Source organism: Capra hircus, chromosome 4 (assembly GCF_001704415.2).
Source record: "Capra hircus breed San Clemente chromosome 4, ASM170441v1, whole genome shotgun sequence".
Classification (NCBI taxonomy): Eukaryota; Metazoa; Chordata; class Mammalia; order Artiodactyla; family Bovidae; genus Capra; species Capra hircus.
The window spans coordinates 13,757,919-13,828,376 of NC_030811.1; the positions used below are offsets into that span (position 1 = coordinate 13,757,919).

At 49.9% G+C, this 70,458-nt stretch overlaps 3 protein-coding genes across 4 annotated transcripts in view; 1 reads left to right on the top strand and 2 right to left on the bottom strand.

The window, feature by feature from the left end:
* Positions 1-201, bottom strand: part of LOC102185432 (taste receptor type 2 member 143-like) — a 924-nt gene extending 723 nt beyond the window's left edge. Inside the window, exon 1 of the mRNA XM_005679624.3 lies at positions 1-201. This exon is cut by the window's left edge and continues 723 nt beyond it. Coding sequence (XP_005679681.3) covers positions 1-201 — 201 coding nt within the window.
* Positions 33,471-48,987, top strand: EPHA1 (EPH receptor A1). Of its 2 annotated transcripts, XM_018046839.1 has the most exons (18): positions 33,471-33,634; positions 34,645-34,712; positions 39,379-39,660; positions 40,629-41,034; positions 41,272-41,427; positions 41,743-42,087; positions 42,219-42,346; positions 42,590-42,740; positions 43,219-43,315; positions 43,535-43,602; positions 44,365-44,490; positions 45,353-45,538; positions 45,707-45,768; positions 45,893-46,099; positions 46,270-46,419; positions 46,678-46,871; positions 48,414-48,569; positions 48,651-48,987. In XM_018046839.1, the coding sequence occupies exons 1-18, from the start codon at positions 33,544-33,546 to the stop codon at positions 48,727-48,729; spliced, it is 2,952 nt and encodes a 983-aa protein (XP_017902328.1). In that variant the 5' UTR covers positions 33,471-33,543; the 3' UTR covers positions 48,730-48,987. The 2 variants fall into 2 exon arrangements, with proteins under 2 accessions (XP_017902328.1, XP_017902329.1); XM_018046840.1 differs by lacking the exon at positions 34,645-34,712 and having other exon boundaries at positions 33,531-33,634.
* Positions 49,288-58,002, bottom strand: ZYX (zyxin). Its single transcript, XM_018046841.1, has 10 exons — positions 57,884-58,002; positions 57,522-57,735; positions 56,836-57,035; positions 56,587-56,679; positions 55,987-56,481; positions 51,710-51,830; positions 51,372-51,541; positions 51,068-51,246; positions 50,445-50,565; positions 49,288-49,898 (listed from the first exon to the last, which is right to left on the bottom strand). The coding sequence occupies exons 2-10, from the start codon at positions 57,721-57,723 to the stop codon at positions 49,800-49,802; spliced, it is 1,680 nt and encodes a 559-aa protein (XP_017902330.1). The 5' UTR covers positions 57,724-57,735; positions 57,884-58,002; the 3' UTR covers positions 49,288-49,799.

Consider the following 70,458-nt stretch of genomic DNA (forward strand, 5'->3'; position numbering starts at 1 on the left):
GAGGTTGTTCAGGAGGGCCATCCCATGCAGACAGAACCGGGAGGCAGCCAGGCAGGCCACAATCATGTCACTGGCGGGCAAAGTCCGGCTACACGCCCACTCCCCGCTCATCATGGTAACTATGAAGCCATTCTGCAGCATGGCAACCAATGACTCCAGGAAAAAGATGACCTTGAAGATCAATGTGGGCGAAGGGGACATCTTCTCCAGGTAGGCTCTGCTCAGACTCAGCTTCTACTCCAGGTACATCCACAGGAGAGCATAGACTTTCTGGCCAAGCCACTCTGTTGAGACCAAATTCAGAGGCTCTCTCCTTGGATTCAGGCAAAAGCAGAGCTGCCAGCAAACATCATCACCCCACCCCGTCCCCTCCTCCCATACACCCATCACACTTCCATCCGTCCTCCGGGATTTAAAAAGAGGTTCCCTGCGATTGGCATGCAAATCACTCCTAGCTCAATGACATCCTGTCTGTTTACTGCTGCTGCTGCTGCTAAGTCACTTCAGTCGTGTCCGACTCTGTGTGACCCCATGTCTGTTTGCATAACCTTTATTTGCCTGTTTTTTATCAGAGCCAGATGTAGGGAAATGGTAACAGAATAGAAGCTCCAAGGGTGATTGAGAATATTCGTATTCTGTGCTTTATTTCTCACTATACTATTTCTTCGGAGAAGGCAATGGCACCCCACTCCAGTACTCTTGCCTGGAAAATCCCATGGATGGAGGAGCCTGGTAGGCCACAGTCCATGGGGTCGTGAAGAGTCAGACATGACTGAACGACTTCACTTTCACTTTTCACTTTCATGCATTGGAGAAGAAAATGGCAACCCACTCCATTGTTCTTGCCTAGAGAATCCCAGGGACAGGGGAGCCTGGTGGGCTGCCGTCTATGGGGTCGCACAGAGTCGGACACGACTGAAGCGACTTAGCAGTAGCAGCAGCACACTATTTCTTTCCTAACTTTTCCTTAAAAGATGTCCTTATGCTTGTTTTCTTCCCATAACCACAAAACTTCCATGACCCTTCCAAGACCCATCTATACGCACAAGTGGTGGAACACTAAGAAGAGGCTCTGTCTCCCCTCCAGTGACTGCTCTTGTGGCCTAAAATTTCACTGGCAGGCTCCACATTGGAGTTCAAGTAGTCTCGACTCAAAACCTGAGTTTCTCTGATGTGTTAACATCAAATCTGTTAGCCGTTAACACTTTAGCGTCAATGTGTTTAGAAACCCAAAATCAATCATTTCCTAAGAAGCCTCTGAGGATATGCGAAGGAATAGATACATCATATGGAGAAGGCAGTGGCACCCCCCTCCAGTACTCTGTCTGGAAAATCCCATGGACGGAGGAGCCTGGAAGGCTACGGTCCATGGGGTCGCTGAGGGTCGGACACGACTTCACTTTCACTTTCACTTTTCACTTTCCTGCATTGGAGAAGGAAATGGCAGCCCACTCCAGTGTTCTTGCCTGGAGAATTCCAGGGACGGGGGAGCCTGGTGAGCTGCCTTCTAAGGGGTCGCACAGAGTCGGACATGACTGAAGTGACTTAGCAGCAGCAGATACATCATAATGAGAAGGGAAAGACAGAGGAGGTCAACAGGGAGATGAGATCCAGAGTGGACATCACAATAGGAGCCAGGGGAGCAAGAGCTGGTAGGATGGTCAGTGGAGCTGAGAACAATGCTCAGAATGAGCCCTCAGGGAGAGATGGCTATCTGTAGGATAAACCACACACAATAACAATGCTGAAGATAATAACAACCAACTTGTTAGAACATCACCTTGCCATTTATAAAGTGACTTCACGTATGTTACATTTTGCCACTGCCAGCTACACAAAGGGACATTGGTTCAGATCAGCCAACCCAGGGTCAGGTAACCATTAAAAAAGATAAAGTGGGTTTGCAGCTAAAGTGGATTGTAAAAGGCAAGAATGCCTATGCACGTGAAAAACAAACAAAAAGGGGCAAAACGACAACAGAGAGGAGGTGCAGGAAAGCAGAGGTATAGGCAGAGAAGCGGGGAAGATTCTGGAGTCAGGGTCTTTCCGCCCCTCCCTGCCCCGCCCTGAGACAACTCATAGCTAATAGCCTTGCTTCCCACTTTACATAGTCTCACTCAAGATTCCACAGGGGAGTGGTCTATGCGTAAAAGATTTAAAGTAAATAAAACCTTGGTTAACTATTTATAGTGGAGACTTCGGGGGGAAAAAGAGATTATGGCACTTGCTTGAAGAGCTGCTTCATTTTTCTCTGAAGATAATCAAAGAGCAGATCATCCAATCTGATCAATGGTTTTGCAGCACAACTTCAGTGACTTGATTTAGTTCTTTGACGGTTTTTCTCAAAGACAGCAATGAGTGGCTTCTGCATGTTTCACAACATTTTGGCTCTTCTCTGAGTCCTTTGGTGAAAGGCCAGCTTCGTGATGTCATCGAGAAGCAAGTTGAGGCCATGGCACACACACCCTGTTGCGGTCACATGTAACCAAGTGTTCCGGGCTTTCTTTCACAGGCAACCTTCATGTGACTTGCACAGTCATTAAAGCTTATGCTTTGTCAAAAACAGTCTTTCCCAAGACTTCTCCTTTTCTACATTAAAGCCTCTACATAAAATGAATGTTTTCTCCCATTTCAATACTCTTCTATAAGAAGATTGAAAGGATACCATTCTTCAGGTTCCTACTCATCCATCTCTCAGTGTTCCACCAGACATGTCTTAGAGAGGTCCCATGTCTCCAATAAATGGAATATTGCCTACCACATCAGTGAACAAAAGATGTCACTATCATCAACGATTATAGCCACCAACCGTTAACGAGCTGGCAAACCCTGAGAAACTCAGGAAGGAAAACAATACCTGCCATCTAGCAGTGATCAGAGGAAACTTAGAATATGAAAAACACAGGATACCAGCCCCAGAAGCTGAGGTGCGAATCAAAGGAATGATTTCAGTGAGCCCAGACTGTTGCATCTTCCCGTGTATAGAAAAGCATTAAATTCCTTAGCGTGAGATATTTTATTTTGTTTAACAATAACCTTTCAATGTTCAAACTACCTGCCCTTTGTTGCAAAACTCCTAAATATCCTGCCCCCACCCCTTTCCTCATAGCAGTTCTCTCAGGGTACTTGAGATCCTGCTTCCCACACTTGAAGTCCTAAAAACTCCCACCTAATTAAGCAAAACTCTCGACTTTTAGGTTGCTGTTGTTCAGTCACTCAGTTGTGTCCTACTCTTTACAACCCCATGGACTGCAGCACGCAGGCTTCCCTGTCCGTCACTAGGTTGTGAATAATTTTGAACCAACATCCCATTCATGGCCTGCCTCCAAAAGAGGCCACAGGTAGAGCAACACTTTAAGCTGTTTTGAGAACCCTTCCATTACACAAAAGTAATCAAAATACCAAGTGCTTCTCACAAGTTTTGGTCATGTTTCTCCCTTCTAAAAGTGTCTCATGCTTGCAAATAAAACTTAAAAATCCTTTCTTATAGCACAGTTGTCAATATTTTTTTAAGATGATGCCTGAGTCTTCTGTGAAATTATGCTAGTGTCAAACCAGTAACATTGGAAGGTCAGATTCCAAATGGGTGATTCTGAAAAGATCTATTTGCACTTCTTTCATTTTGGTGGTCTACACTTATAAAGGAATTTTTGTGGTTTCTGTTAATAATCTTATATATTTTTTATTTTTTCTTATTACATTCAAATAGTCATTGAGTCATCTTAGAGACATGGGAAAAATACACATTTTATTTGGCAAGTTTTTAAGTCTTTGGACCTTTGAATGACTCAGTATGCAAAAACTCCCATATTCTTCCATAGTTTCATCAGGTAATTGATGGTCTATGCCACAGAAGGGTGGAAAAGGAAGGAAATAACAATGCTTTTAATGATGAGACTGCACATAAATATGAAGCTAAATCATGCACAGTTTTAATGCTGTTCATACACAACAAGCTCTAATTTTCTGACCCTACAGCCTTCCTTTTACTCTTCTATTTAGGGAAATAATTTGGGATAAAACATTGGATCTGATAGCAATCCAGTAAGAAAGAGCATTTTTAGCTCTCTGAATGTAATTTGGGAATTTCCAACATCCTCAGTTAACAAAAGGTATAAGCAAATTGGGCTTCCCTGATAGCTCAGTTGGTAAAGAATCCACCTGCAATGCAGGAGACCCGAGTTCGATTCCTGGGTCAGGAAGATCCACTGGAGAAGGGATAGGCTACTCACGCCAGTATTCTTGGCCTTCCCTTGTGGCTCAGCTGGTAAAGAATCTGCCTGCAATGCAAGCGACCTGGGTTCAATCCCTAGATTGGAAAGATCCCCTGGAAAAGGGAAAGGCTACCCACTCCAATATTCTGGACTGGAGAATTCCATGGACTATATAGTTCATGGAGTCACAAAGAGTCAGACACAGCTAAGCGACTTTCACATTCATAAGCAAGTTAAACATTGCTTAATATTTAGATAAATTTACACAGTTTCCTTTCAAATAAAAGTAACAATTTAAAGTTGTTTTTATGATGATGAGTTTAGCCCACAAGGAGGTACAGAGTCCAATTTTATTCCAAGTCAAAAATTTTTGAATATTTCTTTCTGTCTCTGCCATTTGAGCAAATTGGAATCAATACAACTAATCTCTTAAGGAATAAATCAATGCTCCTTCCATACTGCCATAAACTTCACTCAAATGTCTACTGGAGAGAGAAGTCATGTTCAACAACTTCTACTCTGTGGTTTACAAGCCATGCCTCCCATGGGCTCCAGATAGCAGTGAAAGGGGAAAGGAGAAGTGAGAAGGCAGAGGCACGGTTTCTCATTTTGGAGACAGAACTCCACTGAAAGAAACAAATTTGACACTACAGTTCTAGATCAAAAGTTACTGAAAGGAAAAAGACAGATGGAGTCAATACGTCATCTTTCACTCCCTTCCAAAACTCTTCTAAATTGACTGTAAGAGAATTGTTAAAAAATTATTTTCAAGGCACCAACTCATAATGACAGCACAAACATTTGAGAGGCTGGAAAGTGTAGATGGAAGGGTAAAATAGAGCAGAGCTGAGGAAATTGAACTCTGCGTAGGCAGAAGGGAAAGTCAAGAAACAAACTTTCACTCAGGATTTTTAGCACCAGGAACCATCAAAGAAAAATGGCAAAAATTAGCAAAAAAATCAATTTAAGGTTCAGATTCTGAGATCACCTCTCCTCTTTGGTGTAACTGGACAACCGCTCCTTCCTATCCCAGAAAAACACTGGAGGTATATTTTCTGGGGAGAGTGAAACAGGATCTCTGAGCTGGGTGTATACCAAATACATATGAGGCAAAGATATAGCAAAAGCTGGAAATTTTGGTAGACAAATACTACTCACTTTACAGTGAAAATCAGCAAGCCCCATTCATGAGCTTGGTTCCCAACCAACCTCTCCATCCCTTATTCAACAGAACAGACAATGAGGAGTTTGGGACATCTGGGGAAAGATAGAAGATAAAACTAAAACAAAGAAATAAAGCAGCTACTTGGAGAAAAAAGCAAAGTAAGATAACCCTCCCTCCGCTCCCCAATATCAATATTCCCAGAGAATTAAGAGAAAATGACAAAACCATATAAAATAATGCAATGTTGTTTAAAAGAAACACTCAAATTTTTCAAAAATAGAGCTCTTTTTAATTAAAAGCACATCTGAAATGTAAAACTCAGTAGAAGAGTTGGAAAATAAAATCTAAGAAGTATCTCAGAAAGTACAGCCAAAAAAATATGTAGCTGAAAAGCAAGAGAACACCAGTCCACAATATCCAATGCCCACGTGATAGGAATTTTTAAAGAGAGAGAGAGAGAAATAATAAATGGAGGGCAGCAAACCATCAACAAAATAAGTGAAGAGAAATTCCCAGAACTGAAGAATATGGATCTTCATATTAAAGGATCCACCAAGTATCTAGCATATCATAGTAAAATTTCAGAATACTGAGAAGATCCTACACACTTTAAAGAGGGAGGAGAACACCAAATCCAGAATATTCGAAATTGAGTGATTTCAGTCTTCTTGAAAGCAATTTTTTAAGATAGAAAGCAACGTAAGAATTGTCTCTAACCTAGGCTGTCTATGTGGATATTCAAGTGCAAGGGCGAAATAAAGACTTTTCTGACAAGCCAAGTCTCAACACAAATTTACTTTCTCTGGGAACTACTCTTCCAAAGCGAGTGAGCACACTATGGTAAAAGAAGACATGGGGTACAGACAATGCAAGATCTGAAATAAGAAAGACATATACGAGGCACAGGGATGAATGAAGACAGATCTCAAAATGAACGGAGGCACACCAGGCGTGGGGGCACGTCCATGTAGAAGCAGGGCATGAGGCTCCAGGAGAGACTTTCTCAGACAAATAAAATCTTGGAATATCTGATGAGCCCAAAATTGTTGAGAAAGATTTAAACCACTGATAAAGAGTTTGAGAGCAAAAGCAAACAAAACAAGGCAATTACTAGCTGAACAGAAAGCCAGAGGAAAAAATATTGTTAATACATGGTTCCATCATGAATAACATTTACATAAACATGAAAAGAAAACATGTTTCCCCACTCACCACACTTCTGACATCAAACTGAGGCAGTGGGGTGGTGAGAGAGGGTCTCATACCAACGAGTTTTCCAGTCTCCAGTCGTCATCTGGAGATTTTACAGTTGAATTCTGACAGGGACTACTTGAAGCTAGTGCAGACCCAAGGGTTAAGAGTTTAGTCCCACAAGACTGCTCCTCACTTGTCATCTGTACTTCTGACCAGCCAGCTATAAATTAGGGGCTCCCGCACCACCACTTTAGGTTTAATATATGCTCAGTCACTCAATCGTGTCTAACTCTTTGTAACCCCGTGGACTGTAGCCCACTAGGCTCCTCTGTTCATGGAATTTTCCCAGCAAGAATACTGGAGTAGGTTGCCATTTCATCCTCCAGGGGATCTTCCCGATGTAGGGATCGAATCCACAACTCCTGCACTGCAGGTGTATTCTATACATCTGAGCCATCAAGAGATTTGCTTTAACAGCTCACAGGACTTAAGGGAACAGTTAACTTACATTTATGGGTTCATTATAAAGGATTCAGATGAACACCTAGATGAAAAGCTACATAGGACTGTTTAAAAAAAAAGTCATCAGAGTAAAGTTTAAGATCTAATTGAATAAAAGTTTTTGAAAAAAAGTCAAAAAATCAAATTTTTTATTGAACAATGAATCAGACAGCATGCCATCTATTCCAGCAGAAGAAAAAATTTCCACCCAGCGATAGAGAAGTAAAGGTTTCTAAAAGTGGAGAGGAGGAAGAAAAAAGGAAAATTATTAACAGAAAGAATGCATTGTTTCAGGCAAAGTTGCCCTCCTAAGGAAAACACAAGGGGCCCATCCAGTGGAATATCTCATTATTGTTGACCAGGTGATTCCAGGTTGACTGGTTAGATGTTAAATTTCTGGGAGAGGTTGTAACTGTGGTTAGGTTAGGTATTTAAGTCTTGGTTTGCTGATATAGGGCCTTAACACAATGACTCCATTCGGGACCTGTTTCTTCTTAACAAGACGCGATGCAGACAGGTGCTGAGTGTGGTTGCCCATTGTTCCAGCACACGGGAGGTTCTGTTACGTGGATTCGTGTGCTCAGTCATATCCCACTCTTTGCAACCCCGTGGACTAGAGCCCACCAGGCTCCTCTGTCCATGGAATTTTCCAGGCAAGAACACTGGACTGGGTTGCCATTTCCTTCTCCAGAGGATCTTCCCGATTCAGGGATCAAACTCTCGTCTCTTGCATCCCCTGTATTGGCAGATGGATTCTTCACCCTTGTGTCACCTGAGAATCCCTTTATATGGGTAAGATGGATTAAATCTTTGACCACTGGTGTTTAACTCAATCTTCAGCCCCTCTCCCCTCCCTGAGGTTGGAGATGGAGCTGAAAATTCCAATCTTCTAATCAAGCCTGGGTCTTTCTGGTGACCATTCCCATCCTGAAGCTGGAGCACCCGGTCATTCTCATTAGCATACAGAGTCACTCTTATCACTCTAGAGATGCCAAGGATCTTAGAAACTCCTTTGTCAGGAATTGGGATCAAAGACCATATATGAGAACAAAAGATGCTCCTAGCACCCCTAACACTCAGGAAATTACAAGGTTTAGGAACCTTGTACAGGGTTTAGGAATCCTGTGTCAGGAACTGCAGGCAGGGACCAAATATGTATTTCTTATCATGTCACAGACATAATATTTCAAACACTGAAAACTGATCTAGTCAACATCACAAATTATATTGAAAAGTGGGATGAAAGGGTCTGCCATGGAAATGAAAGAGAGAAGGCATTCCATAGCAGAATGAATGCCTAAGACTGAAAAATCAAAAGTAGCAACGCAAACATTTAGTTTAGAGACAAGGACAGAAACACACACATAAACATACATATGCACACATGTGAAAGCAAGTGAAAGTAGTTGCCTTGGGAAAGGGGGAATGGAAGAAGATGGAGCAAGAACCACTATTTTTAAGACAAATTGGTAGAAATCTGGCTCTTTAAATGAGACATACTATTTTGACGAAATTTTAAGGAAAAGTGAGAAAAGGCAATAAGTAGAAGGCTATAAACTAAAACAGCCAGTGATTCTTCCTTGGTTTTTGTAAATGGCAGTGCCTCTTAGAAGCATGGATTCATTTTCCTCTTGCAATTAAGTATTGGACAGCTGTCCTCCATAAACAGGAATTAAAATGATCTAATATTACTCATAATTTTATTAAAATCTTCCAAGTATGTGTTTTTCATAATCTTTTGGAGGCAGAAAGGGTAGAAGTCAATATGAGTCATGTTTCTAAAATGGCTTAATCATTTTGCTTCAAAAAAATCATAATCTAAGATTTCCATTTTTCAAATGGTGATTTTTCTCCTAATTTTTTTCTTTCCAACCCCCTTCCATCTTGTGCCTCCTCATATTCTTAAACACCCCCACCTCCACCATTCAGCACCATTCAACTTCCTGGAGGTGTAGGGTGAAGTGAGTGTTGGTGGCAGAGACTGTGAAACACTTCTTGGGATGAGGCCAAAAGGTGCTGACCTATATACCACCATTAGTGGGAATTTGGGGATAAACTAAAGAGGCAATAACACACTGTGTTCTTGCAATGTGTTCCCACATGATATGGAAGCTCACATATTTCCTCTTAGATTCAATGGAGAAGAGGAAGTTTTTTAAAAAACCATAGCCAAGATATGGACGCAACCAAAGTGCCCATCAAAGGATGAACAGATAAAGAAAATGTGATATATCTAGTGGAATATTGTTCAGCCATTAAAAAAAAAAGTTGCAGTCTTCCCTGGTAGTTCAGTGGTTCAGAATCCACCTGCCAATGCAGGGGACACGGGTTCAGTCCCCGGTCTGGGAAGATTCCACATGCCATGGGGCAGCTAAGCCTGTGAGCTCTGAGCCCATGGTCTACAAGAGAAGCCACCGCAATGAGAAGCCCAGATACCACAGCGAAGACGAGCCCCACCTTGCCACAACTAGAGAAAGCTCAAGCACAACAGCAAAGACCCAGTGCAGCCAAAAATAAAAAAGAATGCTGCCGTTGGCAACGTGGATGGGCCTGGACAGTACTATGCTAAGTGAACTAACTCAGAGAAAGACAAATATTGTATGATTTCACTTGTGTATAGAATCTAAAAACCAAAACAAACATAACAAAGTAAAACAAAAGTCATAAGTACAGAGAACAAACATGGGATTGTTGGTGGGGATCGTGAAATAGGTGAGGGAGGTTAATAGGTACAAACTCCCAATTACAAAACAAATGAATCACAAGTATGAAATGTACAGTGCGGGGAATATAGTCAATAATTACATAATATCTTTGTGTAGTGACACCTGGTAACTGGTCTTATCATGGTGATCATTTTGAAATGTATAGAAATATTGAATCATTATGTTGTGTACCAGGAACTAACCTAGTGTCGTAAGCCAATTATACTTCAAAAACAAACTCATAGAAGAAGAGATCAGAAGTAGTTACCAGAAGTGGTTGAAAGGTACAGACTTCCAGTGATAAGCTAAACAAATGCTAGGGATCTAAAGTAGAGCACAATAAATACAATGAACACTGCAGTATGTTATACATGAAAGTTAACAGAGTAAATCCGAAGAGTCCTCACCACAGGAAAAAAATTTCTCTATTTCTTTAATTTTATATCTATATGAGATGATGGATGGTCACTAAACTTAATGTGATAATCACTTCATGAGGTTTTTATGTCAAGACATTATGCTGTATACCTTAAACAAATATTAATACAGTGTTGTGCACAAATTATATCTCAATAAAACTGGAAGATAAAAGGCATTCCCAGTTTTCCAGCTCCTCCTGACAATCCCCACAGAAAATTCCCATCACTTTGTCTGCATTTGCAGAAATGAAAGAAAACAAGGGATTTCAGCTGGCAGCCATGATAGCTTCCAGCGGGGTTGGAAGGTAGGGAAGGACTGAAAAATGGTGGCAGGAAGACTGGGTGAGTGCAGAGCCAGTAGGGAATGGGCACCGGCCTCCCAGGCAGGTAGGTTACTGGATTAGATAGTTTTTCCCCATCAGACCAGTAATAAAAGTAACAGGAGCAGGAATTCCTTAGTGATCCAGTAGTTAGGACTCTGCTTTCACTGCCAAGGGCGAGGTTTCAGAACTAAGATCCTGCAAGCTATGAGGCCAAAAAAAAAAAAAAAAAGAGAGAGAGAAATATTTTTCTAAATCACAGATTATTAAGTAGGGAGTTCTAGGAAAGCAATATAACCTCAGATTGAACCAACATTCATTGAAAACCTAATTTGTGGCTGGCATTAAGCTAAGCACGTTTGCATACAGCGTTTTCTCATTTAATCTTATTTAAGGATGCCATGTGCGCTCCAGATTTTGCTCTTTATTATTAGATACACTGTCTATGCCTTTGTGGGTTTTGTTTTTCTCCCCCTCAGGAAAATATTATGACACTCCTATAACGCTGCCTTTACCCTGGATGGAAAATCAGAAAGCCACGTTGCTTGACATTGTTTCCCATTGCCCAGTGGGGCCAGAAGAAACCAGCTCTATCTTACTTGCCGTTTTCAGTGACTGAATCTCAAATTTCTGAACCAAGATTGCTGTTTGGAGTAACTCACAAGTGCTTTGCAATCTCCCTGTCTCTCCTCTTCCCCATAATCTTTCTTATTTAACAACAGGGGGCAATGAATAAATATGCCCAAGCAGGCAAACATGAGAGAGAATCTAAGAAACTATCATGACATTCCAAAGAAAGTTACGAAAATAAATGCTCATCTTGACATTCTACAAGTTAAATTAACATAGAGCCAGTTTCTTGTAAAGGGCATATAATTAAGTTTCAGAAGACCTGGGCTTGATTTTACTTCTGTCATTCTCTCAACATGTAACATTGGATTAAATCTCCTCGCTTTCAACCTCAGTGTGTACAATTTAACAATAAATACTCAGCAAGTTTGTGAATTTTAGACCAAGCAATACACCTAAAAATATTTTGTCCATTGCTGAGGCCTGCATATTAGTTATTTAGGAAAACAAGCACAACCCGGAACTGAGGAAGCAGACAAAACAGCAGAAACAAAATGCAAACTCAACTTTTCTACTGTTGTCCTTTTCTGAAGGGAAACCTGTTTTCACAACTTTCCTGTTCCAATGCCTTTCTTCATTAAAAATAAATAAATAAATAAAAAGCCTTTTATGCTTCTTACTAAAGAACAAATCTCAAATCTTGCACGATCTTCTTTGTAAGGTTCTGAAACTGCTGCTTTCCCTCAGAACATTCAGCAGCACCTGCTTCATCAAGGCTTCCTAAGGGGTCTCTCTCGTGGAATGGGCATCAAAGACTCAGACAAACTCTCCTCAAAGTTCTCTGCTGGTCTGAGAGTCCCTGTTCCTGACTCTTCTTTCTCTTTCCCAGTCACCGTGGGAGAACTTTTTACCTCTTTCTTTTCCATCAGTCTCTCTGAGAAAATGTCCAACTTTGCCCTCTCTCCAAGAAATGCCTTACAGCGACTGATCAGCACCAATATGCACAAGGAAGATACCTCATTAATCCAAAAATCAATCTGATAATAACAAATTCTGTTCATATTCTGAATCTGACACGTGAGGAAGAGTGGGGCAAACTCCTGGAAATCATGAAGGTGCTGCCTTTGTTAGAAGGACAGGAAAGAGGACTTCCCTGGTGCCACAGTAGATGGGAATTCACCTGCCAATGCAGAGTACACGGGTTTGAGTCCTGGTCTGGGAAGATCCCACATGCCCAGGAGCAACTAAGCCTGAGAGCCGCAACTACTGAGCCTGCGTGCTGTAACTACTGTCCATGAGCCCAGGAGGCTATGCTCTGCAACAACAGAAGCCACTGCAAAGAGAAGGCTGCCCACTGCAATGAAGAGCAGCCCCCTCTTGCCACAATTAGAGAAAGCCTGCACACAGCAACAATGACCCACCACAGCCAAAAATAAATATATAAAATTATTTTTAAAAAAAAGGACAGGTAAGAGCAGCTGATCCAGAGGAGGGCTGTCTTTCTGGAGATGGAGGGGAAGCCGTGGCTCTGCATTTTCCCAGTGAACAAGAATCAGCTCTGACCCAGGCTGGGGGTTCCCTGGGAAGGAGAAAAAGTGGAACAGAAAGGCCATCCTGCAGAGAAGTCACACCTCACACCCCAGCCAACCCGTGAGGGCACCTCAGTTGAAGTGACTTGGGGATTTATCTTTCTGGGAAAAACTGTTCTGACATGTGCATAAGACTGAAAATATAAGGATTCTCTTTACTAGTTTGTTTATAATAGCAAAAATCTGGAGGAAAAAATAAAAGCATAAATGTCTCCATTAAATGACCAGAGATGTTTAGGAAATTTATGCAGGTGTTGACTGTCATGATCTTTGGGGTTACTATTGGTACGGATTGGTTGGGAGCCACAGCGTATCTCATGCAATGAAGAATTTTCCCCATCCATCAAGGATTCTGGGTGTCCTGTCACAGCCTTGTGGGTGAAAAACATCTGAGCCAAAAACTGAATTCCACTACATATAAACACAAATCAGTTTTCGCACAATTTTAATATATGATGATTTCTAAGAATGGAACCACCAAATAAACTGAGACACACTGGAACTTTGTTTAGTTTGAATCTTTACCATGAGTCGTTCATCATCTCAGAAAAATCATGAAGTCATTGGCAATGTCATCCAGGGTATTTAATTTAGCATCAAATCACACCCAAATCTGTCTGCACTGGGGACTGTAGCACTCACTTGAGTCTATAAAGAGGTACAGCATCTGTCTACTTGATGATGTCATCTGCTTGAGTGTGCCCAAGTCATTTGTATATCAAAGTATATGTTAATTTATTATACATTGTTTTTCTTTGTATCCTTTTATTACAGTTAGAACATTATATTGCTTTTAAATCTTATATTATATAATATATTATGTACGAATTTCATTTCAGGACAATATGGAGGTGTTCTCCAATATTTTCATAAAAAGGGAGCATTGGTTCAGAGTATCCTTGATATGATATATTACAGAATACTCTGCAATAGTTAAGAGAATTACCACTCTAATGGCAGAGAGTGAAGAGGAACTAAAGAGTCTCTTGATGATGGTAAAAGAGAGTAAAAAGGCTGGCTTGAAACTCAACATTCAAAAAACTAAGATCGTGGCATCTGGTCCCATCACTTCATGACAAATAGAAGGGGAAAAAGTGGAAGCAATGACAGATTTTCTTTTCTTGGGTTCCAAAGTCACTGTGGACAGTGATTGCACCCATGAAATCAAAAGACGATTGCTCCTTGGAAGGAAAGCTATGACAAAATTAGACGGTGTGTTAAAAAGAAGAGGCATCACTTTGTCAACAAAGTTCTGTATAATTGAAGCTATGGTTTTTCCAGTTGTCATGTATGGATGTGTTGTTGTTATTGTTCAGTTGCTCAGTCATTTCTGATTCTTCGCAACCCCGTGGACTGCTGCATACCAGGCTTCCCTGTCCTTCACCATCTCCTCCTGGACAATAAAGAAGGTTGAGCACCAAATAACTGATGCTTTCCAACTGTGGTGCTGGAGAACACTCTTGAGAGTCCCTTGGACATCAAGAAGACCAAACCAGTCAATCTTAAAGGAAATCAACCCTGAATATTCATTGGAAGGACTGATGCTGAAGCTGAAGATTCAATATTTTGGCCACTTGATGTGAAAAGCCAATTCAATCGAAAAGACCCTGATGCTGGGAAAGATTCAAGGCAAAAGGAGAAGACAGTGGCAGAGGATGAGATGGTTAGTGTCACTGGCTCAGTGGACATGAATTTGAGCAAACTCTGGGAGATAGTGAAGGACAGGGAAGGCTGGCATGCTACAGTCCGTGGGGTTGCAAAGAGTTGGACATGACTCAGTGACTAAACACACATATACTGATTGGAAAAACTGCTAAGATAGTTGAGTGAAGAAAGTATTTCAAAGAAGTTTATACAGCATGTAGAGCTGATACCAATTACACAACCACAATGTGTGGGATGATATATGTATATATAGAGAAAAAATGCACAGAGGAAACATCTGAAAGTCTATAAAATCAACTGATAATGAGGAGATGGAATCAGGAATGGTAGTCAAGGTGGATTTCCACTTTGTGAAGCTTAAAAGTGTACAGAGAGTGTATGCAGGAGTCCATTACATAATTTAAAACAGCTAAAATTAAAATTTTGTAAAGAATTGCTGGGAAAAAAGCCATGCTTGAGTTCCCAGTGTTGTCAGCCCCATGTGGTTGGCCTAAACTTCAGGGAGGCCAACAGCAGGAGTAGCCTTGGCACAGCTGGGCCACCACCCCAGGAGCCAGCCTCTCATGCGGAGGAACTTCACCCATGCCGGGAAATCTGAAGACTCTGTGGGTCCCTTGGCAATAGTTGGCCGCATCTAGATACCTACATCTTGCACGGAAGACTGGAAGAGAAGACATTTGTCCTGGGTCCCACTCCTAGCCCAGGAGAAGCCCTCCACGGAGCCCAGCACCAGTGGGAAATGGGTGTTCCAATCCAAAGGATTCCCCTCCAGGGAGCATCACTGCATGATCACCATCAGCCATGAAGGAGGCCCTGGCACAGGCCTCCTGGCTTTGTGGCTTTCCACACCAGAGAGTAAGGCCAACTTCATGCAGTCATCAAGAAAGGACTGAGCCAACCTGGGTTCCCTCCCTCTGTTGCATACCAAAATTCAATGAAGCATCAGGAGATCCCAGTCTCATGACAGGAAGGGGACAAGAGCATCAGAGAAGGGTTACAATGAACCCCTGGGGCCTTCTGCCATCACCAGAGGGTCAAGGACTCAATGTCCTCCAAGAAAGAAAGTGCGTACCTGATCCCACAGTTCAGTCACTCAGTCATGTCCAACTCTGTGACCCCATGGACTGCAGCATGCCAGGCCTCCCTGTTCATCACCAACTCCCAGAATTTACTCAGCCTCATGTGCATTGAGTCAGTGATGCCATCCAACCACCTCATCCTCTGTTGTCCCCTCTCCTCCCGCCTTCCATCTTTCCCACCATAAGGGTCTTTTCAAATGAGTCAGTGCTTCGCATCAGGCAGCCAAAGTACTGGAGTTTCAGCCTCAACATCAGCCCCTCCAGTGCCACGTGACTAACTCATAATGCTTGGTGGTTATGGTCAGCACAAAGGGCCCCCTCTCTAAAGTTCGCTGGGCTCACTGTACATCCTAAACACAATGGAAAACTTGGAACTCACCTTGTGGAAAGGCAGCTACAGCAGTAGAAGAGTACACTTAGCCCATTGGGAGGAAGATGTTCTAAACATAACAGATCCATCTGCATGCAGGGTAACAGTCATTTCCCCAAGTCCTAGCCGCCTGGAGCATAGATGACACATCACAATGGCACTAGGCTCTGTGTGCCCTGCCAGCCTGCTCTGCGGATCTCCACGCCCGGCCCCCTGGGCCTCCACGCCCCCAGACAGCTGTGCAGGGTTCTGCCCCCACAGCTGTCAGGCTCCCTGCTGCTGCCGTCCATCCGGCCGCTGCTCTGCCTGCCCGTGTCCTCACCTCACCACCACACCCTGCAGTTCCCAGGGGAACGGTCCTGCCTCCAAGGAGCACGCTCTTAACTTCAACCTTCAACCTTAGACATGCTTTAAACAGATAGTTCAGGACCAGAACACCTGAGAAAGCTTTCCTGATGGCAAGACCAGAGTGCTACGAGAGCTCACACACCTCTACCCTCTCCAAACCCCTCTGCCCTCCAAGCATCCAGTTAGGTGACATTCTTTACGGATTCTTAATTTTTTATGCACGAGTTCCCAGAACCTAGCCATCACTAACAGACTTTTCTCATAAATAAGATTCCTGGTGTCTACACAGAGAGACAAGCATTAAATGTGATTTAGAATGTGAGCGCTGGTGTCAGATCAACTGAGTTTGAAGATCATCTTTACCATTACTTAGCTTGAGTTAGTTAATTTCCTGGATTTCAGCTTCCTCGTTTCTAAATGTGTACACCACGCAAGTTTCGTTGAAACATTAAATGGCAACATATATGAAGTGGTTAGCACAGTCCTGGTTCATATAAGACTTCTGTCCCAGGGTCACCTGGAGAAAGAGCTATGAAGCCCCCACTGCAACTGTCCAACGCAGTGATGCACATTTTAGAGACCTGTATTCTGATGTAGGGGCTTCTCTGATGGCTCAGTGGTAAAGAACCCACCCGGCAACGCAGGAGATGAGGGTTGGATCCCTGGGTTGGAAAGATCCCCTGGAAGAGGAAATGACAACCCTCTCCAATATTGCCATGGCCAGAGATGCATGGTGGGCTACATTTCGTGGAGTCGCAAAGAGTCAGACACAACTGAGTGACTAAACAACAATAACATTCGGATATATTATCTCATTTCTTTAACACTGTTTTCTTATCTCATAAGGCTTCCTTGGAGAGTGGGATTTCTGAAATTCTGCTGGACTTTTACTTTGTTTGGGGGACCTTCGAATAAAGAATATTCATAGAATTGTGGAGTTTGGTATCCCGAAAGTGTTAGAGTGGTATTTATTCCCAAAGCTCCTCACAGACTAAATGGCTCTGAGGGGCCTTCAGAGATCACGTGGTCCTGCTGCTGACATCAGGTGCATGCATGCTAAGTTGCTTCAGTTGTGTCTGACTTTTTATGACCCCATGGACTGTAGCCTGCCAGTCTCCTCTGTCCATGGGATTCTTCAAGCAAAGAGTGCTGGAGTGGGTTTCCATGCCTTCTTCCAGGGGATCTTCCTGGCCTGGGGATCAAATATTGGTTTCTTATGTCTCCTGCATTGGCAGGTGGGTTCTTTACCACTAGCGCCAAATGGGAAGCCCCAGACTTCAGATAAGATCTCATTATCCCTACTTGAAGCCAAGAGAGCTCAAGAGACAGGCCTAGAGTCTCAGAGTAGAAGACAGAAAGAAGTCAGGATCAACCCCCAAAATTAGGACATTTGGTCACTTCCACTGTATATGAGTGTCCATGGTTCTTGGTATCAAACCCTCAATGCTCTAAGAAAAAAGTGAAAGTCGCTCAGTCATGTCCAACTGTTTGCAACCCCATGGACTGCAGCCCACCAGTCTCCTCTGTCCATGGAATTCTCTAGGCAATAATTCTGGATTGGGTAGCCATTCCCTTCTTCATGGGATCTTCCCAACCCAGGGATCAAATCTGTATCTCCCTCATTGCAGGCAGATTCTTTACCATCTGAGCCACTGGAGAAGCCCAAGAACCAAGGGCATTTCTGTATGAAAACGATGCCTGTTCACTGTTGTCACCACAGACCAGTTAATACAATTAGATGCTTCCTCAAGGGAATGGTAATTACAATAATAACAGGTTAGTACCATTAGGAAAATGGCTTTCTTTCTGATTTTGAGAATCACAAAATGACAGTGAGGTATGTATTTCAATCTGCAAAGGTGACGAAGGAAGAGGAAACAAAAACAAATCCTCACCAGGAAGCAAAAGACAAGTGAAGGACTGAGTTAACTGTGGCGCCTCTCAGGACGAATCCCTGCTTTAGGCAGAAGGCCAGACTTACAGGGAGGCTGCGGAGAACCCAGCCCGAGGGAGCAAGCTGGACGACAAAGGAGCAGGAAGACTTAGCTTTTGTTTCTGGCCCAGCTGGATGGCTGAGGGACATAAACTCACAGCCTCATAGCAAAGCAGGAGCAGGAACAGGATACATTAGCGAAAATTACAGCATGCGGCTGCAATCTCCACTCACTTCATTCTCCTACCAGGATCCTGGCAGCAGAGCAAACAAAAGGCAGGTCTGCTCCTGGGCACCTGCCTTTGGCACCCTCTCCTCTGAGAAAACTGAGGTCTGAATCCAAAGCCCCATAAGACAACTTTACTTCCACAGAGCCTCTCTGGGGAGACAGAGAAGGCGGCTGCAATCCCCACCACAGCTCACTGCACAGCCTCACAAATGCCCCCTTGAAGTATCTGGCCCGTTTTTAACCAGCGTTCTGCCCCAGAAGGGTCACTGATTAACAATTCTTAGGGGAAATAAATAGACTCTGGGTAATAAGATAAAACCTAACCTTTCTTCTCTTCTTTGTGCTTAGTCTGGTTTCACGTGCTCACACGGGGCCAAGTGCAGAGGGCTTCAGACCAGAGTTCCTCCTGCGGAATGGCTATGCCAACACCTCAGCTGGGTGGTTTCAAAATCCAAGATGGCGGCTGGGGCCCGTGTGCAGAGGCTGCTCACGGCACTGCGATCCAAGATGGCGGCTGGGGGCCGTGTACAGCGAAGCTGCTCGGAGCACTGCCATCTGGAGCCCTGAGCAGTACCACTACACTGGACGGAGGAGAACTCTGCCCGCTTCCCTCCCTTCCGTTCTCCACTGAGGAAACCCGTATAAAGCAGCCCCACCCACCAGCCTGTAAGGGGAGCGTGTGTACTCTAAAGCAGAAGTCAAATCTTTCCATTTTTGATCGGAAACTAAACTTTCCTTTCCTTGGAACCAAACTTGGCCCATTTTATCAGCTCAAGAGACACCAGAGAAGAGAAACCTTGTTGGGAATGACGCAGGAGGGTAACAGAAGGTGCTGCCACATCTCTGCTTGCTCTTTTGTTCTCTCTCAAGCCACCTTTTCCCAAGGCTTCTCTGGTCGCCACCGCCAGTCCCGTTTTTTGGTTTCTCCCACTAGCATACCCCACTCAGCCAAACAAAATCCCAGCTAATGACTCTTGGTCCAGCTATGGTTCTGCGCCCAATTCCTATGTGTTTTTTCCCACACCACCAAGCGACTCCTCAACTCTGGCTGAATGTCCCACAATTCAGGTGAATGTAGACACTATCTAGCCAGGGCCAGCATCAGATTCCACAGGGTAAGGGCTCATTCCCTCCAGACCGCACCCCCCACTCCAACTTCAAACACCTGTAGCAAGTCTATAGAGCAGAGGCTTCCACAACCTCCTCCTCAGGTTGGATTAACTTGCTAGACCGGCTCAGAGACTCGGGGAAAGAATTTATTAATTAGTTTCCTGGTTTATTATAAAAAGATATAATTCAAGAACAGAAATCAGCATTTCCATTACCTCTCCAGGCACCACTCTCCCAGAATCTCCAAGTGTTCACCAGCTCAGAAGCTCTCCTGGCTCCATCCTTTTGGGTTTTCATGGAGGCTTCATTACCTACTCGGTCTTCCCAGGTTGCGGTGGTGGTTGTTGTTCTATCGCTCAGTCGTGTCCAACTCTTTGCGACCCCATGGACTGCAGCACGCCAGGCTTCCCCGTCCTTCAACATCTCCCAGAACTCATTCAAATTCATGACCATTGAGTCAGTGATGCCATTCAACCATCTCATCCTCTGTTGTCCCCTTCTCCTGCCTTCAATCTTTCCCAGCATCAGGGGCTTTTCAGGTGAGTCAGTTCTTTGTATCAGGTGGCCAAAATATTGGAACTTCAGCTTCAGCATCAGTCCTTACAATGAATATTCCAGGTTGATTTCCTTTGGATTGACTGCTTTGATCTCCTTACAGTCCAAGGGACTCGCAAGAGTCTTCTCCAACACCACAGTTCAAAAGCATCGACTCTTTGACACTCAGCCTTCTTTACAGTCCAAGTGGAGCTAATGGTAAAGAACTTGCCTGCAAATGCAGGAGGTGTAAGAGATGCAGGCTTGAATCTAGGTCAGGAAGATCCCCTGGAGACGGAAATGGCAACCCACTCCAGTATTCTTGCCTGGAGAATCCCATGAATACAGGAGCCTGGCAGGTTGCAGTCCATGGAGTTGCAGAGAGTCAGACATAACTGAAGCAACTTAACACACACATTACATAGGCTTGATAAAGGACAGACATGCTATGGACCTAACAGAAGCAGAAGATATTAAGAAGAGGTGGCAAGAAATCACAGAAGAACTGTACAAAAAAGATCTTCATGACCCAGATATCACAATGGGGTGATCACCCACCTAGAGCCAGACATCCTGGCATGTGAAGTCAAGTGGGCCTTAGGAAGCATCACTATGAACAAAGCTAATGGAGGTGATGGAATTCCAGTTGAGTTATTTCAAATCCTAAAAGATGATGCTGTGAAAGTGCTGCACTAAATATGCCGGCAAATTTGGAAAACTCAGCAGTGGCCACAGGACTGGAAAAGGTCAGTTTTCATTCCAATCCCAAAGAAAGGCAATGCCAAGGAATACTCAAACTACTGCACAATTGCACTCATCTCACATGCTAGTAAAGTAATGCTCAAAATTCTCCAAGCCAGGTTTCAACAGTACATGAACCGTGCACTTCCAGGTGTTCAAGATGAATTTAGAAAAGGCAGAGGAACCAGAGATAAAATTGCCAAAATCCACTGGATCATGGTAAAAGCAAGAGAGTTCCAGAAAACATCTACTTCTGCTTTATTGACTATGCCAAAGCCTTTGACTATGTGGATCACAATAAACTGTGGAAAATTCTGAAAGAGATGGGAATAACAGACCACCTGACCTGCCTCTTAAGAAACCTATATGCAGGTCAGGAAACAACAGTTAGAACTGGACATGGAACAACAGACTGGTTCCAAATAGGGTAAGGAGTATGTCAAGGCTGCTCCTGCTTATTTATATTGTCACCCTGCTTATTTAACTTACATGCAGAGTACATCATGAGAAATGCTGGGCTGGAAGAAGCACGAGCTGGAATCAAGATTGCCAGGAGAAATATCAATAACCTCAGATATGCAGATGACACCATCCTTATGGCAGAGAGAAAAGAACTAAAGAGCCTCTTGATGAAAGTGAAAGAGGAGATGAAAAAGTTGACTTAAAACTCAGATTCAGAAAACGAAGATCATGGCATCTGATCTCATCACTTCATGGGAGATAGATGGGGAAACAGGGGAAACAGTGAAGACTTTATTTTGGGGGGCTCCAAAATAACCGCAGATGGTGACTGCAGCCATGAAATTAAAAGATGCTTATTCCTTGGAAGGAAAGTTATGACCAACCTAGACAGCATATTAAAAAGCAGAGATGTTACTTTGCCAACAAAGGTCTATCTAGTCAAAGCTATGGTTTTTCCAGTGGTCATGTATGGATGTGAGAGTTGGACCATAAAGGAGGCTGACTGTCAAAGAATTGATGCTTTCAAACTGTGGTATTGAAGAAGACTCTTGACAGTCTCTTGGACTGCAAAGAGATCCAACCAGTCCACCCTAAAGGAAATCAGTCCTGAACATTCATTGGAAGGACTGATGTCGAAGCTCAAGCTCCAATACTTTGGCCCCCCTGATGTGAAGAACTGATTCATTTGAAAAGACCCTGATGCTGGGAAAGAATGAGGGCAGGAGAAGGGGACGACAGAGGATGAGATGGTTGGTTGGCATCATCGACTCAATGGACATTAGTTTGAGTAAACTGTGGGAGCTGGTGATGTACAGGGAGGCTTGGCATGCTGCGGTCCATGGGGTAGCAAAGAGTCGGACACGACTGAGCGACTAAATTGACTAACTACATAGTCATGATTGATTAAGTTGTGGGTTATCAATGACATCCAATGACCAGCCCCACCCTTCTCCCCAGAGATTGGGATGGGACTGTAAATTCCTACCTTCTGATCACTAGATGGGTTCTCCTGGCAACCACCTCCTCCCCTCCCCGACCATGAGACTGCCCTAGGGGCTTTTCACCAATTGTCTCATTAACATAACAAAAGACATTTAAGTCACCCTCTGCATAAGAAATTCCAAGAGTTTTAGAAGCTTGCCAGAAGCAGGGACAAAGACCAAATGAATATTTCTTATTAAATTACAATATCACACTGATTTATCACCATTATCTCTAAAGCATTTAACCTGGATGGGGGGGGAGAAGGAGGAGAAGAGCAGGCATTCATTCTAGCACACGTACTTCCACACTGAGATATGTTTTTTAATCAAAAATATGCCCCTATCAATGAGTATACAGTTGACCCTTAAATAACCCGAGTTTGAACTGCCCAGATGCCCTTACATGTTGATTTCTTTTTTACAATGAGTATGTACTACAGTCGCAAAGAGTCGGACACGACTGAGCGACTTTCACTTTCACTTTCACAGCACTACACCATCTGAGGTTGGTTGAATTCTCGGGTGCAGAATCGCAGGTATGTAGATCCAATTAATTATAAAGTTATATTTGGACTTTTTGAGTGCGTGGTGGGTTGGTGCCACCTAACCCTCGTGTTGTCCAAGGGTCGACTGTATATCAGTTGGTAAACTTCCCTCACTTTGCTGTTGTTCCACTGGTGAAACATCACTCATACATCCTTTCCACTCACTGCAGAAGTCTGAACCTTATTCTTCCCAGGACCATTGTCTCTAATTCTCTGCTCCATTAGCCACCAGAGCTCAAAAGCCTGTCTGATCACGTGGCTCTTATGTACAGAACTTTGCTGCCTCTGTTTATACAGAGAAGAAAGTTCAAACTCTGTAAGCTGTTCACCAAGCCAACACCATCCTGCCTTCCTGAGCTTGAACCCCGTTTCTCCCTCCTCACCCCAGCCCAGCCCATCACAACGCATCGCGGGCCATTTCCTGGACAGAATATCATTTTCCCATACTGTACACTTATCCAGCTGCTGCCTGCCTGGACCTGAAACACCCTTGCTACACACCTGACTCTCCCCAACACAACCCATCAACACCCTGCCTGAAGTCCTCCCATCTCTTCCTAGGACTAAGACCAAGCCTCCTAACTTGACCCTGATTCTGCCTTTGGCCCTCCTCCTGAACCACACCCCTATCTATTCTCTGCACACGGCCCAGAGTGACTCCTTGAAAAGGTGAGCCACAATGTTTATCTTCCTTAAAGGGAACCCTCCCATACTGATGGTAAGAATGCAAATTGGTACAACAATTATGGAGAACAGGGGCCTGGAAAATCCCATGGACAGAGGAGCCTGGTGGGCTGCAGCCCATGGGGTCGCAAAGAGTCAGACACAACTGAGCAACTTCCCTTTCACTTTTCACTTTCATGCAATGGAGAAGGAAATGGCAACCCACTCCAATGCTCTTGCCTGGAGAATCCCAGGGACGGGGGAGCCTGGTAAGCTGCCGTCTATGGGGTTGCACAGAGTCAGACACGACTGAAGTGACTTAGCAGCAGCAACAGCAGCAGCAGTATGAAGGTTTCTTTAAAAACTAAAAATAGAGCTACCATATGATCCGGGCTTCCCAGGTGGCGCTAGTGGCAAAGAACCTGCCTGCCAATGCAGGAGACTTAAGAGATGCAGGTTCGATCCCTGGTTCAGGAAGATCCCCTGGAGAAGGGCACTGCAACCCACTCCAGTATTCTTGCCTGGAGAATCCCATGGACAGAGGAGCCTGGTGGGCTACAGTCTATAGGGTCTCGAAGAGTTGGACACAACTGAAGTGACTTAGCACAGCACCGTATGATCCAGCAATCCCACTCCTAGGCATGTATCTAGAAAAAACTATAATCCAAAAATATATATGCAGGACTTCCCTGCTGGTCCAGTGGCTAAGCCTCTGCTCCCAGGACAGGGGGACCGGGCTTGATTCCTGGTGAAGGAGCTAGATCCCACTTACCACAACTAAAGTCATTGCCACATGCCGCAACTAAGACCTGACACAGCCAAATAAATAAGAAAAGAAAAGAAATCGTGCCTACCTTTAAAACACACACACACACAAAGATACATGCAGCCCTGTGTTCACAGTGGGCTTCCCAGATGGCGCTAGTGGTAAAGCACCCACCTGCCAATAAAGGAGACGTAAGAGATGTGAGTTCAATCCCTGGTTGGTAAGATCCCCTGGAAGAGGGGATGGCAAACCACTCCAGTATTCTTGCCTGGAGAATTCTATGGACAGAGAAGCCTGGAGGGCTACAGTCCATAGGGTCGCAAAGAGTCGGACACGCCGGAAGTGACTTAGCACACACGCCTGTGCATCGCAGCACTGTTCACAGCAGCCAAGACACAGATACAGCCTGAATGCCCATCAGCAGAGGAATGGAGTAAGAAACTGCGGCACACAGCCACGAGGGAGTGTTATTCAGCCGTGAAAGAGCTACATAATGCCGTTTGCAGCAACACTATTTTGTGCGAGTTGCCTTTCCTTCCCATCTGGATCTATCTGGTACATTCCCTCCCCTCCTTCAATTCTCTGTCCCAAACTCACTTATCAATATGAAATCAAGACTTTCTGGTATAACACCTATCCCCCTACCCTGTTTTAATTTTTCTCTGAGAGTTTCTTACTATCTAAAAAACATATATAGTTCATTATATGTGTGCAATATGGCTTCTCCCCCGAGAATGTGAGCTCAGTGAGGGCAGGGCAGAGTTGGTTGTTTCTTTTTCCTTGTTTACAGGCGTATCCCCAGCACCTAAAACGATGTCTTGCTCGTTATAGGAGCTCCATAAATTGTGATTGAGTGAATGAACAAAGTGCCCTATTGAAGTCACACTACCAGCCCCAACGCAAAGGCCACTCTTTCCCCATATTCCTGTCAACATCAGCATCGTGTATTCTATGGCTGTTTGCTTCTGTCTCCACCTTAGGGCTTAAGGGAGCTGCCTTCCACTTGGGGGCACCACCCCCCAAAATTAAAAAACACACAGAGAGGTTCTCCTAGAAGGTAAAGGAGCCATATGCATGTAAGGAAACTGAGTCTTAGAGAGGTTAGGGAAAAGGCACACACACCCCTCCTTGCCTTACGCCTGGGAGGCAGAATGCCAAAATTCTCCTCTAGGTCAATCTGGACCTCAGTTCAGTTAAGTTGTTCAGTCGTGTCTGACTCCTTGCAACCCCAAGGACTGCAGCATGCCAGGCCTCCCTGTCCATCACCAACTCCCACAGTTTACTCAAACTCATATGCATCGAGTCAGTGATGCCATCCAACCATCTCATCCTCTGTCATCCCCTTCTCCTCCCACCTTCAATCTTTCCCAGCATCAAGGTCTTTTCAAATGAGTCAGTTCTTTGCATCAGGTGGCCAAAGTATTAGAGTTTCAGCTTCACCATCAGTCCCTCTAATGAACACTCAGGACTGATTTCCTTTAGGATTGAGTGGTTGGAGCTCCTTGCAGTTCAAGGGACTCTAAAGAGTCTCCTCCAACACCGTAAGTTCAAAAGCATCAATTCTTCAGCACTCAGCTTTCCTTATAGTCCAACTCTCACATCTACACATGACCATCGGAAAAACCATAGCTTTGACTAGAAGGACCTTTGTTGGCAAAGTAATGTCTCTACTTTTTAACATGCTGTCTAGGTTGGTCATAACTTTTCTTCCAAGGACCAAGCGTCTTTTATTTCTGGACCTAAAGGGTACTAACTAAACATCCCATAGTCTGGATCTAAACATCCTTTCCAGCAACCCTCAGTGCCTGTCAAAAGGAATTTTCAAATTTAAGCACCCAGGATAATGAGCACAGCTCTTTGGTCTCACAAATGGCACTTTCCAAGAATTATTTTAAAAGAAAGAAAGAAGGGACGGAGGGAGGAGTGGCAGAAAGAAAGAAAAGGAAAAGAAACCATGCTGCCACTTTGGCTTAGTAGGTCCTCAGTCTTGCTTCAGAGACTCGGTCCAGAGACGGCAGCTTCGTAGTAAGAAGGTGAAAGCAGGCTAAAGCCTCTCTCCCCGCTTTTATCAACAGACACTTGCAGATAATGGTCTTTCCTTCTTCCCAGCCAGTACCTCCTAGACAATTTGGTTTCTGCTCTTTTGTGTGTCTTGAACTGAAGCCTGAAAGTAAGACCAGCCCCTCGTCACACCACTGCGAGCCCCTCCCTTTCTTTCTTTCCCGGCTGGGTCTTACCTTCCCTCCGCTTAGAGGCCATCATTACCGGGGTGATTCGGACAAGCTAAGAAAGCTACTTTCTAGCCTAAAGCCTACCCATTATCATTATCATAATAATTAAAACTTTTAAAAACATCACTGTCACTTTCATGTCACGTTGATGAATATTCCCAGGACGTTCTAAGATTTTATAAACAGTAATTATCTGTTGATCGCATACTTGAAGATACAGAGGCAGTTACCCACTTTCCTCACCAGGTGGCGCTCATATTTTATGGCCTGGGGTCTGGGTACCGTCCAAACTCAGCGATGTATTTGGAGAAGTGTGCATTAACTTTTCATAAAAGAGGAGGTTGGTAACTGTACCGTTCAAACATGTATGCTTCTGTGTGCATACATTTCCAACAGTAACTTCACAACTAGAACTTGTTAGAAGATGTTATAGATTGTCCTATTAGAATCCCTCTATTAAGAACTTCATCAAAGCAAAATTTAAAAGGAATCAAATTTGCGCTCAATTAACAGGCCCCATACTTATCAAATACTTCTTTTATAAGACAACAATAAGTATTGCCTCCAGGCCACAGGATCAATAAATGAAAAGCGTAAGAGTGGGTTTTGACTATCTACAGCCCACTCTGGAGGTTAGTTCCCCAGAACTCCCAGCCTAGGCTAAAAGTAAAAATGGAAGTTTTGCAAATCAACTCTGTTAACCAAATCTGATGATTTCTTTCGAGCCTCTCCCTCCTACTAGCTTTCTCTTCCCTTCCTGCAGTCTAACTTGCAGACATTTTTTGACAAGGACCAACCCTATCTCTCTTCTCTCAGGGGATTCTGGTAACACTTGTCTCAACTTGTTCTTATTAAATTTCTGACATGCCCCAGTTCACTGAGACTCATTTGTTCTCTTCCTTCGCTCCCTCCCTCCTACCTGCCCAAGCATTCACGCAGAATATTAACTTCTGAGGTCAACAACACCAGTTTCTCAGGCAGTCAAGCCAACAAGGTAAGGTAGAAGCACCACCGTTTCTCATGAGACACACGTACTTATGAGTATACAAGGAATTCTGAGTCAGGGCCCCTTCGTATGACTGACCCCTCCACAAGTTCCTGTCATTGCTCCAGTAGCCAAAGGAAATAATAGGATGGTTGTGAATTGCTTTTATTTTTACTTTGGAGTGAGATCAGCTAAGAATGGGAATGAAGAAGGTGTGGTCAAGCTTATACCTAAGTATGCACTTGGATGGAATGCATAACCCCATGAGAATTCCCATTTCACCCACTTTGTCTCTCCCAACAGCACCAGAAACAATCTGACTTCCTTCTTGGTGGCTGCTACTATCCATTCTTCAAGTTTGCGCTTCTCTGTGGCCCTTGCTGCAATACAATGGAGGCTCACAGCATCTCCACCACCTTCTTTCCTCCAAAACAAACAGAACGCTTTGGAGGATGTTAACACTGCAAAGAGAGATAGGGTTTGTTTTTTTTTTTTCCTAAGTGCAGGGAGAATTGTGACATAGCCGGAAAGTATTAGAGTGGTATTTATTCCCATAGCACCTCACAGTCTAAATGGCTCAAGAGCAATTTCTCCCAGGTCTTTCTTTATTCTTCTCTTGCCTCTTCTTGAGATCTGAACTTCAGCCAACCATCCTTATTAATCCAGGGACTGACACTACTCAGACTCTTCCATCCTCCAGCAGACTTATCCTTTGATTCTCCCAAGTCTGTCTTGCAAATAACCCTGTATTTTTTGTTGTTGTTTTAGTCACTAAGTCATGTCTGACTCTTTTGCGACCCCATGGACTGCAGCCCACCAGGCTTCTTTACCCATGGAGTTTCCTAGGCAAGAATGCTAGAGAGGGTTGCCATTTCTGAACCAGGGGATCTTCCCAACCCAAGGATCAAACCTGTATCTCGTGCATTGGCAGGTGGATTCTTTACCACTGAGCCACCAAGAACCCTGTATAGGAGGACACAAAATTGGAAAGGAAGTATCCTTAAGTTACATGGTGCCAGGAAAAAACTTTTGTGTGCTATATCATATTTATACTCTCATTTACCATGGGGTAGAGAAGGAAATGGCAACCCACTCCAGTGTTCTTGCCTGGAGAATCCCAGGGACGGGGGAGCCGTCCATGGGGTCGCGCAGAGTCGGACACGACTGAAGCGACTTAGCAGCAGCAGCAGTGGCAGTTTAGAACCAACATCATGATCACCATTTCTTCCATTTTGTAGATGAGGAAGTTGAGGCTCAGGAAAGCTAGACGATTTGCCCAAGATCACACGACTATAAGGGTTTCCCTGGTGGCTCAATGGTAAAGAATCTACCTGCCAATGCAGGAGACACAAGAGACCGGGGTTCAATCCCTGGGCCAGGAAGATCCCCTGGAGGAGGGCTTGGCAACCCACTCCAGTATTTTTGCCTGGAGAATCCCATGGACAGAGGAGCCTGGCGGGCTACAGACCATAAGGTCAGAAAGAGCTGGACAAGACTGAAGGGACTGAGCCGCACAGCACAGGACTATGACGCGACAATATTAGAACTTTCTAGTAGACAGCTGTGCTCCTGGCATCCCAGAGAAAACTTCAAACTGCCTTTATCTCGAAACAGTCCTACTTCTGGTACAAAGAGCTGCAGCTCCTTAAACAACATCGGGTGTTTTCCTCTTGGCAGCATGACAAGGAAGAAGGGAGGGGTCAGGAGTGGGTAGGAGGCAGAGGGGGTGACTGGGTCAGTGGTATTGCTCACAGACCACTTCTGCATGTATTTAATCAATTAAGGAGCCATGAGGCTAGTAAAACTTCTTCTTCGTAAGCGGAAGTACCTTCTGGGCAGATTAAGCCTCTCTCTGAGACACCCAGACAAGCCGGATAAACACTGGGAGTTGCCCAGTATTCAAGTGTAGTACTTTAACCACAAGTCAAGAGGTCTTCAAAAATAAGATGTTCTTGATACATGAATACCACACAGCAAGAGGAATGAACCAGCACACAACCACATAAAGAAATCTCACAAACAGCAGAGGAAATGAAAGAACTCAGACACCAAAGAATACATATCAGATGGCTCCACTGTATGAAGCTGGCAACAGGCAGACCTAATCCACAGTGTTCTCAGGAGTGGAGTGGGGCATGGAGGAAAGTAAAGCAATTTAGGGGTCCCCTACTTTCTTTGCTTCTGGAAACCCTGAGTAGAGGCCACGGGCCCCAGAGTCAGGCAGAACTAGGTTCAAATCCTAGCTCTGCAACTGAGTGATTTTAAACAAGTAACTTAAATCTCAGCGCCTCGGGTTTTTGCCTCTATAAAATGGAACTAATAATACCTTCCTCAAAGGGTTGGTGTGAGAAGTAAATGAAATAATGTATGTGAAATGCCCTGGCAGCATGCGTAGGTGCTGTAATAAATGGTAATGATGATTATCCTGCCCCTGTTACCTGATGGTAAAGCAGGATCAGAGAACAGATGGGGAAGAGCCCAGACACAAGCAAAGGGAAGAGCCGAACTAGCCTGGTGATCAAAGATGTGCAGAATCTGCTCGAATGCCACACAGAGAGGGCTGTTTGTTCCCTTTCCTACTGCCCACACGGTCTGCGGATCCGGCTGCCGACAAGCGCAGGCCAGCCCCGTGCAGCCAAAACAAAAGCTGCTTTGGCCCCATCGGCGCTGGCCCTTGCTAGGGACCTGATCCTAATCTGATAAACCAACTTGTACTGATGCTGTCACAGTGGTTGCTGGCAGCTCACTGGGTTCCCCTCGTGGTTAAACTGCATGTTATCCAGAGCATTATGGATGTCCAAGGCCTTGACCCAGGCTGGGTGGATCTCACCGAATGCCAATGTCCCCAAGGAGCCAGATGAGCTGGTATGCAGGGAACAACTTCAACAGGATGGTGTTAAGGTTGGGCTGTAAGACAGAAGCCAGGGCACACAAGTCCAAGGCTGTAGGGACATGCAGACTTTCCATCCTGATTGCAGAATGAGAACAGAGCCAGATAACTTGGGTTCCCTTCACCTGAGAGAAGGGACAGGAATCCCTCTGGGAAGGCCTAATCACTAAAAGGCCTACAGCTCGCAGGAGAACAGAGGAGGGGAACGCTGTTCGGCCTGCACGTTGCACTGTTAGCTGACATCACAGGGTATCCATACAGGAGAAGCATACTGCTGATACACATAACATACACGCCACACTGAAGGGAGCAAACCAGACTCTGGAGACTACGTGAAACTTCAAATCAGGCAAAAGAGAAAGCCTGGAGCCAGAGGTGGGCCTGACTGCAAAGGGCACGGATGTTTTCAGGTGAAGAAAGTGTTCTGGAACTTGACTGAGCCAGGGCTTACCAGGGTATACGCATTTGTCAGAACCCATTGACCTGTCCTCTCGGGTTGGGTGTGATTTATGCAAAGCATCCTGCAATAAAGTCGCTTTTAAAAGAAAAGAAAAATTGATGTCTTAGTCATTGTGGTTGTTCCACTCTGGGAATAACCTGGGAGGCCGGTAAGAGAAGGTCAGCCAAGTCCTGGCCCTCTGTCATTCTCCAAGCCCAGTAATGTTTGCTCAGCACCTTCCAGTTAGCAAAGTACTTTCTCCTCTTAGGATCATCACATCCACCCTAGGAGGTGGGAATGGTTAATCGCATTTTGTAGCTAAGGAAACAGAGACACATAAGGCTGAACGAGCTGGCGTTCATCTTCTGACGCTATGTCCCATCGTCTTTCCTGGAAATGGTCTCAGAGATCATCTGGGTCTAAGAAAACTAAGGTCCAGAGAGTGGAAATGACTCCAAAAAGCTGCACTGTTAGTTAAGGACAGAGGCCAAAACTGAAGGCGTGCCTCCTCCCACAACAAAGGGAATGAGGAACCGTGAAGTTGGGGTTCATCCTGAATGCAGCTGGACTTGGGCTTTCCTTCCCCCTCTTCAACACTTCCAGACTCAGGACAGAGAAACAGTCTGACCACAAAAGCCAGGTTCCTCTGGACTCCACCTCTCCCTGCGTGGGCAGCCCCCACCCCACCCCCCTTGAGTCCCAAGGGTCTTGTAACTTTAATGAACCACACCACGGAGCATATGCATGACCTCACCGCAGTCTGGCTTATTTCCTAGCACGATTGTCCAAAGTTTGCTCCATTTCCCCCCTCTGTTGGCTGTGCACCCTTCGCCCATTCCTCCCCGCTGAAATCACAAAGCTCTGAGCCTTTGGAGCCTGCAGAAGCCTCCCCCTCTTTCCCAAAGTCCTTTACTTTAGAAAGAGGCCCCTGGTGCAGAGCCTACGTATCCTATGGCTCCCTCTGTATATATATTCTAAAAGCATGTGTATGTGCTGGGTTGAGGGATGCAGTGGCCATGGGAGCAGAAGGAGACTAGAGGGAGGTATATGATGGTGTGTCCACAGGGGCAAGACTTGAATTTGAGCAAATTCCGGGAGATAGTGGAGGACAGAGGAGCCCGGCATGCTGCAGTCGCAAAGAGTCGGATACGGATACAACTTAGTGACTGAACGACAACAACAAAACCATAGAGAAAACATCTTGGGTGAACAAGAAACAATTGATGGTCGGTAACTCTGGGGTCAGGAACGGGAGGGTGGGAAGAGAGAGGATTCTACTTTCCGTTTTGTTTCTTTTCTGTTCCATGTGAATTTTCCAACCAGTGTACTTGGATTCCATTTATTTATTTATGCCAATGAGGCTAGCCTGGGCCAGGAAATTATGAGCCATTTTCCTCCTGTCCTTATCTGTATGTAAAAAAAGAAACATGAGAAGGATTAGTTTTTTGAAACAAAATAAGCACCTAAAACGCACCACCTCCCTTCCCCCACGATGACCAAAACATGCAACAATTCAAAGGATAGAAAAACTATGAATGAGTCAGACAGATGAGATGGAGCCAGAGAAGGCTGCAGGAAGGGGAGGCCCCAGGCATGGACTGACCACCGGTCCTCAGTGGGCGATCACTCCCTCTGGAGCTACTGTCACCCCTAATGTGTGCCTCCCATCTGTCACTTTAGCCATCTCTGCTCTTGCTTTATGCTCCAGCCCCTGCAAACACTCCTCAGACAATAGTTTGTTTAGAGCAAGGATTCTTCTTTGAAGCTTTCAGAGCTTGTTCGCAAGCAGAGTGGAAACTGAAGAAACATGTATTGAATATACTGGGAGGCACTCTCCAACGTGGGCTTCCCAGGTGGCTCAGTGGTAAAGAAATCGCCTGCCAATGCAGGAGATGAGGGTTTGATCCCTGGGTCGGGAAGATCCCTTGGAGAAGGAAATGACAACCCACTCCAGTATTCTTGCCTGGGAAACCCCATGGACAGAGGAGCCTGGCAAACTACAGTCCGAGGGGTCGCAAAGAGTGAGACACGATTGAACAACTAAAACAACAAAGTCTCCAACAGGGGCGAGGGCCGTTTGTCTACACCATTAGCTCCTGTTACCACTTGCGTTCAGAAGCCCTCACCAGTTTCTCCCATCGCTCTGTAAAGTGCGCACTAACGTGCAAACTCCTTCACGCGTTTACCAAGATCTTCCCTGCCTGGGCCCACACCTGCCTTTCCCGCCTGGTTCCCAGGACGATAGTCCTGAGCCCAGCAGTCAGACTGGTCCCTTACCACTCCCAGAGGCACCTTGAGGCTCCCTGCCCTCGGGCCTTCGCTCACGCCTTGCCCAATCTCTGCCACCCAGAAAACCCAGCTCACCCAAGTCTCCTCCCTCAAGACTCACCTACCGAGCCCCCGCCCGGACTTGCTTCCAACCGACCTCGCCTTGCATGATGGTCACCTAAGCCTCCCCGACGGGAACATCAAGACGTGTCTCTTTACCCTGCTTTCCCCCTCCCGGTGTCTATTACAGCGCTGGGCCCTGAAGAAAGGGAGAAGGGAGGGGACACCAGGGTGCAGAAAGGCCAAAGGCCGGTTGGAGACAGGGATGGGTTTAGGGTCCAAAGGAGCACGAAGCCAAGTCGATTCCCAATCCCACCCACTAGGCGGCGCCCGCTGTCTCGTTCCGGTCAAGGCGCCTCCGGTTTTTTTGAAGTTTATGGCCTGTTTTACAAGTTTCCTTCCTGCCCTCCTGTCCCTTTAAGAAGGTGATCCAGGTGAGGCCGGGACTCCGCCCCGGGGGTTGGCCCCGCCCCCTCCCCGCCCCCGCCCGGCCGGCCGGGCTAGCCTAGTTCTCGCGACCTGGCCCCGCCGTCCGGGCCGCGGTCCCAGGTTTCGGCCCAGCGCCATGGAGCGGCGCTGGCCCCTGGGGCTCGGGCTGCTGCTGCTGCTGCTGCTGCTCTGCGCCCCGCTGCCCCCGGGGGCGCGCGCCGTGGAAGGTACAGACCCCCGCCCCGCCCCGCCCCGCCCCACCCCCTCCTCCTCCGGGAGCCGGCATTCCAGAGAGGCCCTCTCCTCGCAGCCCCTCTCCAGTGCTCTTGTTTTGCCCGGCTGCCCGGCGATCGACTGGCCAGGCCAGTCTTTGGCCTTTAACCCCAAACAGCTGCTTTCCCGGGTCACTCACCCCATTCCCTTCTGGCCAGCAGTTTGCTCCTGGGTGGGGTGGGGGTGGAGAGTGAGTTTCTGCTGAAAGCAACCTCCCACCCCAGCAATCTTGGGGACTCTCCATTCCCAAGCACTCCCAGCCTCAGGCTCCCAACCCAGAGACCTGAACCTTCGGAAGTCGGAGGTGGAAGTCCCCTTATGCCATCTTAAGCCCGGGGACAGAGGGACCTGCAGCTGGGGGTGGGTTAGGTGCAGGGGCTCCCGGCTGCAGAGGTCAAGCCTTTCCTGTGGACACTTGCATGCTCTGTGATCCTGCTATCCCCGCTTCCCGGACTCGTGGCTGTGCCTGTACCCCACTCCACCACCTCAATTACAGGCAGGCCAGGCCCTTTGCCAAGGGGAGGCAGCTCCCCCACCCAGGATGCCCCTCCAGAGTCCCCTGTCCACATTCTACCCACCCACTCAACAATCCCCAGCAGCCAAGCTCCTCTCTTGTCCATCCGCCCCTCCATTTCTACACCTGACGGTCCCTACCAAGTGAGAGGCTGCCCAGCCTCACTGGGACTGCTCTTCCTGCTGTTGACTTTGGCCAAAGGTTCAGCCCTCCAACCCTTGCCCCACTCTGCCTTTCTCCCTTCACACTCGGGAGGAAGACAGACTAAGCGCTGGAGCTCCTCTTCAATCCTCCTTCTGGGGAGGTTTTCCTCCCCTAAACCTCAGGAACTTACAGCTGTGAGGGTACAGGGTGCTGAAGCTTCGGGGCTATGGGCCCAGGAGAAGGAATGTGAGTTGCACATGTGGGGCCTCCCCCAGAGATGACAGCCCCCTTTCTCTCCACCTTCAGTCACTCTAATGGATACTAGCAAGGCACAGGAAGAGCTGGGCTGGCTCCTGGATCCCCCAGAGGATGGGGTGAGTGTCAGGGGGCATTTGGGGTGGCTCAAGGCTGAAGGCCACTGGGAAATGGGATGGTGAGGTGGGTGGAGGAGCGGAGAAAAGAGCTGGAAAAACTGGAAGTGTCTCCTCCGGGAGGGGGAGGGGAGGGGAGGTGAGTCAGAGCCTCCTGAATGGGACTGGCGGGGGGTCAGGCTTCACCCCATGGGGAAAGCTTCATTGCCTGGCTCCTCCTCTCCCTGCCCCAGAGAGGAAGGGCTCAATACTTGCAAGGACTTGGAGGAAGATGAGAGTGACAGCCCCCCTAGGAAGAGAATGGACCATCCCTGGGATGGTTGGGGGCTAAGACCCAAACACAGAAGAGTGTCTTCAATCTGGGGTCCATCCATCCCAGTGGAGTTGCGCAGATAGGTTTCAGGGGGTCAGGGGCCCCCATCAAAGAGTATTCAGAGTTAGGTAGCTGTATGTGGACTTTTTTTTTTTTTGGTCTGGAAAAGGAGAGCCAGGGTTTTCATCACCTTCTTCAAAGCATCTATGACTCTCTCAAAGTTAAAAGCTGCCCCATTAGAGAGCCCTTGGCCCTTCCGTTCTCCCCAGCCCAGGTACACCATGCATTCTAAGTTGTTGGATATTCCAAAGACCCAGTGAGCAGGGGAAGGATCCTGTGAGTCCCAGAGCAAAGCTGCCACTCAGCGGAGCTGGGCCTGGGACCACAGGAGTCTCCGCAAGCGCCACAGCCTCCAGGACTCTGGCCTCAGGCCTCTTCCCTCTGAACCTGGACTCTGTTCTCTGGGTGTCCCTTTTTCTTTCCTACAGCAGTAGGAATCCAGCCTCCATTTCTGGCGTTGGGGTTACTTGGTTTCTTTCCCTCTGGATCGCAGGGTCCTGGCTCCACTCTGGGCTCTCCCGTGGAGTGGCCTGTAATTAGAATTAATAGACTAAATCATAAGGTATCCTACAGGAGGGGCTGCTCGGAAAATCCTGGAGTAGGCCAGTTCTAATAGGTGCCGCATCTCATAAACCAGCTCACCACTCCACAGTGAGGGCTGCAGGGCCATCTGCAGGCTCCCAGGGGCTACCCCTGCCACTCCCCACCCAAATAAGTCTCCCCTAACTGGGCTGGAGTGGAAGCAAGGCCCTTTTTGCAGCTCAGGCTAAACAGCTTTGTACTAGGGAGGCAAGAAGACAGCAGCAGGCACATTTCCACTGTCTGCTGTGTCCCTTCCATCCCTCCCCGTCTTTTCAAAACACACACACACACATTCAGATTCAGCCTCCCCAGAGCAGACCTATGTAGCAGCCAGCAACCAGAGTGATAAGTGAAAGGATCCTTGCTGTGGATCCCAGGCAGCTGCTTCTCCCACATCTGTCACTGCTGGAACCAAGGGAAGCGAGTTACAGCTGCAAACATCTGCTTCTCTTGGCTCCAGCTGCAGGCCTGGCAGTCTAGCTAATGAGCTGTGCATTAACCACCCACCACCTCTCCACCTGACCTCCACCCTAAGCCTTCCACTCCGGCTTCTCCATCACAGCTCCCTAAGAACAGGCCCTTGCTGCCTGCCGTCGCTGTAGCCGGGATACCCCTTGTTCTATCTTTGAACCCCCTACCCTAATACAAAAAATACGTGCCTCACAGCGACGTATACTTCTGCGCCTGCACCACACCACCCCGAACTTTTAAGTTCCTGGCACTTTTCCTCACCTTTTCCAACACTGCAAGTAGTAATTAAAATCCTCGGGAAAGTGAGCTTGCTATGGGCCTCAGTCTCTTCTTTATACAATAAGGGGGTTGCAGCCAAAATATCAATGAAATATTTTATAGAATTTGAGTGCTTCTTAAAAATTCATCTAGCAGAGAATATACTTAAGAATGGCTGAGAATTCTTTTGAAAAAGAAGAATAATGAAATAGAAAACTTGTCCTACCAGATATCAGAACATACTATACATCAGTTATGATTAAAACACTTGGTATTGCACAAGAATATTCAGGTCAATGCAACAGAATAGAAAGTCCCCAAACAAACCTGCATACTTGAGATTTTAGTCTGTGATAACATTGGAATTGCAAATCAATGTGCAAGGTATAGCCTAGTTGATAAACTGACAATTCAGTGTCCCTAATTTTTTAAAGGAAGAAAGTAAAGTTACATCTTCACACTATGTGCTCAGTCGCTCAGTGTCCGACTCTTTGCTGCCCCATGGACTGTAGCCCGCCAGGCTCCTCTGTCCATAGAATTTTCCAGGCAAGAATACTGGAGTGGGTTGCCATTCCCTTCTCCAGGGGATCTTCCCAACCCAGGGATCGAACCCACGTCTCCTACATCTCCTGCATTGGCAGGTGGGTTCTTTACCACTAGCCCTACCCGGGAAGCCCACTATACACACACACAAAAATTCTACGAAGCTTAAATCTAAACCTAAAAACCAAACCTATAAGAATGTTAGGAGAAATGTAGAAGATCTTTATAATTTGGGATGGGAGAGCTTCCCAAGCAAAATATTTGCATAACACAGAAAAACGAAAGAAGAAAAAAATGTTATTATGTAAAAAACTTTAAAGACCGCATTAGCAAAATTAAATGGTATGATGGAGAAAATATATGAAATATACATTTCAAGCAAATGGATAGTATCTGTAATGTAGGGAAAGAAAAGCTTATCCAACTGGATACTGAAAGGATTCGAAAGATGACAGTAGAATATTGGGCAAAGTTATAAAAACACAACTGCATAAAAAGACCCATAGACAGTGAGCAAAAGAAAAGTGCCGCAACCTCCTCCCCAAAGAAAGGTGAATTAAAATGGCCAGAAGCTGTTTTGTCCGTAAGATTGGCCAAAAGTAAAAAGCTCATTGATGTCCAGTGTTAATGAAGTTTTGAGAAAATGCACCTCCTGCACTGTGGACCTGTAAGTTGATAAAGCCTCTGCGAAGGACAATTTGGATATATAGTAGTTCTATAGAAATCATATAAATCTAAACATTTTTACTTTAAATTTTTTTTAAAAAAGCTAGAAGTTACCTAAATATCCAACAATAGGTAAATAATTATATAAATTATGGTGCATCCGTACAATGAGACTATTTTAAGAATTGCTGAAAAGAATTAGGTAGATCTATAAACTGTTGCCAGAGAAGGCAATGGCGACCACTCCAGTGCTCTTGCCTGGAAAATCCCATGGACGGAGGAGCCTGGTAGGCTATAGTCCATGGGGTTGCTAAGAATCAGCATGACTGAGCAACATCACTTTCACTTTTCACTTTCATGCATTGGAGAAGGAAATGGCAACCCGCTCCAGTGTTCCTGCCTGGAGAATCCCAGGGACGGGGGAGCCTGGTGGGCTGCCGTCTACGGGGTCGCACAGAGTTGGACACGACTGAAGCGACTTAGCAGCAGCAGCAGCAGCACACACTGTTGTGGGTATCTTTCAAAGACTATTTGTTAAAAGCAAAAAGTAGGTTATAAAATGAAATGTATATGTTTAAAAAACCATGAAAAACATGCGCAGGAGAAAACATTCAAGTATTTCTCTAGAAGCACTGAAAATTATCTGGGAAGCTTTATTCCAGGTTGTTAAAAATGAGTGGATGGACGAGAAGAATTTCACTTTTTATTTTATGTAGGTTTTTATTCTTTGGCTTTTTGTAATAAGCACATAGAAACATGATGATTAAGAGCATAAACTCTGGAGCCTAGAATCCCTGGGTGTACCTCCTAGCTCCTCCTCTTAATAGCTGATGCCTTGAGCAAGTAAGTCCTTTAACTGAACTGTTACTCAGCTTCTTCATCCAAAATGCTTAAAAGAGTGACTGGCCCTTGATGAGCACTGTATTAGTGCTGGCCATCATTATTATTACTAAGATTAAACATTTTTTTAATGTTAAAGAGTTAAGCAACGTGAACTGGATGATGTCTAGGAGTCCAACCAGCTCTTTCCACTGTTGATTTTGATAGTGGCCATAACTGGAAGGAACATTGGAGAGGATGAGATTCCCTCATATAGAAGGGTTCTATGCTTACTCTTGCCCTCCAGAAGTCAGGAGCCTTCATGTCATATGTAGTCTCCCCTCCTCTGAACAAATAGGCAGAAAGAGTCTGTGAATGAGCTTTTGCTACCAAAATCTGCCTTTGGGGTATCTGACAGCTTTGCTGATGAAATAGGTGAAAATGGTACTCATACTCTTCGAGTTGGAGTGGGCTCACTGAAGGGTCCGGGGCCGGCCGGCCAGGGTTGTTGAGGAGGTGTTGTCTTGCACAAGTGTTAAGCCGCTTCAGTCACGTCCGACTCTTTTCAACCCTTCGGACCATAGTCCGCCAGGCTCTTCTGTCCCTGGGATTTTCCAAGCAAGAATACTGGAGTGGTTGTCATGCCCTCCTCCAGGGGCTCTTCCCGACCCAGGAACTGAACCTGCATCTCTTGCATCTCCTGCATTGGCAGGAGAGTTCTTTACCACTAGCACCGCCTAGGAAGCCCATTGTCTTGCTTATGCTATATCCAAATAAGTCCCCAGTCTTAAGCAGTTACCCTACTATCCTGGTGCTTGGGGGTTTGAGAGAGAGCAGGACAAGAAGTGTGAACCTGTAGAGCTCTGACACCAGCTTCCTTGGCTCCACTCTAGAAAGTCAGTATCTGGGGAGTAGGTGTGGATGACTTGGGGGCTGACTCTGATTTTCCTCTCACAGTGGAGTGAGGTGCAGCAGATACTGAACGGGACACCCCTGTACATGTACCAGGACTGCCCCGTGGAAGAAGGCAGAGACACCGACCACTGGCTTCGCACCAATTGGATCTACCGGGGAGAGGAGGCCTCACGCGTCCACGTGGAGTTGCAGTTTACCGTGCGGGACTGCAAGAGTTTCCCCGGGGAAGCAGGGCCTTTGGGCTGCAAGGAGACCTTCAACCTCCTGTACATGGAGAGTGACCAGGACGTGGGCATTCAGCTCCGGCGGCCCCTGTTCCAGAAGGTGCTCCTGCCCCTCGTGGCCATTTCAGCCCTGATGCTCATCCTTGCCCCACTCCCTTCCATGACCCTGTTCTGCTCAGAGAGAGAGAAGGTGGCAAAAACGGGAAGAGGGTGTAGGTGTGGAATAACAAAAAGAATATGGGACTAGAAATCAGAAGGGCTGGATTCGAGTACCTTTTCAGCTGTGTCCCGACACAGGGAGTGTCACTTAACCTCTCTGAGCTTTTCCTTGTCTTGAAATGGTGATAAAAGTATTTTATTATTATTAATGAGTGCCAGCCTCATCTATTTTAGAGGGCTTTATGAGCATCCATTGAGATAAGAGCATGGCATGGTGGGGGCAGGGGAGAGGTATTTGGACTTTTTACATTGGTGCTCACCACAGCTGTGTGTGGCACGCCCATAAGTGTACCTAGAGGAGTTGTGTAAGAAGACAGTTCTCTGCAGGCCACTCTCTAATCTTTTCCCTTTCTTTCCTACCCAAGAAAACATACTGGAATGCGAAAGAAAAGGGAGCATATTATTACAGGATGTACTCTCATGTTTTTTTCCGAAGAGCAGCTGTTGTAAAGTTGGTTATTAGTAAGAAATGAATGCTGACGCGCTTTATAACTGATCACTTCATTGCCACTGAGGTTGGGAGCACCTGTGAATAGTGGGAAGTAGCAGAGCTGCAGCGTCCTAAAGCCTGGGTTCCCATCCCAGCCCCACCAGGTGGTAGCTGGTGATTTTATCCACGTTTCTTCTTCTTCTCTTGGCCTTAATTTCTTCATCTGTCACATGGGGAGGTGATCCATTCCACCTTGCAGGATTAATGCACGTAAAAATGCTTGGTTCAGTAGCTGCCACATGATCAGCCTTCCGTTGATGGCTGTATAAATTGTGAAGTGTCAAGCAAGCAGTCGCTTCTGCGATGTGGGAGTGAAGCACGGCTTTGCCTTGTTCCCTCATCCCCTGCCTCCTTCCCAGGTAACCACGGTGGCTGCCGACCAGAGCTTCACCGTCCGAGACCTCGCATCCAGAGCCGTGAAGATGAACGTGGAGCGCTGCTCCTTGGGCCGCCTGACCCGCCGAGGCCTCTACCTTGCCTTCCACAACCCGGGTGCCTGCGTGGCCCTGGTGTCCGTCCGGGTCTTCTACCAGCGCTGCCCTGAGACTGTGCATGGCTTGGCCCGATTCCCCGACACTCTGCCTGGACCTGGGGGGTTGGCCGAAGTGGCAGGGACCTGCCTGCCCCACGCGCACATCAGCCCTGGCCCCTCGGGTGCGCCCCTCATGCACTGCAGCCCTGATGGCGAGTGGTTGGTACCGGTGGGGCGGTGCCACTGTGAGCCTGGGTATGAGGAGGGCAGCAGCGATGCTGAAGAATGCCTTGGTAAGAAGACTTGAGGAGGTGGGGAGAACCTGCAGGGGCCCCTTGTGGGAGGGACTCCCGGATGCCAAGGGCCAGAAGGAAGCCGACGCTCCATCTCAGTTGACTTTTACACTGAGTGTTCAACGGCCCTAGGGAGACATGTGCCGGGGTATTTCTAGCACAAAGGATTGGAGGGAGGGATATGATTCTGCCTGTAAAATGCTGGACCATCTTGGCTCTGTGGCATTCTCTCTCCAGCCTGCCCGAGTGGCTCCTATCGGAGTGACGTGGATGCGCCCCAGTGTCTCAAGTGCCCCCAACATAGCACAGCCGAGGCTGAAGGGGCCACGGAATGTGCCTGTGAGAGTGGGCACTACCGAGCTCCTGGGGAGGGGCCCCATGCTGCATGCACACGTGAGTCGGGGCCAGGGCCTGGCTGTCTGTGAGGGGGTACAGGACTGTGGCTAAGCCTGTGTTGGAGTCAGAACTTTCCGGAGCCTATAAGATACTGGGACCATCCAGGGTGCCAGCCACTTAATGCCCTCAGCCCGCACCCCTGCTCTCCTAGGAGAGCACAGAGGTGCAGTTAAGCTACCTTTTCCTCACTAGAAATCAAATCTGGCAGGAACTTCGGAGGACTTTGAGAATCAGGGTGTTGGGAGGCTGTGAGCCAGCAGCTTGGGGAGAGAGCAACGCTGGCCCCTACTGATGGCCTGTCTTTTCTCATAGGTCCCCCCTCAACCCCCCGAAATCTGAGCTTCTCCATTTCAGGGACTCAGCTCTCCCTGCGCTGGGAACCCCCAGCAGACCTGGGGGAACGCGAAGATATCAGATACAATGTGGAGTGTTCTCAGTGTCAGGGAGCAGCGCTGGACTGGGGGCCCTGCCAGCCCTGCGGGGCAGGTGTGCGCTTCTCTGCAGGACCTAGCGGGCTGACAGCATCCTCAGTGCGTGTGGACGGCCTCGACCCCCACGCCAACTACACCTTCAGTGTGGAAGCCCAGAATGGCGTGTCGGGGTTGGGTGCCTCCAAGCCTGCCAGCGCCTCACTCAGCATCAACATGGGGTCTGCAGGTGAGGGGCCTGTGGGCCAGCAAGGCCTGGAGAAGACGGGGAGTAGGGGGAGCATAGGACCATGGGGACAAGTTGATGGGTGAAAAGCCAACAGAAGCTACTTAAGTGATTTCCTCCCTCTGAACTTGCAGAGTCCCTGTCAGGCTTGTCCCTGAGACTGGTGAAGAAGGCACCACGGCAGCTGGAGCTGACCTGGGCAGGGTCTCGGCCCCGCAGTCCCGAGGGAAACCTCAGCTACGAGCTGCACGTGCTGAACCAGGTGAGAATGCGACTAAACTCCAATGTCCGTGCCTGGTCGCACCTGACATTTCCTAGCCTGGGGTGCAGGATGGGAGAAGACAGCCCGCAGTGACCTGTGTGGCTGTCTCAGGGCAGAATCCTGTCAAGAGCCCTGCCCTGACCATTCCCCAGCCTCCCCTCCCGCATGTTCCCAGGACTGCCCATCTCCTCCACCAGGTCTGGTGTGGCACGGCCCAGATAACATGAGCACCCCCATCTGCAGGACGAAGAGCGGTACCAGATGGTTCTAGAGCCCAGAGTCCTGCTGACAGAACTGCAGCCTGACACCACGTACATCGTCAGAGTCCGCATGGTGACCCCTCTGGGCCCCGGCCCCTTCTCCGCTGACCATGAGTTTCGGACCAGCCCACCAGGTCAGTGGGTTATTCTGTGTTCTGTCCCAGACACACACGCACCTGTCATCCCCCTGAGGCTTCTCAGACCCTGTTCCGGTTAGTGACCTCCTTCCTGTATACACACACACACGCACGCACGCACGCACACACACACACGCACGCACGCACGCACACACACGCACGCACACACAGAAGCTTCCTGGGTGGACAGCTCCATACAGACTCACAGCACACCTCCTTCTCAGACATACATCCTAATGCCATATACTGCCGGCCGGCATCGGTCCAGTCTCCTAACCTCTCAGGTCAGGGGCCACTGGCTGGCAGCCCAAGCTGATGGTCCCTGGATGGGGCCCTTCTCACAGGCTTTCTCACCCACACCCGTACCCATCTCCCTGGTTGGGGGATGCATACCCCCCTGCATGTGCCCTTTTAACCTCCATCATTCCTGGGGGCCCTAAGCACCCCCCGACGTCTTCACCCCGTGTGCCTGCAGTGTCCAGTGTCCTGACCGGAGGCGAGATCGTGGCCATTATCTTCGGGCTGCTGCTGGGCGTAGCTCTGCTGCTCGGGATGCTGGTCTTCCGTTCCAGGTGTTTCTCCTGTGCCCCCAATTCCCCTCCCCACCCTGGGTCCCCTGTGCCCAGGCAGAAGCTCCTGAATGCAGTCCCAACAGTCTTCCCACCCCCTAGTCCCAAAACTCCTGTGTCCCCTCCCACCCCCTGTTATTTCTGGGGAGGGCTCAGCCAAAGAGCATTTGGGCCTCTGAGGTGGTCCTGGACCCCTGAAGACCCTGGTCCCCACCCCGACAGGAGAGCTCAGCGGCGACGGCACCAGAGGCAGCAGAGGCAGCGAGATCGTGTCGCTGATGGGGACCGAGGTGAGCCGGGAGCACCTGCGTGCACACATTTGTGTGAGCATGCGTGTTGGGAGGTGCTCCTAGGACGGGACCCAGGGACCCAGGGACCCAGACTTGCTAGCGCAGCTCTGGGGGCATGAGTGGGCTCTGCTGTCTCCGGGGCTGTGGTGTTTCACTCCTTAATTAACTTTGGTTAATTAACTCTGTACTAATAGTCCCCCAGAGGCTCTGTGCAATTACCTGTGAGCTGTCAGAGCTACTGTACGGAAATGCCCAGGTCTGGGCCGCCTTCCTTGCCCTGCCTGGCCGGGTCTGTGGGCTGAGGCCGGGAGGGAGGAAAAGGCTCCTTCCAGGCATGTGGGCTTCCCACTGGTCACCTCGTTAGGTACCTCACCAAAGGGGGAGTCTGGGGCCCATCCAGGTCACGGGGCAGGAGCCAGGCTTGTCTGGGAATGTGAATGAGCTGTGAGTGACTGGAGCGGGGTGGTGAGCTGTGGGGAGGAGGGAGGCAAGGACTTAGGGTCCAGGATCCTCGGGAAGATTGGGTCACTCGAGGCCGTGAACACGTTTCACGTCTGGCTTCCTGCCTGCTGCTGTGGTCCCTGGGAGGCGAGGACACACAAGCTTTGCATGCAGACACAGGAGGAGTGACTGGGCTATGGAGGCTTAATTGCTGAGGGAGGAGACTCTCTTTCACTTCACTGTCTTTCACTGCTGGCCCCTCCTGAACCAGTACCCGTGAGCCCCTGGAGTTGGACTGAGTCCACCCTTTTCCGCCTGCAGAGGACAAGCTATGGCTGAAGCCTTATGTTGACCTCCAGGCGTATGAAGACCCTGCCCAGGGAGCCCTGGACTTCACCCAGGAGCTCGACCCAGCCTGGCTGGTCGTGGACACCGTCATAGGGGAAGGTGAGCCCTGTGGTCCCCTCTGTGTGGCAGCACAGAGCTGCCAGCAGGCCTCTTCCTTCCAGCCCTTCCTTGCAGAGCCCAGCTGGCCCCTCCTCTGGCCCAGGAGCTCCCAGATGAGTCTCCTCCCCATTGTACCCTGTGTCCTGAAACCACTGTGTTCACGTTTTAACCCCCTTATCAGGTGTCCTGGAGCAGCCCCCACCTCCTGCACCATCTGTCTCTGTGATTGTGGAATTTCTGATCAAGAGCATTAGACACATCATCTCTGTCAAGAGAGAGGGTCACTGTGCCCAGGCTCAGGCTCTTCTCAGAAGGTTCCCAAATGTGGGAGGGACTCAGGGCCTCCTGCATTCCACCCCACCAGGGGCCCAGTGTCCTTGGGCTGCCCTGATCCCTTGGGTCACCAGGGGAAATGGATCTGAACAGAGAACAAAGCTCGGCAGTGTCTTGGCCGATTGTGTAGCCAAGCTGGCCGAATTGTGCCCGGAGGAGCTTGCGGAAGAGAGGCGGCAGTAGTCAGCTTCCCCAGTCACTTGTGTACTGACCCTGACCAGCCTGCCCTTCGTGAACACAGTCCAGCCCCACCGCACGGTACCCCCGTGCCCAGTGTCTCCTGAGCACCGGAACTGTGCTAGGTGGGGAGGCAGCGCTAAATAGTTTACAGGGCTGCCCTCCTGTTTCAGGCTCCCGCCCGGCCCTGGGAAGTACAGCCCAGCCCTGTCTCAGGGAGGAGGGTACACCATGGTTCTGATCCTCTGGGCCAGAGAAGAAAAGAGAACTGGAGGACTGGGGAGGTCGCTGCCTGTCCCCCTCGGGAGCCTGACAGTGTATCCGGCCGTGACCCTGTTTTCTTGCCACCCAGGAGAGTTTGGGGAAGTGTATCGGGGGTCCCTGAGACTCCCCAGCCAGGATTGCAAGATTGTGGCTATTAAGACCTTGAAAGACACATCTCCTGATGGCCAGTGGTGGAACTTCCTTCGAGAGGCGACTATCATGGGCCAGTTCAACCACCCGCACATTCTGCACCTGGAAGGCGTGGTCACAAAGAGTATGAGGGGTGGGGTCCGAGAGAGCTGCAGGGGCCAGGGGAGGGGGTGGGGGAGGAGGGCTGAGACCACTGGTAGTGGAGGGCGGCTGTGCTCTCAGAGGCAGGAAGTCTGGTTCTGGGTGCAGAAGGGGTGGAGGCTGCTGGGGTGATGTGTGCTTTGTGTCTCAGGAAAACCCATCATGATCATCACGGAGTTTATGGAGAATGGAGCCTTGGATGCCTTCCTACGGGTGAGGAGGGTACAGGGCCAGCTGGGAAAGGGGACTGGCCACAGAGCCCCGCCCAGGCACGGACCCCGGTTCTGGGAAGAGGAGACCCGGCCCAGCCCCTGACTTCGCCCACTCCCTGCTGCAGGAGCGGGAGGACCAGCTAGTGCCTGGGCAGCTGGTGGCCATGCTGCAGGGCATAGCATCCGGCATGAACTACCTCAGTGACCACAATTATGTCCACCGGGACCTGGCCGCCAGGAACATCTTGGTGAGTCAGAACCTGTGCTGCAAGGTGTCTGACTTTGGCCTGACCCGCCTCCTGGACAACTTCGATGGCACCTATGAAACCCAGGTTAGAGCCTTATGCGCCTATCGCATACACAGTCACACCCACAACTACACGCTGTACGCACAGCAGTCAGTGCATACAGGGCACAAGAGGCATGGTCACGGGGACACGGTAGCCTCCCATGCCCTTCCGTGCTGGGACTCCTCAGCTTTCTGCCCCACGTGCCCTGTTAGGGAGGGAAGATCCCCATCCGTTGGACAGCCCCCGAAGCCATCGCCCACCGGATCTTCACCACGGCCAGCGATGTGTGGAGCTTTGGGATCGTGATGTGGGAGGTGCTCAGCTTCGGGGACAAGCCCTATGGGGAGATGAGCAATCAGGAGGTGAGCCTGGTGTTTCTCACACCTCCCGTCCTCTCCCCAGATCCTCCACGGCCCTTTCCTACAAATACCCTGATTTTTTCTTTGTCACCCTTTATCTGCATTCCTATCCTCTCTGGTCCCCTTCACCTCATGCCCTGCTGTCTTGACCACGCCCACTCTGGTCAGAGGGTTCAGAGGCTCTGTGGCAGTGATCTTGTGTGCACAGAGGTATTCCTCCTGGGCTGCCAGGCTAGCTTCCTGCCCTCCTCCTCGCTGTAGGTAATGAAGAGCATTGAGGATGGGTACCGGCTACCGCCGCCCATGGACTGCCCTGCCCCCCTCTATGAACTCATGAAGAACTGCTGGGCCTACGACCGTGCCCGCCGGCCCCCCTTCCACCGCCTGAAGGCACAGCTGGAGCATCTGCAGGCCAACCCCCACTCCCTGAGAACCATTGCCAACTTTGATCCCAGGTAACCACGCTGGGTGGGGAGCGTAGGTCTGGGAGAATGGAAACGGGCAGCAGCCACATGCACCGAGCGCCGGGCCTGTGGAGCTCCCAAGAGTCAGGCATAGGGGCAGGATTCCAGTCTGCACTTCCGAGAAGAATCTGCTCTGATGGAGGAGGTACAGTGTCTCAGCCTTGATAGCTCTAGTTTGATGGAGATTTTGCTGGTGGCTCAAGTGGCAAAGAATCTGCCTGCCAATGCAGGAGACCTGGGTTCGATCCCTGGGTTGGGGGTATCCCATGCAGGAGGGCATGGCAATCCACTCCAGTATTCTTGCCTGGAGAATCCCCAGGGACAGAGGAGCCTGGTGGGCTACAGTCCACAGGGTTGCAAAGAGTCGGATGTGACTGAGCGACCAAGCGCAGCACAGGAAGCAAGCACACTGAGAGAGAAAGTTTATGCAAGTGGCTGCCAACCTGCTACCTGCTCCAGGGGGCTTGGTCCCTGAGAATGGGGAAGGGAAGACAGAGAAACCGACAAGAGCCAGTGGGGGGCTGCGTGTCCTGAGAGAAGCAACCTTGTGGGGTCTGGGAAGGCTCCCAGGTCATGTCGACAGCAAGGGTTGGGGAGCTGAGGGTGTGCCAGCTGCAAATAATGCAGGGTGCAGAGAAGTTTGGACTTGACCCTGACCAATTTTTTTTTTTTTTTAACTGTCCATGGGAGGGACATGGTCAGAAATGTATTTTACCGAAAACAGTGCCAGAATAGAGGATCGACTGGTTGCAGGGGTGAGATGGGAGAAACAGGCACTGCTTCAAATGCTTTATCGGGTAAAGCAACTCTGGTGTGCTGGCCTCTGTATCAGACCGCCATATATAACCTTGTTTCTGGGAGAAAACGTGCTCCCAGTTCCAACTTTTGAAACTATCTTTTTAGAGCACAACTCCCTCGTGCACTGGAGACCGCATGTGCTAATCTTTCTGGAATGTTGGATATTTTCCCCCCAGCAGATTTACTTTGCTAATGGTTTTTGGCCCCAGCTGGCTTCAGAACAGGAACACTCATTGTATTGTGGGGGTCAGAGTGCAAGAATAACAGACAAGGTCGGAGGTGGCAAGCTGAGGGCTGCTCCCAGAACTCCTGGGGGCCACCCTGAGAAAAGGCGAGGCTACATCCACCTTCCGGGGCCTCTGTTCTCCACCTCCTGCTTCCTCTCAACCAGGATACTTGATCCTCGCGTCTTAACCGGCCCCCATCAGTTGCCCAGAGCTGGCCACTGGAGTGCTGGTGGGCCGGTGGTCCCTTGTCTGGACCTCCAAACTGCCTCTTGTCCCCAGGTCTGTCAGTGCCACACGACTGTCAGCCTGCCTTGTAGCTGTTGCCAGGCAACAGGCCAGGAAATGAGTTGAGAGACAATGGCCGGGCTAACCCGAAAAGTCTATGTAATCTGTGTCAGACACCCGGCTTGCAGACCGGCCGCACAGGCACGGAGGCTGAGCCCCAGTTTCAGGAAAGCCCTGCATCTCCCATTGCATGCAACTAAGGGGTCCCCCCCACGCCCCGCAGGGTGACCCTTCGCCTGCCCAGCTTGAGCGGCTCCGACGGGATCCCCTACCGGAGTGTGGCCGAGTGGCTGGAGTCCATCCGAATGAAGCGCTATGCCCTGCACTTCCACTCCGCCGGGCTGGACACCATGGAGTGCGTGCTGGACCTGACGGCCGAGTGAGGACGCTGGGGCCGGGCAGGGTGGGGCCGCTGGGAATGGAGCCCCGGCACTCACCCAGCCCCTCTCCTTGCCCACAGGGACCTGGTGCAGATGGGGATCACGCTCCCGGGCCACCAGAAGCGCATTCTTTACAGTATTCAGGGCTTCAAGGACTGAGCCTTCCCCTCCCCTTCCCTGTCCTCAGGGAGCAAGGATGGGACCCAGGTCCCTCGACCCACCAGACACAGGACGTCAGTGCTGCTCCTGCTTGCTTCCCGAGGAACTGCCTCTGAAGCTCTCTGAAGTCTCTTTGTTTTAAAAAGGGAGGTTGGGTAGAAGTAAAAAAGTGAATTGTGGGAGTTGGGGGAGGGCGTAATATATATTATATACATATACATATATATTTTTGTAAATAAACAGAAACTTCACCCCAGGTTTTTGTGTGTTTTTTTTAATCCCCCTGTCTCCTCCATCTCAGGCTTCCCAGGTGGCTCAGTGGTAAAGAATCCACCTGTCAATGCAGGAGACGTGGGTTCAACCCCTGGATCTGGGAGATCCCCCTGGAGGAGGGCATGGCAACCCACTCCAGTGTTCTTGCCTGGAGAATCCCATGGACAGAGGAGCCTGGCAGGCTACAGTTCATGGGGTCACAGAGTCAGCAGACACGACTGAGCGATTAAACATCTCCATCTCATCCTCAAGGGCTGGAGGTACAAAAGAGTCAACTACTAAGCCTTCTGGAAAACACTGTCTTTTATTTGTAGCTGTAGCCACAACCTGGCAGCACAGGGGCTGGGGCTGGGGGGTGGGGGGGGGATGTCCAGGCTGGTGAGCCCAGCCCAGCCTTCCAGAAGGTCGAGTGTGGGTGTCTCCTGGCCCTTAGAAGGCAGAGGCCGGAGCTGCTCGAGGGCAGGCTGAGGGCGTCGGCACAGCGGTGCAAGCAGCAGTGTCCAGCCAGGTGGCCCCTTGGGCGGGGCTACCTGGACGATGGTGGGTGGTCCCTGCAGGACTGGACCCCAGGGCTGGGACTCTGCAGCCCCAAGGCCACAGAGGGGCCCTGGATCAGGGCACAAAGGAGACTAGGGTGGGGTTTGGTATGGAGGGAGGGGCTGGACGTCAAAAAATAACTGTGGGGAGGGTGAAGGGGATGTGGTCTCAACGTGGGCAGTCCGCTGATGGGGGAATGGGCTGTCCGCTGATGGGGGAATGGGCTTGTGGTCTGAGAAGGGGGCCAGTCCTCACTCAGTCTAGGCTCTGGCAGTGTGGCATTTCCGGCAGAGCACGTGGCCATCCAAGGGGAAGCAGCCATTGTCATCCGCCTCAATGGAGAGGGGCTTCCCACAGTCCTGGGAGGAGCAAAGAGAGCGCGCTGGCCGGGAGGCCCCCCCACCCACGCGCCCCACCTCCATCTTTACATTGGGAGGCCAGATGCTTCACAGCTCAGCCCTGCTCTCTCTGCATTGGCCCAGCCACAGCCGCCCCCCCATTCCTATCCCCACCTCTCTCACCCCCAGTTTTGTGCCTGAGGACTCTCCCCTAGGATGGGCAGTGGTTGCTTCCAGTGGGGTGTCTCCCACCTGCCTCACCTCTCTTCCAACTCCTTTAACGTCACAGAGACCCCCAACCTCCCATGACAAAGCTGCACCCTTCCCTCCCCGTGGGTCGGCCCCCTCTCCTTGCTGTATCAGTCAGTGACCTCACGGAGAAGCCCACACCGCCATCCTGAAGCCAAGGACGCATCTTTGCGGGGCGGGTGTGGGCGCCTCCACTGCCCACCCTCAAAATTGCAGCACCCAGGTCCTGCAAGCCAGCACCGTCCACCGCCTGACCCGTGAGCAGCGTCCCACCAACCTCCCACTCCTGGGGGGTTCGGGGCGGGGGGTGCAGCTGACCTCGCACTTGTAGCACTTCATGTGGAAGTTCTTGTCCAGAGCGACCACGCGCACAGTCTCCTCGCGCCCAGGCTCCGGCATGATGGGCTCCGAGCACACAGAGCATCGCGGGGCATATTGCCTGCGGGGCGGAAGGCCAGTGTGTCAGGTGGGGGCGCCGGGTGCTGACCTCCGCCCAAGCGCAGGGAAATGAGACGGCAGGCCACTTTCCCGTCCTTTGGTTCCATCATGGGAACCTTGCCGCTGGCCTCAGAAAGCAGCTACCTTGTAAACACTGTTTCTAAGGGGAAACCCCGAGCTCCAAACAGCTGATCTCCAAAGGCAGAATGCAGCCTGCGTGTGAAATGAAGTCACTCGGGCCCAGAGCTGAACGCAAGACCACACCCGAAAGAAACCTCGGAGAGTGAGCCCTGGGCTGGGGAAGGGGACAAGCCGGCAGGCCAAAGGCCACTGGACAGCCAAGTCCAGATGAACCGGTCCCTGCTATCCACAGACAGGAGGTGGGGACAGCAAGCAAGCCCCAGAGATTGAAGAGCGGTCTTGGGGTCGGGGGCAGCCTGGCTCCCAGACAAATCGTTGCTGGTACCCAGAGAAGGGCCCGGAGGTGGGCGGGGGGTCCTCACTTGTGGTAGTCGGGGACGCAGTGGGGCCTGTTGGCCTGGTCCACAATGAAGGAGGTGCCCTCCAGGGGGCAGGCGCAGACCACACAGGTGAAACACTGCGGGTGGTAGGCCTTGCCTGTGGCCCTCAGCATGCGGTCAGTGATCGGCTGCCCACAGGTGCTGCACTTCTCCAGGGTGTCCTGCGGAGGGGGTGGGCAGCAGCTGGAGGTGGGCCGGGAACCGGCACCCCAGGGCCAGCTGTCTGCCCCGTGCCGGCCGCAACCCTGGCCGAGCCCCCTGCCCCGCACCCGACGCCGGGACTCACGGTGTAGCAGCCCTCGCAGTACGGAGCCCCCTCCAGGCTGTAGAACTGCTGGCCTTGGAGCTGCTGCTCACACTGGCGGCAGGTAAAGCAGGTGATGTGGAAGAGCTGCCCCAGAGCGCGGACCGCGGGCTGCGAACGTGCCAGCGGCTGGTGACACCGGCCACAGGACTCTGGGAAGGCCGGAGAGGATGGAGACAAAACAGGAGAGATGGCAAAAAAAAAGAAAAGAGCTCGTGAGGGGTCAGCTGGCATCAGACAGACAGGGCCGGGAGCCGCAGGCATGGGAACGGCCCGGAAACAGAGGGGCCGTCGCTCCAGGCGGGGTGGTGGGCTCTCACCGTTGACGGGCACGCTCTGCTTCTGAGGATGCTCCATGTCCTGCATCAGCTTCTGCGTCAGCTGCTCCAGCTCCTCCACCTCTTTCAGTGTCAGAGGCCCCGGGGCCCCAGCGGGGCGCACCTGAAATCCCAGCACTTTCTTCATGCCCTCTCTCCCTCTCAAGGGGCACCGCCCTCCAAGAACCCACCCCAGCTGGCTTCTCTGCTTTCTCCCCGAAAAGGATGGATCCCACCCCCTGCCCCGTCTCCTGGTTTCCAGATACTCAGGTTGGTGGGACCCCCAAAAGCTCCTCAACCTCCCTCCCCGACCCCCCAAGCACCACACAAATCAAGGGACGAGGATGAACCTGCCACCCGCTTTGCCCGAAGACACAGACAGGCTGGAACGACTGAGCGGACGGAGGCCACGCACACAGCAGCTCAGGTCACAGAAGCACCAAGCACGCCAGGCCACGCGTCAACCCCACAGAGCATGCTGGGACACGGCCCCCACGGAGAGACCGGCGCGCGGTGGCGGGTGAGGCCCACGCACACACACCTACCCGTCCCGCCGGCTGCCCGGCAGCCCCTGTCAGCGTGAGGGTACAACACAGCGGGAGTCAGGTTAGACCCCAGCGCCCAGCTCCCACGCAGATGCCCCAGGGTCCCTCCCTCGAGGGGCGTTCCTGGACCACCTGGCTGACCCCAGGCCCTCCCCAGGAGGCTTCAGAGAAGGGCCACTCTCCAGTGGCCCCTCTCCGGCCAGCCCGCCCCTCCTGTTCAGGGGGGTCCTGAGACAGCTGCAGATTGGGGGTGGGAGTGAAGTTGGGGGTCAGCAGTGCCAGTAACCCTGAGACATCCCGGGAGGAGGCCCCACGGGGGCAGTCCGACCTGTAGCAGCATCTCCATGACATGGTCCCCCAGGAATGCTGCGTTGGTCTCCACTGCTAAGTCCACCCAGGACTGTGGCCCCACCACTGAACGCTCTACCTGCCAATGCCTTTAGTCCCTAACACGGGGAACCTCAAAGCCACCCAGTTCCCTCTTCCCGTGGTCACCTTGCCCGCACCCCTGGCTCCACCAAGCTCACACCTGTCTGCATCAAGAGCTGCATCCGCTATAGACGTTCCAGCTTCAGCCATTTTCCCTTGCCTCCTCCTGTCTTTAACTGACCGTGGGAGTCTCCTGCAAGCCCCTTCTATGTAAGTGTCACCTTTTCTGCTCCCAGTCTTCCCCTCCCAGCATCTTGGGGACAGAGGAAGACGACACAGCCAGCCACTTAGATGCCTCTTCCATTCCTTGGAATATCAGCTCCCCTTGGGTATCCATGCTCCTCCACGACACAATCCAGCTGCTGTTTCCCCCTCTCTGCCTGCCAGCACCGACGTCCCAGGTTTGACATGTACGGCACTCACGCCTCTTCAACTCCAACAGCTCCAAACGTCCCTCCTGCTCAGTCACCTTCCACCGTGGGACCCCTTGGATCTGAGATTTACTGGTCGCCACCTCCAAGACCCTGGGCTCCACCTCCCGACCATCACTTCCTCCGTTTCCCACTCTCACCTCCTGAAGGAACCTGCTCGGAAAAGCCTTGGCGCCTCTGATTCCCAACCCTCTCCCACATGCCTTCTGCATCTGCTCCTTCCGTCTGGCCTCCCCGCAGGCCCAGTTCCCTTGACCACTGATTTCCACAAGGCTCTCACAGCTACCCTTGCCACCAGTCGGTTACCGTTGCTTATCTAGTCCGATCTCAGTCAACCCTGGGCCCACGCCACCGCCCGCTTCCTGTTTCTGCCTCCCAGCTGCAGAAAGTAGGTGGGGAGACGACTGCAGAGGGAGTTCACCAAACACTTCGGGGGCCCTCCACACCCTCCAGCCAGGCGCGGCTGGCTGGCATTTGGCTGCTGCGGGTTCCCACTCTCGCCTGCCCCAGAGCAACTGTTTCAAACCTTTCCATCGTCTCCAGCCCCCCGCGGCCTTGCCCCCTCGCTCTCAGATGACCTCACCTCCTACGTGACCCAGGAGCTGGAAGCTGGCCAGCCCGAGCTCCCTCATCACAAAAGCCTGCTTGAGGCCACTGCATCCACTGTGTCTGGGCTGGAAATGCCCCGAGGGTGGAGCTGGCACCAACAGTGCGTCCAGCTCTCAGGGACCCCCAACCCGTCTCTTCCATAGGCTTCTTCCTCCTGGTTCACACACACACACCTGAGCCTTCCTCCCCTAATGTCAACCCTACACACACACACACACACACACACACACACACACACACACGCACGCACACACATACATCTTCCCAAGGTGTTTCCCTGCCAACCTCTAAGAACAGGCTACTTGGGCAACTCCCAAGCTTCTCACCACCCACTCACTCCTTCACTGCCCCTCAAAAGGACACAGCTTCTGAATCCTGAATCGTCCAATCCCTGGCCTTACTTTAGCCCTCATCCCCCTTGGAGCCCCACTGATGGGGTTCCTCGGCCACCGTTCTCTTTCGGAGATGCCACCCTGACTCGTGACTCCCCTCCTCCTTCTGCCATTCTTCCCACTCCTCCCAGGCGCACAGGAGCATCACCCAGGTTTCTTCCCAGCCCGGCCGGTGTGAGCGCCCCCAGGCTGCAGTTATCACCGCACACAAACGCCCACATGACCAGCACGCATTCACACACCTCACCTTGGCCCTCTCCTGCCACCCGTCCCCCCATTTCTGACTGAATGACAGTTCCAGCTGAAAGGAGATCCTCCTGGAACCCATTGCTCAACATGCTGACAGCCAGACCCTCCCCTTCCCGTCCACACCATTTCCCCTTCTGGACTTCTCTATTTTGTCAGCAACGCTGTCATTCCCCAACACATCCGGGTTTTTTTTCTTTTTAACTCCTCTCCCATCCTCTTCCAACTCCTTATCAGCTAGTAAGCCTGGAGGTGCTTCCTTTGTAAGAGCTCTCTGATCTGGGCCATATTTTTCATTTCTGCCAATGTTACCATCACCCAGGAGTGCACCCCCACACATCACTGACCTCCTGCATCTAGTCCACACCTCTGCCGGAAAAACTTTCCCCAAAACCTCCGGACGCAGCCATACCTCTACCCAGACAACACTCCCGCCTCTCCAGGACCCCCAGGCTTCCTGGGTGCACTATTTCATCTCCGCAGGCCCCTGAAGTCCCCACCCACCTCTCTAAGTACAGCTCTACAATTTCCCCCCAGGGGCCTTCCACTTTCTGTCCTCCAGACACCCCTGGTGTATCTGTGCCCTTGAGTTTTGCTCATGCGGTTCCCACTAGAATGCCCTTCCCTCTCCTCTCTGGATTCTTAAATCCCACCATCATTAAAGGCACACCAGCACCCTGATGCCTTTACCTAACATGCCAGCCTCCACACTGGCTCCCTGTTTGGAGTTCCTGTAACAACCGAATTCTGCAAAACTCATTGGCACTTGGCATCTCTTGCCTTGCACACACACACACACACAGAAACCCATGCTGTCAGTTAATTCCATGGTTGTTTGGACCAGGTATCTGACAAGATCCCTTAAACCCAGAAGATCAGTCTGAACTGCAAGGCAGGAATGGTCAGACAGGAGTGATAACTTTCCTACCTTGAGCATTCATGTGCTCAGTGCAGACCCCCAGCATCAGCTCTGGCTCAGGTAATCCTTATCACCATTGTGAAGGTAGATAGGGAACTGAGGCTCAAAGTTCACCTAACTTGCCTGGGGTCTTGGGAGCGAGGAATTCTGTTACAGGTCCACTGACTCCCTTCGGCTCAAGCTCTCCAAGGTCTCCTCCCTCCCGAGTACAGAGCACAGTGCCTGGCACTGAGCAGTCACTGGCTGCCTCAGCCAGTGTTTACCAGCGTTATTGCCAGTGGCTCTTATCACCAGATGGGCCCTCGGGCAGGGAAAGCTCGTAGAAGAGCAGAGATTAACTCAAGAATCCAAGAAAGGGGAAGATCTGAAGTTGGACTGCTGATGATCTCATCCTTCTCTTTAACTTTCTGGGGCAGGGCAAAGGAAAAGGTGCACCAAATCCTCCCCCTAACTCAAGAGTCTGTGCTGCGCCCCTCACTCCCAGTCAGGCCCCACCCAGCCTCAGACCCTGCCAGGCTCTCCCCCCACCGAAGCACTTTCTCCACCATCCAACCCTAGAGGCTGAAAACGATCCCACCACCCCACACCCCACTCAGGCTCGGGATCCTGGACTTAGCCCAGCCTCCAGCCCCCAGGGCTCAGCCCGGTCTTCCTGCCTGCCCGGCCTCCAGCCCCTGGGGAATCAGCCCAGTCTCCCTGCATCCCTCACCTGGTTTTGGTTTTGAGTCGGTGGGGGCACTGGGTGCTGCTTCTCCTGCACTTGGGGCTTCTCCTTCTGCTGAGCATAGGTAACGCTGGGGGGCTGAGGGGAGCCTCTGCCAGTGGAAGAGGGAGCTTCAGGGGGCCCCAGCTTCTGATGGGGCTGGGACCCGGGTCCACCTGGGGCTCCAGGGCTGAACTTGGAAGCCACAGGGGTAAACTTGGGAGTCACCGGAGAAAACTTAGGGGCTGGAGATGGGGCTAGGGGCCCCCGAGGCTGGGTGGTGGCCAAAGGCACAGGCTGGGGAGGGGCCTGGGGTTTGGCCTGGGGCTGGGACTGGACATGGAACTGTGTCTGGCTCTGAGGTTGAGCCTGGGACACAGGCTGGGAGCTAGAAGGGGACTTCCAGGGAGGCAGGGGTGCTGTGCCCCCAGTTGCAGGCTTAGTACTGGACTTGGAAATGAATGGAGTGGTGACCGGCGGGGGTACATATCCAGATGACACCTGCGAAGGGAGGCAGAGGGGAGAGAAGTGCCTTAGAGGAGGCTGTGGGGTTCCAGGCCCAGCCCTTCCTCCCTGGCCTGCCTCCCCTGCTCTCCAGCCCCTTACCCGGGCTTTGAAGGGATCGTTCTTGGTCATGTCATCCAGGAGCGAAGACAGGGAGTCGATCTCCAGATCAATACTGCTCACCTTCTCCCTGGGCTAGAGGGGCAGGGGTCAGAGCGCCCCATCCCAGTTCCCCACAGCCACCCCGCCCTCCCGGAGGGCAGAGATGCCGCCGAAGTCGACAGAAAAGGACCCTCCTTCTTCTTCCCTGGGGACGTGATCGCTTTGGCTGCCCCTCCCGGGCCTCCGTACCTGCGATGGGAACTGGGTGGGGGCCTCGGGACCTCCCTCCTCCACTAGCGGGGGCGGTGGGGAAGGGAAGATCTCCTCCTCCAAAGGCGCGGGGGGAAACGGTTCGTCGATCGGGGGTGGCGGAGGTGGGAAGGCACCTCCCAGGGCGCCCTCGGCGTCGTCTGCCTCCCCGACCACCGGAGGAGGCGGTAAGGGAAAGTCTGGGGTTGGAAGGAGACGGAGGGCGGTCAGCAGGGGCCCCCCGACCCTTCGTCAGGTTCCCCTCCTTGAAGAAGCGGTTCTAACCCCTAACCTCTAACCCAAGAAGTCTCTCGAGGGTTCCGGAACGCACAGGAAAGAAAGTAAAGGGGTTTGGTGGGGGGAGTGCTTGCAGGGCGCCCTGAGAGCCCCGGGTCAGGAAAGGAGGGGTGCATCTCCCGTTTCACTTCGGAAAACGGACCCAGAGGGGAACATTCGTGCCCCACATTCCCGCCTCCCACCCCCAGGCGGGGGGACTTGGAACTGTCCCAGGAGCCCTGGCTCCCAGCCACGAGCTCCGCGATGAGCTAAGAACATCTGCTCGGGACTGGGTGTCTGCGCCCAGCCCCCTCCGCCGCAACCTTTCCAGACATCCCCCGAATTCCCGAAACCCCTCCCCCCTTAGGCCGGCGCCCGCCGAGGTCCAGCCCCCAAGCTCGGCCACCTACCTTCCGGGGGCGGCGGGGGGATCTCGCCCACCCGGCCCATCTGTGCGCGCTGGGCCCCAGCGGCCGCAGGCGGCTCGCTGTCGCCGGGCCGGAAAGGATTCACTTTGGGCTTCGGGGCCACCACCGGGGCGAACTTCTTCTGCGGGGCGTAAAACACCGGAGCCGAGACGGAGATCGCGCGAGGCGGGCGGGGGGCCGCCATGGCCAGGCCGGGCTGCGGGGGGCGGGGGGTGCCGGGGTTAGGCAGCGCCGAGCCGGGCTGAGGATCGAGCCCCCCGCCCCCGGCGCCGCGGCCCGGCTCCCCTCGGCGCCCCGGCTCCCCGACCCCGAGGGCGGCCGCCGGGCGGCTCCCCGCGCCTCACCGCGGGCCGGAGCGTGCGCACCGCGTCTGCCAGGGTCCGCCTCGCAGCCGAGTCCGCGGACTCTGCGTCCCGGTCCAGCCGGGCGGGGAGGGACGCAGGGAAGACGGAGGGAGGGAGAGGGCGGGGAGAGCGCGGCGCGCAGACCATACAAGGAGCGGCCCGGAGAGGGGGCGGGGAGAGGCGGGGAGGCGGCCGCGGCGGGAAACTCCCCCAGGAAGGGGCCCTGCTCCGGCCCCCGGGCCGCGGGCTTCGCCTAGGTCCTCCCGCCCCGCTCCCACCCCCCGACCTGGCCCCCTCCCGTCCAGGAGGGCACCTCCGCCCCCGCCGCCCCGGCCGGGCGCAGACCACCCCCTCCCCAAACACAGGCCTCTGATGTCATTTCCTGACTTGCCCTCCTTCCCCGCCCGACCCGCGGGTGCCCGAGATCTGACTCACCGTCCCTACTCCGGGCTAAGCCGGCGGAGGTCGAGCGGCTGCCCCAGAGGTGCCCAAGCGGCCCGGAGGCGCCTCCGCCCCGACCCGGCCCCCTCCTCGCCTGGCCTGCCGTTACCTGCCACCTCCAGCTGTTCCTCCGCCAGCCCCGCGCCCCAAATCCCCTCCGGCTTAGCCCAGACAGGCAGGACTGGGATGGGACTGGCCTTCTAGGTGGACGGGGAGAGGCGTTCTCCCTGCCTTCTTCGTCCACCCCCCACCCCGACCCCAGGCCCTCTGTGACCTGGGGTCGGGGTGGGGGGCGGGTGAGGGCGCACCTCAGTGATCCTTTGGGGGATCCTAACTTCACATCCCGGACAGCTACTTAAGGCTTCTAGGAATTCGCATCACCCGCGCCCCCGCCATCGGATCGGAGTCGAGGCGGGCGAGGCAGGCCGTGGAGGTGGGGGGAGCGGGGCGGAGGCGCGGGCGGCCCCCGAACACTTGGGGCTGGGAGGACGGACGTGGACGCGGGCGACTCCTCTTCGCCGGTTCTTCAGCGCCCACCAGGGCTGATCCTCTAGGAAGCTGCGCGAGGTGGGGGCGGCCCTCGGGGGATTCGCAGACTGCGCTCGGTGGAGCCCCCCATTGGTCCGACGGGATTTCTCAGCCTTCTTGTGCCCCAGGTCCTAGGAAGGGACAGACCTGGGTTCCTTCTTTTTTTTTTTTTTTTCAACTGAACGTGGAATCTTAACCAAATCGCCAACTGAATTCTACCACACTCACTGCCTGCAAACTGGGGATTCGCGAGGCGCTTTGGCTTGCGAGTCCAGTGCCTCACCCTGGACTGTGTGTTCCCAGCCTTTACTGCCATCTAAGGCAGTCCCCGTTTGCACAGGCTACTCAGTATTTACAGTCCCTGGCCCTCCGAATCGGCTGCACCCTACTGTCAGCCAGCCTCTGGGCTGCACTCTAGAGATTGTCCAGACTCACCCCTTACATATACTGTGAGAAAACAGGCTGGGAACTTAAGACTTCGGCCCAGGGTCATGCCCAGTAGGCTGCAGGAGATAGACTAGAACTGGGTCTCTTTGAGGGCTCTGATGTCTGATCTTATTCCTCACCCACTACATCCACGTGGGGTAACCCTGGATGCAGGAGAGCAGAATGAGGCCATGGGGCTGAGACCCAGCTGGAGGGCCCCAACTAAGGGACAAGTCTTTTCCTTCTCTTCACATAATTTTCTGCACGGGGGAAAAAAAAAAGTGATGATACTTAATCCCAGCACTCATTGCATTACACCACTGAAGCAACTTAGCACAGCACAGCATGCATTGTATTATTTGGAAGTGAAAGTGAAGGTGTTAGTTGCTCTGTCATATCCAACTGAGACCCTATGGATTGTGGGCTGCCAGTCTCCTCTGTCCATGGAATTCTCCAGGCTGGAGAATTCTCCATACTGGAATGGGTTGCCATATCCTTCTCCAATGCATGAAAGTGAAAAGGGAAATTGAAGTCCCTCAGTCATGTCTGACTCATAGAGACCCCATGAACTGCAGCCTACCAGGCTCCTCCATCCCTGGGATTCTTCAGGCAAGAACACTGGAGTGGGTTACCATTGCCTTCTCCGACAAGCATGTGTAGCCATGTATAATATAAGCACGCAGCGCAGAACTTCTTTGACCAGCATAAGCTGGTCCTGGCCTGTCCCTGTGAAGATTTGCTAGAAATTTGATACTAGACTACCTGTGAGCGCAAAAGTCTCCTTGCCAATCCTTCAAAACATACACACTTAGAAAAGTTAGGAGGATGGTTTCCAGATAGCATCATAAGAGTAAAAGCCATCTGCCCTCTATCTCCTTAAGGAATGTACATGTTGCAAAATATAGTCTATTTAATTGTTAGGCAGCTGAACCTATTTATAACTCAAGAATAGAAGAGTGCGTAGGCAGGCTCAGTTTTACTGACAACTAAGAGCATTTGGGATGCAGAATATTAAAGCTAAGAGTTTTAAACCAGGCATTCTAAATACAAGGAGTACACAGAGTATTTCAGGAGGACAGACTCACCAGGTCAGGATGTCTCAAATGAAGCTGCAAGGTCAATGCTTTTAAAATGTACACAATGAGTAGGAGCAGCACTAATGAGTTTAAGTATTTTTCTTAAGTAAGCAATTCTAATTGATCTCCTCCAGTAGCATGTGTAACAGTGTAGTGAGTAAGTAGATGTTGTTGTTGTCCAGTCATAAGTTGTGTCCAACTCTTTGCAACCCCATGGACTGCAAGGCGCCAGGCTCCCCTGTCCTTCACTGTCTCCCAGAGTTTGCTCCAATTCATGCCATTGAGTCAGTGATGCTATCCAACCATCTCCTCCTCCAACACCCCTCCCTCCTCCTGCTTTCAATCTTTCCCAGCATCAGAGTCTTTTCCAGAGTCAGGTCTTCACGTCAAATGGCCAAAGTATTGGAGCTTCAGCTTCAACAACAGTCCTTCCTTTGGCAAGTAAGTAGACGTCCCCACCTAATCATTTCCAACAGCTTGGAGCCAGGGAAGAGAGAGGAAGTAAGAAAATGGGCAGGCACCTTTGCTATCTAAAATATCTCCACACACCTCCAAGGATGTATATCCATCAGGTGCCAGAAAGTTTTCTTCAAGGTCTCAGAACAACCCACTCCAGTGTTCTTGCCTGGAGAATCCCAGGGACGGAGGACCCTGGTGGGCCATAGTCCATGGGGTCGCAAAGAGTCAGACACGACTGAGGAACTTCACTTCACTTTCTATAAGCAGTAAAGAAGAAAAAAAAAAAGGAATAAGGACAATGAAAAAAAAAGAAAGAAATTCCGAAATGAAAAGAGGAATGCAGTCACAAGGTTCTTACTGTATGTGGACTATAGATGGACAGAGGATCAAGCATGTGCTGGGCATGGTGCTAGGCCTGCAAGAACAGCAACCACCATAACAACAGCAACAATAGCACACACCGAGATAAGGTTTAGGAGGGGTGCTAGGCACAACACCTGTTACCCCACGTAATCTTCACATGAAACCTGTGAGGAATGTAGCTTACTATCCCATTTTTCAGTTAAGGAAACTGAGGCCAGCTGGATGTTAGATTTCCCACCTCCTAAACTGCAAAAATTTTTTTGCAATACAAGTATATAATTATTTGAATACACCCCTGCTCCCTGCTTACACCCTTGTGGTACATCACTTGCTCCCTGGGGAGCCCCAGCCTGGTACATGGACAACCTCTTCAGGTCAACCTCCAACTCCATCCTCCACTTCAGTTCCCTGAGCCATCATTTTCTTCTTCCATGAAATTGTGTCTGTCTGTCAATCCATCCATCTGCATGTGTTTATACACACATTATGTATATGTGAGATATGTATTTATTTGTATGATATATATCATATATACATATATATTTGTGTGATATTTTATATAATAGCATATTATACAATATATAATTATATATCATGCAAATATATATTTGTATATTAGAATATTTCTAGCTCCTTCTCAAAGAGTTGTTAACATTAGTTGGTGTTAGGATATAGAAGTGGAGGAAGGCAGAAGGTTTTGGGCTTCCCAGGTGAAAGTGAAAGTGTTAGTTACTCAGCCATGTCCAACTCTTTGCAACCCCACAGACTGTAGCCCGCAAGTCTCCTCTGTCCATGGGATTCTCCAGGCAAGATACTGGAGTGGGTTGCCATTCTCTTTTCCAGGGGATCTTCCCAACCCACGGATCAAACCCAGGTCTCCCGCATTGCTTTCAGATTCTTTACCATATGAGCCACCAGGGAAGCCCCTGCCAAGCAGGAGACTTGGGTTTGATCCCTGGTCGGGAAGATCCCCTGGAGAAGGAAATGGCAACCCACTCCAGCATTCTTGCCTGGAGAATCCCATGGACAGAGGAGCTGGTGGGCTACAGTCCATGGGGTCAAAAAAGAGTTGGACACGACTGAGTGACTAGACAACAACAGAAGGTTTTTATAACTGTCCTTTTCTCCATGAACAAGTATTACTTTCACCATTTTAAAAAGGGAAAAGAAAGAAGAGAAATGACAGAGCCATCATCTCTTTTTGCTTATGTCATAGTGTTTCCTCCCACTGAATACTGGGGACTGTGGTCAGCAACTTCCCACTTCCTCCCAAACTTACTCCTCTCTTGGTTCCACTTGCATTTGCTTGTCAGGACAAAGGAATCCGTCATCGGTGGGGCTTCAGGCATGATAGAGGGTAGGGTGGGAGTGAGGGTGGGGGAGGGTGAAGCCCCCAGAAACTATGCCCAGGGGCACCCACACCCCACATCCCCTACCCTACCCCTACCTCCACCATGGAAGGGATGAACTTAAAACCACAAATACCCGGCTTTTTCTCCTTTCTTCCGGACATCAGAACATTAGCCTCTGTGCACTTTTCTCTTGCATTCCCCAACCTCAGTTCAACCAACATTTACCAATAACATCTTTATTACAGGACACAGGATATAAAGATAAATAAGCCCAGTCCCTTCCTTCAAGGCATTCTTCATTTAGAGTAGAAAGGAGATGTTTTAGCGTAATCAAGTGTTTAGATTAGATTACAAAGTTTTCATCCGCCTATTCAAGTGGCTACACCAATTGCAATAGCTGAGTGGCCACCTCACTGTTTAAACCTCATTGTTATTATCCCACCAGGTCTGAGCAGCCGGGAGGACTCCAGGACCAGGGGAGCCAAGCCTGCATAGGGTGTTTAGGGAACAGAGGTCAGGGGAGGCATGGAAGTCTCCATGCATCCCCAGGTCTGAGCCAGATGGGCACCCAGAGACTCTGCAAGCATCAGCCAGCCAGAAATATGTGGTGGTTGTGGGGGGCAGAGCAAAGCAGATGGTCAGATGGCGAAGAGTCAGCACCTGAGGGAGATGGGAAGGGCAGACAGGAAAAGAGACCCAGGGCACCCACAGCAGTACAGGCAGGTTGCTGGCACCGAGAACCCAGGGAGAGCCAACATTCAGAGAGAGCCATGGTGAGCAGCTCAATTGTTTATCACTGAAAAAAGCTGACGAAGTCACTACAGGAAGTAAACATGTCAGTGAGTGGGAAGGTTAAATATAGACAGACAACCTAGCTGCTTGAGACGAGAAGTCCTTAGCTTTCTCCAGTGGCTCTGCCACCCAGCCACACTCCGTTTAACATGGTGGTCCTAATGTAAAGAAACCCACCAGGCCGGCCTGACTCGGGAAGTGAGTGCCCTTGAGCCAACCCTCAGAGCTTGCAAGAGCTTCCTCAGGCACCCTCTTGCCACCCATTTGGCTGTTACTGCCTTTGTTATCCAGACATGTGGTGAGTGTGCCAAATGGACCCTCAGTTTCGGGGGAAAAAAAGGGAAGGAGATCCACGTAGAGCAGCAGATGGCTTCCTACCAAAGCTTCCCAACATGCTTGAAAAAGTTGTCGCCCAAGTGTGAGATGCTTCCAGAAGACGTTCATGCCGTGGAGCAACCTACTCAGTCCCAGCAGCCTAGGAGGTCTGGCAGACGGCCTACCACCAAGCCAGGACCTCATCTGCATTTTCTGACTGAAACAGAGTTCCAGAACCATTGAAATCTCATACTAGATCAAGGGAGACCCTGCATTTGGTAAAGTTTAAAGGCTTTTTTGGAGAAGGAAATGGCAATCCACTCCAGTACCCTTTCTTGGAAAATCCTATGGACAGAGGAGCCTCGCAGGCCACAGTCCATGGTGTCTCAAAGAGCGACTTCACTTTCTTTAAAGGCTTTTTAGAACATCTTGGATCATTCAGTTGTTTGCTCAGCAAGTACTTATTGAGGATCTACTATGTATGGGACACTTTGTTAGGTGCTGGAGATAGAATACTGAGCGAAGCCAGAATGCGGTCGTAAGCTCTCATGAAGGGTCTGTGCCCTTGGGGAGCTGACCAGGGGAGATGTTAGCCAAATAATCACAAGCAAAATGTAAAACTGGCAAGGCCCTCAGGGGAAAGATAGATGATGCAAGTGATAGAGCACATAACTGGGACCTGTGTCACGGTTGGGGAGCTCAAGGAAGGGATGTCCAAGCTGAGATCTGCAAGGTAAGGAGGAGCTGACCAGACAGAGGGGGAGGGGGCAGCACTTGAGAGCCCTGTGATGGCTGTGAGCACAACCTGCCCCGTACTTACACCGAGGGAGGCAAGTGTGACTGGGGGTCTGAGAATGAGCTACAAGCATGCGCTGCCAGAGAGCCGGAGGGGTGGCTGGCTGTGCAGAGAAACGGGTCAGGCTGAAGGATTTTGTCTTTGTTCTGAGAAGAGTGAGGCGCTGCTGCAGAGTTTCAGGTTGAAAAGAACGGCATGAAAAGGTTGGAGAGCTTTGAAAACCTCCCAAGGCTGGATATCTTGGGACGACGTGGAAAATAACAGGACGGTCCAGTGCAGATGTGGACAGGCCAGTTCAGAGGCTACAGTAGAGCTCCAGGTGCAATGGGCAGGTTTGTGGAGATGGACAAGGTGGATAGATTAGAGGGCTATTTAGGACATGAAATCATCACTGAAATCTGGTGATACCTCAACCAACGATGACCAGTAGAAATATGGTGTGAGCCCCATGTGAAGTGAAAGGCACTCAGCCGTGTCCGACTCTTTGCCACCCCATGGACTGTAGCCTATCAGGCTCCTCTGTCCACGAAATTCTCCAGGCCAGAATACTGGAGTGAGTTGCCAAGCCCTCTTCCAGGGGATCTTCCTGACCCAGGGAATGAACCTGCATCTCCTGCATTGTAGGTAGATTCTTTACCAGGGAGCCCCATGTGTAATTTTAAAAGAAACTATGAATTTTAATAGAATAGTTTGTCATGTATGAATGTGAGAGTTGGACTATAAAAAAAGCTGAGCGCTAAGAATTGATGCTTTTGAACTGTGGTGTTGGAGAAGACTCTTGAGAGTCCCTTGGACTGCAAGGAGATCCAACCAGTCCATCCTAAAGGAAATCAGTCCCGAATATTCACTGGAAGGACTGATGCTGAAGCTGAAACTCCAATACTCTGCCCACCTGATGCAAAGAGCCGACTCTTTGGAAAAGACCCTGATGCTGGGAAAGATTGAAGGCAGGAGGAGAAGAGGATGACAGACAGACGATGAGATGGTTGGATGGCATCACCAACTCGATGGATATGAATTGGAGCAAGCTCCAGGAGTTGGTAATGGACAGGGAGGCCTGGCATGCTGCAGTCTGTGGGGTCACAAAGAGTCAGACACAACTGAGCCACTGAACTGAACTGAATTCAATGTATCCACAATGTTATCATTTTAATATGTAATCAGTATCTTTAAATTATCGATAAAATACATCACTGTCTTTGGCACTAAGTCTTGGGTTCGGTATGAACTTTGCCGTAAGTGCATCTCAGTTTGGATGAGTCACACATTGCTAGTGGTCCCAGTTCTAGACAGATCTTGCATCACTCCTTCACAATCTTAACTTTAAGTAACCTTCTCCCCAACCAACTCCTTCTGTCTTTCCAGTCCACTCCCTTCCTTTACCTTAACCCTAATAACCTTTGGATCCAGTGAGACCTACACTTCACATCACCTTCTCTCTCTCTCCCTGCCCCATCATGTTCTCCTTACCCAGTTTAAATTCCTTAGGCAGTCAGGAGACTCACCCCCCTACCCCCGCCTCCCTTGAATCTGTTCTAAGCTCCTTTGTGCCTCTCTCTCACTCTTTGGTACTTACTGGACCAAAGCCAAACCTGGGTTCAACTCCAGTCTACCAACCCCACACCTGCACCCAGGCAGCTCAGTGGGGCTGGAGGAAAACACACAGACCTGACCAGTCTCATGTGAAATTCATGATGAGTTTCAGGTGCCACCCAGAAAATCTCCTTCCGGTAAACATACCGATTTCTCCTGTCCACTCATTTCCCACTCTTTCGAAAGACTTCTCTTTTTTCAGCTTCTCCTTCCTCACCCTCACACACAGCCGACGATCTTGCCTCCTGTCACACTGGAAAAATTGAAGGAATTGAGAAGATTGCCTGGGCTCCCCTGACATCCCCCCTCCCACCTGCCCTCTGTCTTTCTTCCTGTTATTGCAGAACAAGGAACTACCTATATTCCTATTTAAAGCCTTCCCTGCCACCCTTGTATTAGATTCTGTTCCTTCTCACCTGTTTCAGGAGGTTGCTGCAGCAATTAATGCACTGCTTTGAATTTCAGTCTTCCCTCTTTACTGGATCCTTCTCATCAGTATACTGATAAGCTGTCTTTTTGTTGTTGCTCAGTTGTGTCCAACTTTTTTCGACCCAATGAACTGAAGCGCACCAGGCCTCCCTCTCCTTCCCCATCTCCCGGAATTGTCTCAAACCCATGTCCATTGAGTCGGTGATACCATCCAACAATCTCATCTTCTGTCGTCTCCATCTCCTGCCTTCAGTCTTTCCCAGCATCAGGGTCTTTTCCAAAGATTTGGCTCTTCGTATCAGGTGGCCAAAGTATCGGAGCTTCAGCTTCAGTGTCAGTCTTTCCAATGAATATTCAGGGTTGATTTCCTTTAGGATGGACTGGTTGGATTTCCTTACTGTCCACGGGACTCTCAAGAGTCTTCTCCAGCACCACACTTTGAAAACATCAATTCTTCAGCGCTCAGCCTTCTTTATGGTCCAGCTCTCACATACGCATATGACTAGCAGAAAAACCATAGCTTTGACTGTACAGACGTTTGTTGGCAAAGTGATGCCTCTGCTTTTTAATACAGTGCCTAGGTTTGTCATAGCTTTCCTTCCAAGGAGCAAGCATCATTTAATTTTGTCTTTTAATATTCTTTTATTTTAAAAGTGTTTTAGTTTAATACTATTGCTTGCCCCACCATAAAAAAATTTTCCTCTCCAGCTACCACTTCATTTCTCTGCTCATTTTTGCAGCAAAACTTTTTGAGTATTCTATACTTGCTATCTTTGATTTATCTTCTATTTTCTCTTAACTTGCTGTGGTCATCTTTTACCGCTACTGCTTCACCAGAATTACTCTTCTCAAGGTCAGCAACAACCTCCAAATTGCTAAACTCAATGGAAAACTCTCAGTTCTCACTTTTCTTGACATATCAGCTATATTTGACTCAGCTGCCTGCTCTCTCCTCTGTGAAACATTTGTTGCCTGACTTTCTGCATGTCTTATACTCATGCTTTTTGCTCAGTCTCCTTGGTCCATATTTCTCAGTCTCTTTGCTTGACTCCAGCTTATCTGCTCAGCCTGATGCCCCTGGGCCCATCAGGACAGAACCCTGGCCTGGCTTTCTCATCAGGATGTTTGGATAGTACCCCGAATCTGAAGTGATTCTGTTTCAGACTTTCCCACAGCCCTGTTTCTCCAGGGCAAATGCATTCCCTTGATAATCTAAAGAAGAGACCAGGAGAGTCACCAGGGAAACATTTGTTCAAGCATTCTTTTCCGCTGAATGGGAACCACAGGATCCTTCCTATGTAACGTGGATGCAATCATGCTGACCTGCCCGTGGAAGCTTTGGCTCATGCACAGAGACATATGTCTGGGGACAGCACCAAGGTGGGCAGGAGTGAGTGGGGGGTTTGCCATCATTGCCCATGCTACTAAGCTTCTTTATCATCCTCCACGCTGGAATGAGCTCACTTTAAATCCCTAATACTTTGTAAAGGTTTCAAACCTCACCTAGAAGTCAAACTCACAATGACCTGTGCTGGTGTTAAAGGTTTTATCTTCCTTGGTGTCCAACAAAGCGGAGATTGGTCAAATGAGGCCTTTGGGCTCATTTGAAAGTAGAGCATTTCTGCTATGGACTATGTTATTATATGTAACTAGCTGCCCTGACAAAGTCCTTCCTTCCTCAGCAAACTTACTCTGTCCGGGAAAACCCTGCCCCAGCACAACAGCCAGGAACCTCATCTACTGATGATACTGGCAATCCAGGGATGGGGGCGTGGGAAAGAGAGTACCACTGACCACCAGCACAGATTCTGTGGCCACTTCCTACTCTGTGGAAACACAGCTGACACACTACCAACACTCCTTCCTGTTCACTGGGTCTTGAGGAAATTAATCTCTTTTAAATTAATTCAGACTTCCATGGATGTGAGAGCTGGACTGTAAAGAAAGGTGAGCACTGAAGAACTGATGCTTCTGAACTGTGGTATTGCAGAAGACTCTTGAGAGTCCCTTGGACAGCAAGGAGATCCAACCAGTCAATCCTAAAGGAAATCAGTCCTGAATATTCATTGGAAGGACTGATGTTGAAGAAGAAACTCTAATACTTTGGCCACTTGATGTGAAGAACTGACCCATTGGAAAAGACCCTGATGCTGGGAAAGACTGAAGGCAGGAGGATAGGGGATGACAGAGGATGAGATGGTTGGATGGCATCACCAACTCAATGGACATGAGTTTGGGCAAGCTCCGGGAGTTGGTGATGGACAGGGAGGCCTGGCGTGCTGCAGTCCATGGGGTGGCAAAGAGTTGGACACGACTGAGCAACTGGACTGACTGAGACTTCCATCACATGCCTCAGAGAATTTAGATTTCCAACCAGGCCCCTTGCTATTCCAGGGAAGCTCTGCCAAACAATCCACCCCAGCCCTTTAACCAAGTTTTCCCAGAACCAGCATGCCTACATCTGGTGCCTTAAGCAAATAGGGCCTCCTGTGAGCCACTAAGGGCTGCCCTTAAGTTGAGTAAATTTGATGGCAGTTTGAATCACCTCCTTGTTGCCTCTGGATACAGACCCAGATGTGATACACAGGGGTAATAGGAACCGAGTTGCTCCTGTCACCACTGCTTTGTGACAGTATCAAGACCTGTAGCAGGGGCTGCAAGGCACCCTGAGGAATACTCATTGCATTTTGCACCTTGGGAATGCAGATAAATGTATCCCTCTCTTTAGCTAATGGCCCCCCTTAAAAAAGAAAGATGAGTGAAAAAAAATGTATATCAAATAAAATTTCCAGAATCAAGTCACACTACCTATTTTTTAAAAAATGAGTAAACACATAAATAAACCTTTTTTCCTATGGCCTCCAGGATGGATTTTCCATCCAAGGGGCTGAGTTTAAGCTCTAGATCCTTCTCTTTCCAGCTGGGTAATCCTGGGGGAAAGAAAGTGAATTAGCCTCTAACCCCAGTTTTCTGAACCGCAAGGCAAAGATAGTGGCTTCCTTATTGGGCTGTTGTCAAAAGAGACTGAAAACTCTGTCAACTGTAAAGTAATATTCGTATATTATTGATTATTATTTTATTCTGTATCTCCTCCATCCCTAGATCCTACTTTCTATTTCTCAGAGTAAACAGACACCATCAGAGAGAGACCCCTCATTTCCCAACATCAAACACACAACGTACCGTCATCTGCTCCAACCTTCTTTCCAGAAAAGAAGAGCCAGACACTTCCATCGAAGCCTAATCTTTCTCCCTGAACTTTGCTCATATCCCTGTGGCTGCCTTAGGAATTCTTGCTTAGTATCAATTAATCTTCCTTTCTGGTATGTTGACCCTCTGCCCCTTGCTCAGACCTCTTCATAATCCCTTAATTACAATCTAATGTCTCCCATTAAAACAAATGCAGCACATTATTAAGCTGTTGAGTTTTAGAGCTGCCTCTCTCTGCATTTGTTGGGGGCAAGCATGCCTTTGATGTGTCTCAGTCCTACAGATAAAAGGGACAAATCTTTGTCTTGAGGATGTGGTCTTCAAAATGGGATCTCTAGGTGTCTTGCTTGGTCCTTTAAGTTTTTTACTATTAACAGGACTGTTTAGCTCTGCAGGATTAGAGACCCCCACCACCACAATCGGGCTTCCCTGGTGGCTCAGATGGTGAAGAGTCCACCTGCAACGCAGGAGACCCAGGTTTGATCCCCGGCTTGGGAAGATCCCGGAGAAGAGAATGGCTACCCACTCCAGTGTTCTTGCCTGGAGAATTCCATGGACGAGGAGCCTGGTGGACTGCAGGCGGTGAGGTCCCAAAGAGCAGGACACGACTGAGCGACTCACACTTTCACTTTTACTTTCACCACCACTATCAGCACCACTTGTCTGAGGCTCAGGCTCTAAGGAATCTGCTTGTGGGCTTCCCTGGCGGCTCAGTGGCAAAGAATCCACCTGCCAATGCAGGAGACTCTGGTTCGATTCCTTATCTGAGAAGATCCCACATGCCTTGGAGCAACT

What these genes read in the sequence shown, in the direction of transcription:
- ZYX (XM_018046841.1), bottom strand. Translation starts at nt 57,723, where the DNA reads ATGGCGGCCCCCCGCCCGCCTCGCGCGATCTCCGTCTCGGCTCCGGTG. An exon ending in CCACCCAGTTCCCATCGCAG is followed by an intron (nt 56,680 to 56,835) that starts GTACGGAGGCCC and finishes CTGCCCCTCTAG; the next exon opens with CCCAGGGAGAAGGTGAGCAG. An exon ending in TGCGTCCCCGACTACCACAA is followed by an intron (nt 50,566 to 51,067) that starts GTGAGGACCCCC and finishes TCCGCCCCGCAG; the next exon opens with GCAATATGCCCCGCGATGCT.
- EPHA1 (XM_018046839.1), top strand. Translation starts at nt 33,544, where the DNA reads ATGGAGCGGCGCTGGCCCCTGGGGCTCGGGCTGCTGCTGCTGCTGCTG. An exon ending in AGCTGCACGTGCTGAACCAG is followed by an intron (nt 42,347 to 42,589) that starts GTGAGAATGCGA and finishes CCCCATCTGCAG; the next exon opens with GACGAAGAGCGGTACCAGAT. An exon ending in ATTGCCAACTTTGATCCCAG is followed by an intron (nt 46,872 to 48,413) that starts GTAACCACGCTG and finishes CACGCCCCGCAG; the next exon opens with GGTGACCCTTCGCCTGCCCA.